This window comes from Arvicanthis niloticus, chromosome 9 (genome assembly GCF_011762505.2).
Source record: "Arvicanthis niloticus isolate mArvNil1 chromosome 9, mArvNil1.pat.X, whole genome shotgun sequence".
Lineage (NCBI taxonomy): Eukaryota > Metazoa > Chordata > Mammalia > Rodentia > Muridae > Arvicanthis > Arvicanthis niloticus.
The window spans coordinates 14,208,832-14,280,920 of record NC_047666.1 but is presented as its reverse complement, the minus strand read 5'-3'; positions in this window follow the sequence as shown (position 1 = coordinate 14,280,920).

Here is a 72,089-nt window from a genome sequence, read left to right as displayed (position 1 = left end):
TCTGCAGTCTAGCCTTTATGGTATGAGAAGAAACTGTGTGATATGTCGAGGAAGGGAAGCAACTGTGTCTTAGTTAGGGCTCCATTGCTATGAAGAGACACCATGGCCAAGGCAACTCTTATAAACAACAACGTTTAACTAGGGCTGGCTTGCATGTTCAGAGTTCAGTCTATTCAGTTCCTAACATTATGGCAGGAAGCATGGTGGTGTCCAGACAGGCATGGCGCTGGAGGAGCTAAGAATTCTACCTCTTGCTCTGAAGGAAGCTAGAAGAAGACTCGAATCTTCAGGCAGCTAGTAGGAAGCTCTCTCAAATTCCACCCCCACAGTGACACACTTCCTTCAACAAGGCCACTCCCTTGGCCAAGCATATTCAAACCACCACAAACTGATGATCCTAACAAACTGTGATGCTTATAAATTATAAAAAAAAAATCAAAAATAATCCCTAAAGATACAATAATGGCACTCACATCTTGGTGGTAACCAACAGCTGTATAATTTCACTCAAAGCTCATTCAAAAGGAAGAGAAAACATCCCTGGTACTAGAAGCATAGCTAATTGCGAAGGAGTAGTGGGGTTATGAATCATAGAGGAGAATCTGCTACCTCCACTTTGTTAGACTAGCATAATTCTTAACCATATGCTAAAACTTATCTTTACATCCACAGATAAATATAGCTCTCATTCTTCATCAAAGAATCTCTTTTTGCAGCCAACAGACACCATCACAGAAAACCAAACTGGTCATAACACAGAGATAATGAATGTGAAGGAACCCAGTCCTCATAGATACAGGTACAGCACAACTGCATTTATAGCTCAGGGAACATTAGAAAGGATGGGGCAGAAATATTGTAAAATTGAGAGGATCATGAAGTCTTCTGGGAGACTGTATTTCCTAGAAATGATTGGGAAGCTACATGCATTATACCACAGTAGAATAACTGGATAAACAAGACCAAAATAATAACAACTGAAATAGACATGCTAATACAGAAGGCTGAGAAATCCCATGGAGACACACACATAGACAAAAAATTACAAACAAATAATGACTGCTGAGCAATGAAGAATCAGTCTCTCCCATGAATGAGGCCCCTAATTAATTATCCAGTATAAAGCGACTAACCCTGAAATCATATACACACAAGCAACAAAACAGATTTAATAGGCTTGACTTTTATATTTTTATTTTTATGCACAAATTTTTTGTGTGTAACAATACTACTAATTTAAGGGAGAAAAGGACACCAGTTTGAATGGCAGAGAACAAAGGGGAAAAAGAAGGAGAAAAGTGATGTAATGGCATTTTAATTAAAACAAAAAATTCAAGGGCTCATTAAAAGAGAGAAGGCAAAAGATGAGAAGATGCCGAAAAAGGAGGCAAGAGCAATGAGTAGAAAACTACTAGAGATAGGAGTGATATTGTTCCAGCAGTAATCGCTTTAACATCAGTGTTCAGTTGAGATTGTCAGTGTTGATTAAAAGTAATAACAGGAGACTCAATTATATGCCGCCCATTAAAAAATACAGAATGAAAGTAAAGAAATAGGAGGAGCAGGAAGAAGTGGAGTGGGGAGAGGGAAGGGACTAGAGAGGATGAATATGATCATAGCAGGATATACACATGTTCACAAATGTCAGAATGCAAAGCACTAGTCTGTACAACTGATGTGAGCTGATACATACAATAAAGAAAAGGCAGGGTGTGGAGAGAGAACTGTCTAGGAAAGAGAGGTGTCAATAACTACCAAGGATCCTTTGAATCCTCATACAAATCCTAAGTAGTTGATACCTGTTAGATCTTGCAATTCAAAATGATTCCTCTGTGGTGGCCCCAGCAGTCTCCTATTTCAAATACATACTACAAACAGCATGCGGTACCAATTGTTCAACTCACACCATGATATTTGCTTTGGAGCTTGGTGCAACTTTTCAAAGAAATTCTGAAACTTTCCTAAGAAATAATAAAACTAAATGGGACAGGATTTTACACTGAAGTTTTCTAAAGCCTTCTGTTTTTAGCTTTTGTGTTTGGATCCTTGATCTACCTTTGATTATTTTGTGTCTGGTATGAAGTAGGTATTTAGGTTCAGATTACCCATACCTTAGCCAGCTACTCTTTCATGTTTGTTGCAAAACCTTCCCTTTCCCCTACTGAATGTTCTTGGTACAAGTTGTCAAAAGTTACTTGGCCTCTTAAAGTATATTTATGTTTCAGGGGCTTTGTTTCTATCTCATCTCCAAGTCTGTTAACGATTAAATCAGCCCTATTCCATACAGTATTGACAGCTGTAGCTTAAACCATTATGTAAGAATGATAGAAAAGAGAAAGTAAATATGTGCAAACTGTAAACTGTGCTGGCATTCACCAAGAGAAGATGGAGTAGCTGCATTAATTTCAGAAACAGCCAGATTCTCAACAAGGAAAACAAAGAAAAAAGACCCATCGTTTAATGATAAAAGAACTATTCCAACAAAAGACACTGCAATCCTTAATGTTGTCTTAGTTGGGTTTCTATTACTATAATAGAGCACCAAAATCAATGTGTAAATGAACGTTTCTTTCATTGGACAGTTGTAGTCCATCATGAAAAGAAGTAAGCATAGGACTTTAGGACAGGAACCTTGAGGCAGGGGCTGATTTCAGGGGCCATGGAGGGCTTACTGGCTTTCTCTCCATGTCATGCTTTGTTTGCTTTTTATGCTATCCATGACCACCTGTCCAGGGGTGGCATCTCTCACAGGGACCTGCTCCTTGCCACACATATCAATCATGAAGTAAGAAAACGTTCTACAGACTTGCCCACAGGCCAATCTGATAGAGGGATTTTCTCAGTTGAAAGTCCTCTTCCAATGTGCTAAGGTCTTTTGGACTCACTGAAAACTTGGGAAAAACCTCACAATTCATAGTAGACTGAAATGTCACATGTGTGAAAAATACAGCAAACCCTTTGTTAAGCTTTCTTATATTAACATACAGTAATTTAGGCTGGAGAGAAATAGTACAAATGTTAAAATGTTCATAAACTCTTAACACTTCTTCAGACACTAAAAGTTATCAAAAGCTACAGGCTGAAGCCCTATAAGTTTGGGGAATTTGGTAAAGGATTTGGAATCATCAATGTAATCATTTCAAAAGTAGAACTATCAGATTGTGTGTTTGTCCTTCTGGGTTTGTGGATGATCCTTCATTGTTTGCTTTTGTTTTTTCTCTTTTAAAATTGAAACCCTTGTTCTATACCAGTATGTAGAAAAGTAGTCACATGGTTTTATGTTATAGGAGCTTAAGGTTAAAAGATTGCCTTGAGTCTCACATGACACATGGACTGTGGTCTTTCATACTGTTGAAATTATTAAATACTTTGTGGACCTTTAAAAAAAAAGTCCTCTTTCCAGATGACTCTGTCTCTAGCTTGAGTACTACTGACAAAAAAAATAAAAGCCAGTACAAGAAATATAAATATATGTATCTATATATAAATAGCATTTTATATATCTGTATATAAATAGCATTTTATATATGTGAGACATATAATATATATAAATGTATATATTATTTGTCTATGTATATACAATATACATTGTATATATATTATATGTACATATAATATATATATGTTGTATATATATTATATGTACATATAATATATATATGTTGTTTGCATTTTGATACCATACGCCCACACACTTACAATAGAGTACTTACTTTCATGAAATTTACATAGAACAAGCATCACGAGATCTCATTCTGAGCCCCAGGATATATCTTACACATCTTAAGAGTAGAAATCACTGTGCCCTCAGAGTACAAATGATATCCATTAGAAAACAATCAATGAAAGATAGCTAGAGGGAAAAAAATCTCCAAATATTTGAAGAATAAACTTGAGTTCTAAGTAACACAGTGAGAAGCCATTGGGGAATGTATCTCAAACTCAATGTGTCTTGAAATATAACACACTGAGAGATGCACTGAGGGCAGCACTCACAAGAAGTTTATAGCATTGAATGTAATCATTAGAAAGCAAGTGTGATCAGAAAGCTTAGACAGAACTGAAGAGAAGGGTCAGTGGGGGGATGCACTTGCTTCCAAGCTGAGATCAATCTTCACGTCCCACATGGAGGAAAACGATCTCCACACACATGTGGTGGCACACATGCATGCATACACATGTGTGGATACACACACACACATACAATAGATAAATGTAATGAATGCTGTCATTTGGATTCATATTGAATTTTTAAAAGGGAAATGTAAATTACATCCAATGTGATCAAACAAAAAGAAGTGATAACTTTGAGATGAACTTGAGAACACTACCACTACCATGTATGTTTTTTCAACAGAGGAAAATAGAGTTTGGGAAACATAAATGAAGACAGACCCATAGAAAAGAAGGAGTGCATCAGAGAGGTAGTTTCAGAGTCTGGCTCCCTGCAGATGCTATGGAGAGGCAAAGAAACACTCATTTCCCATCGGAAGACCAGGACATCCCTGTCAACAACACCTTGATTTTGCAAATGTGAGTGGACTGTGATCTGAACTGTGAGGAAACAAGTTCCTGTTGCTTGAAGACACCCTCAATGTGATAATTTGTTACAGCAGCAGTAAGGAAGCTAATACAATATTCAAGAACTAAGTTTGAGGGGACAATTTTTAGAAAATACATTACACAGTTTTTCAGAGTCTCACTCAGGACATCAAGATGCTGAAATCATTCAGACTGAACTGTCAGCTGACATGACAAATGTCAGCCTTGCCAGAATATTCTGGAAGTCCTGAACACTTTTCTCATAATGAGTTATTTTCCTGTTGGATTTTTTTTTTAATGTATCTAAGTGTTTTCCTGCCTGTGTGTATGTGTGCCATGTGTATGTCTGGTATCCACAGAGGCCAAAAGAGGGCACTGGATTCTCTGGAGCCCTTTTTTAAAAAATATTGACTTTAATTAAACTGAGTTGGGTCTTAGAAATCCCACCTAGTTGCTCAAGTTTGGTCCAGCTCCACATCCTGTTGTCAGCAGGCTTCATAAGAACAAAAGGAAAGAAGGGGATTTGACAGAGCAGCATCACCTGTGAAAAGCGTTGTCAGCCAGCACGTCATCTTGCAGAGTCCTTTGTCGGAAGCTCAGCATTTTTGTTATATTTGAACCTGACTACTATACTACACATTTCCCTATTTGGACACACTCTTTGTGCCAAGAGAAAACACAGTTTTCACTCCTTTCCATCATCCAAATTTCTTTGTTCAAGTTTTATTTATTTATTTATTTTTGTAATTAAATTCTTACATTGCCTCAAGCTTCAAGGTCCAGTTCAAAGTAACCAATACTATGTCATTCAAACAGGCTCCTCTGCCTGCTGTACATTAACAAGACATCCTTGTAGAATGCACTCCAGACTGCCTGAATTATGTTTAATGCTTAGCTATGCAAACTTCCCCAGCAAACCAATGATTTTCAACATTGGGTGTGTTGTGGGCATCAGGTTTAGAGTGCATGGAAACAGCCTCAAGAGCTTGTTGAAGATCTTTTCACTGTTTAACACTTTCCCTGAAATCCTTATTTCATGAATGGCAAGTGGGTATCAACTCCCATGTTAATGATGATAGTCCCTCCCAACCTCACTTCCTATTCATTGTAGTAGAAGACACCAGGGAAATAAGAATGCTGCTTTACCAGAAATCCCTTTGTATATCATTGACCCCTCTAGAAAGTCTATCAAAGCTAAGGACACATACTTTCAAGTTAATACATACATAAAAGATTTTGTAAAAATTCAGCAGGTCCATAATGACCTTATGAAAATCATCCTTGCATCTTAAAAGGATCCCAGGGCCATAAGGGAGAAACCATATGTTAAATCATCATGTATTGGACATTCAATATTTATCTGTTTCCCTGATCAATCTGTTAAATGGCCTTATGATAATATTAGAACATATATAGATTCTGTAGACTTAATAATAGTGGAGCTATTTGTATTTTCCTATAAACAGTGACTTAATACCTCTGCTTATGACAAGTTATAGAGAGGATATGTTCCTAAAGACAAAACAAAGGAAAAGTTTCAAAAATCTAATCAGCCAGAGTCAAGGTCATTTTTTTAGGGAAAAAATATAATTATACTTACTTTCTGAAAACATAAGTACTTAACCATCTTAAAACCACTGGCCCCGAATTCCCTGAAGAAGTAAAAAGACCAGGTAAAATTACTTCATTTACTTAATGAGATTTCTTTTCAAGTAAAATTGGACTTTCCTGGTCAATTTGTCAGGGCCTCATAGGACAATAAAGAAGCCTTTGGTCTCATGTCATCTTAGAAGTTAAACACCCGCCCCCATTGGTTTTGTTTGCTCTTTCTTCCCTAATTCTCAATTCTTTAATCTATAACTTAGAAACCCAAAGATGAAAAGCTTTCCAGGGTAAAAGATCGAGGGCAGAAGATGATTCAACTGAAGGCCCAAGCCTGTGTCTATAAGAAAATGTTCAAGCACTATTCCCTAATGAATACTTTGTAGTGGTTAAGTCTCTCGATGCACCACCAGGCAAACACCAGACAAAAGCAACCTAAGAAAGACAGGTTTCGTTATTATTGGTTTTGGTTTGGTTTTGTTGTTTTGTTTTAGTTCACTGTTTGAGGGACAGCCCGTCATAGCGTAAATTCATGGTTGCTGGCATGAGAGACATCTCATCAAGTGATGAGCAGGAAGCAGAGAGGTGAATGCTGGCACTCTATTTCTCCTTTGCATTAAACACTTCAGCCCATAGAATGTTACTACCCACATTTCGAGTGTATTTTCTAGTCTCCATGACCCTAATCTAGAAACTCTCTTTAGACATTACCTATGTCTAGCCATTACCAGAGTAGTGTCTCATAGATTACTCTACATTGGTCTTATGGAGTTATCAATGTTAACTACCACAACTGTAAAAGGTCCCCAAGTGGAAGACTCAATCTAAGGGCTCAAAATATTAACCATCACTTCATTGATTGACAAATCACCCCATCATTCAATAATCTAGCAATGATGTTTGGACTTTACCACCACTCAGTCTTCCATGAAGAATATGGAGTGTAGAGAAGGTAGAACACAAAGAAACCCAAAAATCTAATAATTAGAAAAATCCTGCCAAATAGCACTGTGGTTGTTTGGATGAGAAGTATCCTCCAAAGTTTCATGTATTTGAACACTTGGTCCCCTGTTGATGGTACTGTTTAGGAGGTTATGGAAATCTTAGCAAGTAAAGCTTTGCTGGAGAAATACCACTAGGTTAGGGTTGAAGTATGGATAGCCTAACCTCACTTCCCGTTCTTTCTCTCCTTTCTGTATATATGTGAAAATGTGATTAGCCAATGTACTGATCCTGGCATTATGCTTTGCTTGATTTTTCTATGCCTTCCTAGATATCATGGATTCTGCTTTTCCAACTATAGGCCAAAATAAACCCTTTCTTCCCTAAATTGCTTTTGAGCATGATTTTTATTATAGCAATGGAAAAGTAGCTAACATAACCATTGACTCACTGAGGAAATAAGATGTAATCCAGATACTTGAGTAAATACTCGAATGCCTTTGCTGATCTACCACTAATTTTAGACTTAATTTTCTTTTCATTGTTAGGGCCAAGGAACATTATGCTCCAGAAACGTTAACCATCTCAGGAAAAAAATGTCTCATCTACTATTTCATATTCTAGAGCAAAAAAAAAAGTCTGCTTTTCACACCAGAGTAACACTTACCAAACTTTGATTTTCCACCTACCCAAAGAAATATTTAAGAAGAGCATTCAAATATGAGCCATCTGAAAATATATTTTCATCTTAAAGTATTTTTCCTATTAGAAATTGAGTAAAGGAGTCTTCAGTGCAGGTGGCTACAGGGTGGGAAAACTTTAAAACACAGTTTCCCCTAGTATTTCAGAAACATTATTCATTGGCTTAACTAATTTATCTTCAATTGAATATATTTTTACTTATATATCTTACTTTATTACACATTTTACATATTTGTATATTGTATGCATTTATGCATCTTAAGCCATATAAAACTTGAAAAGCTTTTCTCCTATGCGATTATACACATAGCTCAAATATTAAATATTTGACATTTAGATTTCAGAGTAAAGTTTTTAGGTTTCTCACAAGAATATTTGATGGGATATATAATATCCCCAAGGTAAAGAGAGAAAAGAGGTGAGAAACAAAGAACAAAAAACAGCTTCTGTTCCTACAAAGAACATCTGAGGTAGAACACAGAGATCACTCACATCCTGGGGTACTTCATGTTTTGATGCATGCATGCCCTTGGCAAAGAAAAAAAAATCAAACAAGACAAAAAGCACAGCAAGTAACAGTGAGATGCTTCTCACACTTTCCCCTGGAGGAATACCGTTTCCTAGAGGAAGGTACACATGAGACTGGCTGCTTGTAACCTCCTAGTTCCCTGTGAGAATAGCTCATACCTAATGCATAAACACAACCTGGTAGGTGATTCACATATCCCTACCCCAGATTCCATTAAAGACTAGATTTCCCTGGAGGTCTCTAACCTCCTATTGGCTATAACCTAACCTCATGGATAAACCAAAAGTCAACCAGAGACAAGCATCTTGCAGTGAACAAATCACTACTGTAGATGATGGTTTGAAAGAAAACATCTCTTAACCTTCCAGGCATGTGAACATTTAGTTCCTGTTGATGGCACTGTTATGGGAAGTATGCTCTTGAGTATGTTTTGAGGAAGTATGTTTTGAGGAATTATGGTCTTGCTAGAGAAAGTATGCCACTGGGGCAGGTTTTGAGAATGTACACCCGCGTCTGACTTAGTTTTGTCTCTCTGCTTTGTGCTTTCAGTAGAGGGTGTGAGTTCTCACCTTTGTACTCCAGCCCCCATACCAGCTCCTAAGGAAGCCATCCTTCGGGAACCACTCTCGGTTGTGGTGTTTTATCACAGCAACAGGAAAGTAGCTCACTAATATGCTCACTAAACATTAAAACAAAACTTTTTTGTTATACACAAAGAAATGCACAAGATAAAATAAATACAAGGAAGATTACTGACTTTCTAAACACTGGCAGCTATCTATTGCGGACCTTCTGCAATCCCACCATTGCTAACCTCCATTAAAAACAACACTTTCCCAGTTTTTTGTGCCCAAGTGGTACCAAATGGTTCTACTTCTGGAGCAAATCTCAGAAAGTAATTTGAGTGTGCAGAATGGTGCTCGATGCTCTTACTTGTAAATGCAATGTTTGTGGAAAGGCTCTATGACTAGAAACTGGTCAGAGTCTGTTCTCTGCCAGACAGCTCTGCCAGCTGTCTTTTGTGTCTCAGCAGTCGGCTTACTCTTACAGTGTCTGCTGCTTCTGTTTTCTCCTTGGAAAGAACAAGGAACTGGCAGGAATTATGTGTGATTTCCTTTCAGCTGCCACAAACAACCACAAGCACATCACAGGAAACAGTCCATGGCATCCTCTTTTTAATGGTGGGTTTTTATTCTTTTACTTCAACATCTCTCTGAGTGAACTTTGTTCTCCTGTCCAAGCTGTTTAGCCAACTCCAGCATCATTCTGGAAAACACACAATGCTTGCAATGGTTGTAAATTATTTCTATGATTTTTGTTGTTATTGTTGTAAATACATGGACAAGCAAATGTGACTTCTTTCCCTAGCTACTAAAACAATTCCTTATACAGTGGCTAAGTGATACTGCCCATTTGAAAAGCACTTCAGTACTGATAATGACTGCCTAAAGTTGTTAATCTCACTACTAGTGGCCTGTGTAGGAACATCACCAAGGAAAACATCTGCTCATTGGAGGGAAAGCCAACAGCAGTCTCTGGAATCCCGCAGACTTGGGCATCTCCTCCTCCTCTGCCCCAATTTAAAATTTAAATGACTCCAAGTCAGAGAAAGCAAACTCTTGTCACCAGATGCCACTTGCCACATTCCAAGAGCCCATCTGCTCCATTAAATGCCTCCATTGGCCACTTCATACAAGGCTCTAGAAAGAGCTTCTACATCGATTTGGGCTCCCTCCAGTTTGTTAAGCTGATTTTCACAGGCAAGCAGCCTTATGAACATGGCAGTAATTGATATGTCATAGTCATTCAGTAACCTTCTGGGGCCAAGATGTGAGCATTCCCCCTCCTCCTCCTTCGTGTCATTTTGCTGAGAAGGAGCTATCCAATCCCAGCTCTCATTCCAATGTGAAGTCATCCTGGAGCCAGAGCAAATAAAGGAAACATCTGTTGTAGTTTAAATGCGAAAGGTCCTGAGAGGCTCCTTGTGGAACACTTGATCCCCAACTAGCCTAGCGGTGCCGGTTTGAAAGATTGTGAAACTTTTAGGAGGAGGAGCCTCTTTGAAGAAGGTGAGTAGCATTTGACAGTCTAGCCTCTTTCTTCTTTTTCCTGACTACATGACTTATCTTCTCAATCAGTGACACCATGCCTTCTTAAGCACACTGAGCTGTATCCTTTCTTAAACTTTTAAGCCAAAACATATTCTGTCTCCCCCCAAGTTGTTACTTGCTGGGCATTTGGGGATGGAGAGAGATGGCTCAGCAGTTAAGCATACTTGCTGCTCTTCCAGAAGATCCAGATTCAATTCCCAGCACCAACATGCACTCATAACCATTCGTAACTCCAGTTCCAGGAGGATCCAAGCCCTCTTCTGATCTCCAGAGGGACTGCATGCATGTGGTACACTAACACACCTACAGCAAAACACTTATACACATTTATATTGTATTTGATAACAATCTACTTCATTTAAAGTGATAAAATTTCAAAACACTGCCGATTTTAGACCCCACATTTTGATACTTAGATGGCTGCAGTGAGGAGAGTAGGGATTTGGTTTTATAAATATGTTGTGTTTTTTATTTCTTCACTTTCTGAAATCTAGAGGAAACAATAAAATAATACCAATATGATTATAATTGTATGTGGGGTTTATTTATTTGTTTATTGTAGTTTTGTTTGTGGGTGTTGGTGAAGTTTGTTTGTTTTAAGTGGGAGGGGTGTCTTTTTCTCCCTCTCATGTTAATCTCATAGGGAGGTCTCCGGGTTTCTCAATGAGACTTCTGCCAGAGCATACTCATGAAGACTGAACACCAACAAGAATTTACCACCAAACCTGTCCCATCAATGAAGCCCCTTGACCTCTCTAATTATAATATTAGAGAAGATCCTTTAAGCTAAAGTCCAGGTTAGTGGGCCACACCTGTAACTCCATCACTTGAGACATGAAAGCAAGAAGATAGGAGGATGAAGTGGTTCACACCATAGTTCGCACCATTCCTTCTGGAATAACAACCAGACCTCATTCCTTAAGTTCTCTCCTTTTTTCTGGGCTCTGTATTAATGTCCCCTCTTGGTCCCTTTTATATCTGATATCAAGTCTCAGTATCTTTTGCTTAGGGTTCTACTTCTACCCATCTTAAGCTATCTTCTGCTCCCCTGCCTTACCTACACTAACCTTATAAACTCTCTGCTCTTACTTATACTTATGGCCTCTGTATCTGCATTTCTAGCCCCAACCCTTCTGATACCACATCATCTGTCTAGCTACCTGCAGAGAGATATGCATGTACTCACAGCTGGACTCTGTATTTTTGACAAAGAGCTAGATACAAACCTCTCTGTACTAATAGCACTGCCATCCCAGAAGCAGAACTTAAAGAGGGAGGGAGAGAGGGAAGAAGGAGGGAAGGAGAAAAGAAGGAATAAAGGAAGGGAGAAAGGAAGGGAGGAAGGAAGGAAGGAAGGAAGGAAGGAAGGAAGGAAGGAAGGAAGGAAGTAGAAAGGGAAGAAAAAAAGAAAGATTGCCAAGGAACATGTGTAGTTAATACTCCTAGGTTACCTCTACCCCAACCCTGTGTTTGAACATCTTAAAATTCTACAAATTATAGAAGACCATCAGTAATGGCAATAATTTTTATCTATATACATGTATGTTTTGTCTAGTAAATACAACAAACCATCATCCTATAGATATTATACAGTTTGCCAGTTTTTCATCTATGTATAAGTTTAGTCTACACAACTGTGCAGTAGTTTGCATTGTCCTTTGGTTAAAGTTGTCATATTTAATGTAAAAATCAAGATAGTCAGACCTGAACGCTGAGTAGACAATGATTTGGGAGGAACACTTACACTGTGTTGTTTTTCTGAAGGTCAAGTTTAGCTAGACTTTAGCAATCACAGATTTGATGCCTTGTTAGTAAGTAAAGTGAGAATTCTGATCTATATTCACTTCATATTGTATCAAAGTCTGGGTTCTTCCTTAAAATTATCCTTAATTTTATACTTACGATTTCTTTGAGAATCAGAGGAATAGGAAAGCAACATAGGGAAGGGAAGTCAGCTACTACATCATTAGTGTGGGCAACTGGAATTATTCCCTGGGGAGCTCCCACCAGTGATGTAAACTTTCCTCAGTGGAAGATAGATGAGAGTTATGACCATTATCCACAGCTCCTCAATCCTTGATCCCTCCTGGCAATAGGCTATGCATCTATGAATAAAGGCTACAAAGAAAGGGATAACATTAAGTATGTTCCATCTTTGTGGGGTGTCCAAAGAGCCAGCTTCAATGGTAAATGAAGCATTTCTCATCAATATTATAACAACAAAAGAAAGTGATAGGCAAGCCACCCACACCTTGGTCTCTGTCTCCTCATTGCCTATGCTTCCTGTCACCACAGGTGAATGCTTTGAATTGTTACATGTTCCAACCATGATGTGCGATGTGCATCCTCACCACAACCAGGAATCATGGAACTCAGTCACCATGGACTGAAACTTGTGAAACCAGGAGATAAAATATTTACTCCATTAAGTCAATTGTTCAGATCTTTTGTCATAGATATAAAAGCTAATCAACCAGAAAAGGCACAGTGCAGGTATCCATTATCACCTCCTGGGAGTCTCATCAAAGTATCACTAGGGTGTACATTTATTCTCCTTCAATTTAAATAATAATAATAATAATAATAATAATAATAATAATAATAATAATTGCATTATATACCTTCTATTTTTAAAGATGTGTGTGTGTGTGTGTATTTCTATATACACATATGTTGACATGCCTTTAGGCACCTATAGAGGCCAGAAAAGGGTATCAGATTCCCTGGAACTGTAGTTACAGGCAATTGTGAATAACAAAGTGGGTAGCTGAAATCAAATGTAGGTCCTCTACAAGAACAACAAGCTACCCTAACCTCTGAGCCTTCTCTCCAGCCCCAATATACAATTTGCTTTCTGAATGTATGACACTTTTGTTAATTCCTGAGGGCAATGATGGTCCATTGTTTTATAGGTGTGTTACTTTTCATGAAACAACTCCACTAGGAAACTTGAAAAATATTACATTTAATTTATAGAAGCAAGGATGGGGGTATGAGATAGAGGGTTTCTGGGGGGAAACTGGGAAAGGGGATAACATTTGAAATGTAAATAAAGAAAATATCAAATAAAAAATTAATTTTCTAGGCATGTGTATTGCCTCCAACAAAATATGAACTTCTGAAGGACAGAACAGAAAGTACAGAGAAGTCCTATGAGGGACAGAATCAGAATAAGCCAATGAACAAAGAGAGATGATTTTCTAAGATAAATTCTGTCTTATTTTCAATAGGAAATGTTTCTTCTCTCCTCTATGCTTTTCCACTCTTGGTTTTGAAGCATCTTAGGAGTACTTTTAAGAAGCTGTTTTAAAAGAGTGGCTTGACTGTGCTGTGGTACTTTTTACCTCAGGTTCTCACAGAGTACACGTCTCCCAGGAGCAGCAGCAAATTCTCAGTCTGAAGCCATCAACACTAAGAGGTACCAGCCAGGCTGTCATTTCCCTCCAAGGAGGCCATGATCAATGGCATTGTCGCTCCTAAACAATTAAGATTTTCACACCCTCACCAAGGTTAGGAGGTATACAAAGTACATAATTACAGCCGTTCTCTTTTGTGTTGCTTACCACAAGAGTCTCAAAAGCATGAAATAAAAAAAAAAAAAAAAAAAAAAAAAAAAAAAACGAATGTAAAACCACCCTTTGTACCCTGGCACAACATCAGATTGCCCAACATACAAAATGGCTTATTTTGCCAACCCAATAATGTTGGCCTGAATGCCGCTGTCACTCTTTCCTAGGGTTTAGTGACGTTTTGCATTTAAACGCTAAGGAATAAAAAACAGGAGTCATTTTAGGCTAACTACTAAATAAATGCTCAAATCTGTGAGTAATTAAGAAAGCATAGTGACTAAAATTACCAAAAACAAATACCTTAGTATTAACCCAGCATTGTTAACTGATTTAGTTTTTTACAATGAGAAATTTAAGAGTTTCGAGGATAAGAGAGAAAAGAGGAAGGAAAGCAAATAGAGGAGGAAGAAGGAGAAAAGGGGGAGTTACGGAAATAGAAAATAATAACAAAATAGCCAGTGCATTTCTCCCTTTTGACAGCAATGACAGGGATGTGGAGGATATTCTGACCTAGACAAGGAAGTTTACTAGGTCTTTCTACGCTCAGATGGCCAATGGGATAAGAAATTCTGAAATGCTCATCAGAACCTTAAAAGCAGATGGTACAACAAACTGCTTCTGCATTCTATTTTGAGCATTCTATCACTTTTCAATAACTTTCCTTCCCTCCTGTTGGAAAATAAAGTATCAAACTCTAGAAAAGGAGTAGGCTCAGACTTCATCTAATATTAAGGAATACAAACAATGAACATGAAAGGGTAACAGAAGGCATATAAATATTTTATAACTATCAAATTAGAAGCAGCATCACAAATACTATTTATTTTAAATACCATACCATGTGTATATTTAAGTTGTTCAATAGTGATTAAAATAATATATATCAAATATTTTAAAATACAGATGATAGATGCAGTCTAGAATCTCAAAATAGTAAGCTCATCTAAGTTGAGTAAAGCTTTAGTTTTTAAGTTTTAGTAACTTGAAATCTTTGTGCACATGTATTGGTGTATTATAAATCAGTATTGATAAAAGTAAATTGGCTTGCTTGCTTTTTTGCTATTGAGTTTGTCTTGTACGAGCCCTCTGGGCATGGAAATTGACCTTAAGAATGGTTTGTATTTCCAGTGAGAGTCCTGCTGGAGAGAACAAATTTTTCATTTGCAAGTGGTTATCAACTGGAGATAGATTCTGAGTTAGGAATGGAGATGTTGGTCCTGCTTTGTTTAGAAGGCCTTGGTTTTTGCTCTGTTTGGTTTTGGCTGGTTGATCAGTCAGCTGGTCAGGTCAGTTGGTTGGTTGTTTTAGTTTGGTGTTCTCCATTCTCCCTAGATCTTACAATCTTCCTGCATCTTCCTCCATATACATGGTTCCCTGGACCCTAGAAGAAAGGATTTGATGAAGACATCCTATTCAGGATGTTCTCTCACTCTCTGAACATTGTCTGGCTGTGGGTCTCTGTATTTGTACCCATCTCTGATAACAACAGAGCAAAGTAATGATCTATGAGTATACAAGAATGTCGTTAGGAATCATTTTATGGATGCATTCCATTAACAGAAGAGTAATATATAGTTTTCCTCTAGGCCCCTTTTCTATCTGGTCTCTGCTTCTTGGACACCTGAGTCATTTCAGGCAGGGGTTTTAATCTCATGAAGTAGGCCCAAAATCCAATCAGATAATGCTTGGTTCCTCCCACAAGCTTTGTGTGACTATTGTACTGTCACATCTTGCAGGCAGGTCATCATTGTAATCCAAAGAGTTTGTAGCTGGGTTAAAACTTACCTTTCTCTTTTGGTAGCATGCAAAGTACCTTCTAGAACCATGAGCACTATTTAGTAGTGGAGAAAGCTCCAGATAGGCACCTGCTCACCTTCTCCCTGTTCAATGAGTTATGTAGGCACTGTCTTCAGCCATAGGCCCTAACTATCAGTTTGTGAAGAGCAATTTAATAGCCTTAGTAATATTCTGGGTTGTTTGGGGGTCCCTATGGGACTGCTTTGGTCAAGAACTTGATTATATGTAACCCACTCCTGGCAACAAGGTATCCAGTTGGAGCTCTATCTACTCTGTTATTTGATAACTTCATTTAGATCACCTTTATACATTTATATAATTTAAGAAACTTCTACTGTATTAGTTTTCCATATGACCCCTCAGATGCTCCATAGTTTTAGCTGTTCCTTTCCAGATTCCCTTCCTTTTCCTCCTCTTCTCCACTCCTTCACATTTCATCTCTCTATTCCAGTGCCCCACATGCCAGGCATCTATAAATATCTATTCCGTTTCCCCTTTCTAGGGAGATCCTTCTCTCCCCTTGCTATACCTGATCTCACTAGTTGAATGGATTGTAGTTTACTTACAAAACTTAACAGCTAACATCCAGATATAAGCAGATATATATTGCATTTGTCTTTGGGGTCTGGGTTACTTCGCTCAGGATGAATTTTTCTATTTCCTTCTATTTATATAAGAATTTCATAAGTTTATTTTGTAACAGCCAATATTCGTTTGTGTAAATGCACCACATTTTCTTTATCTACTCAACAACTGATGGACATCTAGGTCTTTTACAATTTATAGCTATTAGGAATAGAGCAGCAATGTACATGGTTAGGCAAATGTCTCTGTGATAGGATGTAGAGTCCTTTGGGTGTACGTCCAAGAGTGGCATAGCTGGATTTTGAGGTCAGTCTCTTCCCAGCCTTCTGAGAAACTTCCAAACAGATTTTCATAATGTCTGTGCTAGTTTGTACTCCCACTAGCAATGAATGAGTGTCCACTTATTCTACATCCTCAGTGGCATGAGTTTTTATCTGGTTTTTGGTTTTGGCCATTCTGACTGATGCACGATGAAGTCTCAAGGTAGTTTTGATGTACATTTCCCAGATGACTAAGGATGTTAAATTCTTTCTTTCTTTCTTTTTTTTTTGTGCATCCTCTTTTGAAGCTCCTCTATTTATGTCTGTACCCCATTTTGAAATTGGTTTTCCTGACATCTGGTTTTTGAATTCTTTATATATTTTAAATGTCATCCCTCTATTGGATGTGTAGGTGGTAAAATTTTCTTCCTGTTCTATACCCTGCTGCTTTCTCCAAATGATGGTGTCCTTTGCCAAACAGAAGCACGAGACCCCATTTATTAATTGTTGGATCTAGTGACTGGACTAGTGGTCTGTCTGAAAGATTTCTGTGCTGATGAGTTCAACACTATTCCCCAACTTCACTTCTATCTCAGATGGAGTTATCTGACTTTACATTGAAACCTTTGATAATGTCCCTATTTCAGTCAAAGTTGAAAAACTGCTAACTCCCCTCTATTATGAGAGAAAGAATAATCAGTAACTTAAATCTATCTCCACTCTCACTTCAATTTATAAATGTGATATGTCAAGTTTTTAATTATTTTACATTTATCATTAGTGTATATGCTCATGTGTGTGGCATAAGTGAGGGTGCATTTGCCTCAGTGTACATGTGTGGTTCAGAGATCAACTATGTACAGTCAGTTTCCTCTTTCTGCCTTTACATTGGTTGCAGGAATCAAACTGAGGTCAATAGAATTACATCATAGGTCGGCAACTGCCTTAACTACAGACCCATCTCGCTGAACCTATACTGCCAAGTTTTAGGCATTCTAAAAAAAGTGCAGTTTAAATAATCTCCATCAATTTTCATAAGCTCTGTTATGAAATGATAGGTACAGGATACTTTAGCAATATATAAACCTAGTTTCTTATGCTTAACACAAGTTGATCTAATGTGGGAATGACCAAATTTCAGAAAGCATATTATATTAATAACAGAAACTTAAAAATACATGAAATATTGTCACCCAGAACAGGGAAAATAAGTGAAGTTTCAACCTACAAATAAATTAAGCTGAGAAAAACATTAAAATGGATGACACTCAAGTCTAAAAATTTAAATATTTCTTATATTTTGATATTATAATCTGCCATGTTACTTAACTAATATAATTTCTAATTGTATTCCAAATATTTGTCTTTATACTCACTCCTCACCCCTCATTAAAGAAACTTCTCTGCAAGACACAAAGATTATTCCAGAAAAATCACAATGAATCAAATCTAATTTTTAAATACAATATAAAATAAATGAAACACTACCTCGCTGGCCTAAATGGTAATTCAAACCTAAAATATTTGTTCTGAGCCATATAAAATGTCAAGGAAATGTGACAGAGGTTTTAAAAAGTTCTCTTATAATTGAAAAACTATTATATGAATTAACTAAAAAGTGGTTAATGCTTTTGTTACAATCTTTGCATCTGGCATAAGCACTCATACATTAGAAGAGAAGTATCCTCTCAAAACTGATGCTCAGGGGAATTCACCAGCCCATTTCCTTTCATAATTACACATGCCTCCAAAGACTATCAAAGAGAGAAGGATGAGGAGAAGAAAAAATAGATAACAAAAACAATAACAAAAATAAATAGGGTTTCCTTTTTTAAAAAGAAGGAAAACTGTAGGAGGAGTAATAAAGAAATAAAAACAACTATAGAAATAGAGAAATTAGAGTATAGCCACTTTTGAGAGTATAGCCACTTTTGAGATTAAGAGTGTGAATTTTTTTAGTGATTACTCTGTGTGTGTGTGTGTGTGTGTGTGTGTGTGTGTGTGTGTGTGTGTGTGTCTGTGTCTGTGTGGTCTGTGGTCCGTAAGTCAGGGAACAGCTTCTGGAAATGGGTTCTTTCCTCCCACCACCTTGGCTCCAGGAATGGAATGCAAGTTATTACCTTTGGGTGCAATTAACTTTACCTGCTCAGCCATCTCACCATCCTGGGATCTTTTCAATCATTTCCAATCAAAATGCAGAGTTGTGGAGCACAGTTGGAGTGGACATATCTACAAAACAACTCCTGTAGCTAAACCTCAAGGAACCTTCCAGAAGAAGGGATAGAAAGATTAAGAGGCAAAAACTGGGGAGATTGCTATGAGGCTGTGTTGTAGTTAAATTATGATATTAAAAATAAAGAAAATATTTTTTATAAATCAAGAAAATGGTGACTTTAAACTAAAATGTGCTTAGACTATTTTCAAAATGTGATTTTTTTTATGCTAAACTGAACTCAATTATTATTTTTTGTAATCTCAGAAGCTTGATTCTCCTTTGCTCTCTGGTACAGACCCACAGTAATTAAATCATCCTGCATTGCTCAGGAACCAGCCCACTGAGCAATTTCACTGAACACTTTTCTGCCTTGCCTAAAGATGCAACAACCTTAACAGAGCAGCTCCTGTTGCAGGGGTGGCTAAGCCCGTGTTAACTGCAGGGGACAGAGCATCAGAGTAGATGCATGTAGCTACGGCCAACCTAACACATAATGCAGAGTTGCCCGCCCTGTGTGAACCCTTGTTCCCAGGTGCAGCTTCTAACCGGTAACATCCACCTATGGTCAGCCAGAATCTTGGAGGATTGAGCAGGCTAGTTGAAGCAGTGATCCTATGAGATGGATAATGGAAGAAAGACATTAGGTTTAATAACTAAGAAAGAGAGGAAACTTTGGAGAACAGAACAGATGACTCCAGAATACGTTCTGAAGTACTGAGTCATGACTGAGGACTGTGCTTTCCTGTCAAAAATAGTGAGTGTGCCTGCAGAGAAATGGAACCACAGCAAAGACACATGCAGAAGACATTCTATTGTACTTATAGTAGCATATCACATCTGCCTACCTATGTATCATCTAGATAGCTATAATCTATCTAATATATCTATCTGCTTGTCTGTATGTCTATCATCCATCTGTCTATCTATTATCTATCTATCATTGATTGTGGGGGGGCATGTGGTGTGGTATGATGCTTGTAAGTGTGGGCTTTATAGAACTGTTTAAGATTGGTTCCTGCCTTCTTCCTTGTTGAGACAGGCTCTTTTTTATTTCGGCCGGGCTGCTGACTCCAACGTAGCTGGCCTAAGAACTTCTAGATCATTCGCCTTTCTTTCTTACACATCTGTCAACTGCATGGGTGTCATCCGTAAGCAGACTAAATCTATAAGGATTTTGAGAAGGAGGTTAATCATATCAGCCTGTGAAAAGCTAAACAGTGTAAATGGGCACCTAGAAAGAAATAGAAGTGCTGACAGAAAAAGAAGACTGCAAGCCCAGATACTCCCAGGTGAAGAAATCTACTCACTATTGGTCCCAACTTGCAAACATACACTTCTAGAATGTAGCAGTGTTCCCAGTGGAATTTTGAAAGTGGCCATTTCTTCCTCCTTCTAATCTCTCCAACTAGGCATCCCCTGTAGAAGCTGTATACATTGTTTTCTTGCCCACATAAGTACGGTGGCAAAGAGTACAGTGTGTTCTACTAACTCTCCAAATATTTTACTACCATGACTCCCCACACCATGTTCAAATGAAGTGCAGAAATGCTGAGACTAAAAAGTAAGATCTAGAATCACATCCCTTCCTTCAGGAAGTTTATTCCCTAAGAACCAATTACACCTAGGATAGAAAAGGTAACACAGCTCAAAAGACTCATTTACTGAAATAGCATTATGGAGGCTGGGAAGATGGCTTTGTGGATAATTGCTGTGCAGGCATAAGGACCTAAGTTCAAATCCCCAACATCATATATAGCCAGCATGGCTCATCCACACGGGCCTGTAATCCTAACACTGTGTGTGCACAGATAAGAAGAGTTTTAGAACTTCTTAGCTGCCAACCTAGCTTCAGGTTCAGTGAAAGACCCTGCTCAAAGGATACCCTGACAACTTCCTCTGGCCTCTAGACAGAGAGAGAGAGAGAGAGAAAGAGAGAGAGAGAGAGAGAGAGAGAGAGAGAGAATTCTCTCCATTATAATCAGTCCCACATTGTAAGTTCACTATAGGGCTTACAGTTGTTTGGCATTCTAATACTACCCCAGCTACTGTGAAGTCTTCTATTTGCAGTTCTTGAACATGGCGTGTTTTAAGTTTACACCGCAAATCCTCCTTGTTACTACAATTTCATTGCTTCTCCTCTAACCCACATCAATATGGAACACATTAGACCTTTTCCTACATTGCCCAGTGGGTCTCAAGGCTTAGGCTCAGTTACTCTGCAGGAGTCAACATACTCAAACCTGTGACATTCACAACAAAACCGTATGCTTGGTTATGTCACCTGTCCTGTGCAGATTATCTACAGCTTTCCTCCACATTATCCTTTGTCTTGGACCCAGACTAAGAAGTATGTCTGAAATACGCCAGTCTTCAGTCAGCAGGAGGAGATGTTGGTGAAATTTCACAATAATCCTTAAAGGGTCCACCGTGGTTAAGTGGGCATTACCCCATTCACATGTCTTTGGATTAAGAAAATTTCTTTAGTAAATTCCATGTGAGCAGAACAAAAGGTATATTCATAACAGACAAGGGACAGTAAATGTTGTAACATAAAGTCCTCCCTTTGTGTTGACTTTCTCCTTGTCCGTCCAGACATTATAAGCGGGTATCAAATTAATTTATCAAATCACCCTCTCTTGAACATTTGACACAAAAAGTAAAGGATGTAATCATTGAAAATTTACTTATAATCCTATATTCTAAAAGACATATCCAATCTTGAAACTTTTCCGTCAATCTTCTACTAACTAGAATTCTGAGCAGTATTTTGCTTCTGCCTCTGGAATACAAAGAGTCATCTTCTTTTACCCTCTGCAATGATACAGGAGTCTAGACCTTGATACATCCCCTTCATAAGCTATGGCAAATACTTTGCTCTGCGTCTATTTCCTTCATTATTGCTGATAGCACTGATGTTACTCCAACATGTGGGCAAACGAAAAATATTGTTTGGTAAACATAACTTTTAATCATAAACCTCAAATTGAGTAGTTCACAATTTACGCCTGCTCACGATGCTCCACAATAAGGGTTATGTGTTCCATAAAAAAGCCAGATAAATTGTGTGTTAAGGTTTATTTTATCACAACAATAAACTATGCTGATACATTTACTATTGCTAAGGAAACTGTAACTCATTCCCTCTAACTTGGGATCATAATGATGATGTTCAGCACGTGGTTAATAAAATTGTTCATCGTGGTCTTAACCAAACTGTGACCCCACTGATGATCATAAACACTTGCTCTTTTATTCAATTAAGTAAAAGTTATAGCATTTTCTCTCTAAACATAAACTATTCCTTGCACAGTAAAAGCCTACTTTATAAAGTTAACAGGCAAATGTATCAGAGAAAGATGAACAATATATTCAAAACTCGAGCTGATGAACTTTCCTGCAGGCGAGTAACCCTAACTTGAGTCGGTGAAAATATGTGCTAAATGAACTAAGAGCTGAATTCTCAAAAACAGAATGAAACAAGATGTAAATAAGTTAGAACTGAACAAAATGAAGTATTATTCACAAATTACATCACTTTTGAGTGACCAAAAGACCTCTCAGTTCTATTCTGTCTGTGATATAATTTCTTGGGATGAAGATAATAAAGACAAAGCCAGCCGACCAAGGAAGGTGATAGGCAATTACATAGTCCCTGCAAATATGAATTTTCCAAACTGAAAAAAGATTTAGGCATTACATAGGCTCATTTTGTTAGCTGATCCTACAGATAGCATCTTTTTGCATTCTGTGTGCTTGGACTAGCTGAGTGATGAGCGACATACAATGAAGATGGTGTCCAGTGGAGGATGAAATTGGCAGCAAAACATCCAACCTTCTTACTTACTACATTCATGAAGTCATACCCAGGGAAAGGAGACATCTGTATGGACAGCTCTGTAAGTGTGGCTTTGATAGTAAGTTTGGGAACTAGTTGACTGGCAAGTCCCCTATATCACTGTCCCTGTAATTCTACACAAGTGACCGTGTACCTGTGGTCAAGCCTGAGTCCTTGGGGATCCAGTACCTATATCCTCCCAGTCTTCTCTAAGTAAAGAAGACAGTGGATTTTGGTTAATGAGCCATGTGGGATTCCTGAAACTTTTATGTCAGGCAGGTAAGCTTAGCTAGGTGACACAATGGTGGGGGAAATCTGACAGAAACTGGACAGCATGTAACACAAAAGGAACATGGAGGACATGGGCTACAGCTGGGCGTCCGCTAACCTCTCTCCTGAAATGCTCTTTGAAGGGTCGAAATCTACCACTATAGCTCCAGAACCTAGCTCTTTTTTATGCTGTATAAATTATGAAATGTATACTTTGAGTTAAGTTTCAGTCCACGCTACTAGTTAACTGTTTAATTGCTTTGTACAGACATGAACTAATATGCCATCAGTTTGTCAGTATGAGCGTGTAGAGTCCAGGCAAATGTAATGCCAGATAGTACTGAAATCCCAGTACTGATAGGAGAGAACATGGGAGTAAGAGTGGACAGAAAGACAAAACACCAACTTACCAAATACCTCAAGCAGGACGCTTTATCAGCCTTACTTTTTAGGTTCTGTTGCTGCTACTGGTATCTCTCCCCACAGGCCATGACCAGAGAAGACTTTCTAGCTTCCACTGAAACAGGTGTGATCCGAGGAATCAGTCTCAGCCAAGTGACATGGGAGTGGGAAGGTTTCCTAAAAACACACTCTGAAGACAGCTAATGAATGTGATTTTGTTTGCTTTGGTTCTGTTGGTGATTTAGTTAGTTTTCCACCCATTATGCTTTCCCATTCTTCTTTCTTCTACTCCACTGGCTAGGATGCAGAAGTGTGGCCTGTTAATATTTCAGAGCATTGAGTGAAACTGACCCAAAGCTCATACCTTCATAGAGACACAAAACCACACCTCTGTCAATCTCTTTTTAATTGGTAGTCTTCTCTGTTAAACTATTTTTCGGTTTTCTCCTCCTTTAAGCTATATCATTTCTGATGTTAGAGACTGAAGAAGGTCCCAGTGTATATTATGTTGGTGTGTAGATGTGAAAGAAAGGAAATGCTCACTCAACAGCAAGATCAATGAAAGAGTGTTTGCACCAAGGTCTCTAATAACCATAAAGTCTGTATTGTTTGCTTTAGAATGCACAATACTCTGGTCATCATAGAGGGGGATTAATAATAGAACAAAGCTCAAAGGCAAAGAAAGGGGAACAAATTAGAGTCCTTGAGGTCTGAGGCAATCATTCAAATCCGTCCACTCAATACCAACCTCGGCAAAATTACTTCTGATCCTGTGATGGGCAAGAAATCAGTGAAGGAAATAATCAGGACCAAGTCCCAGGTTTAAATCTTGATCAATGAAGTGGAAGACAGAATAAGAGAGTTATGATGGATTTGAAACCAGCATATTGGTCAAGTCTCAATCTGGGGACCCTCAGTTTCCTCATCCCTAAGATAACTTCATTAACACAACAGAATAGGGCTTTTCCTTCGTAGTCTGAGTATATTTTAATAGACACGTGTTAACTCTTTTCAAGTGCTACATTGTATTGTATTAGAAAGGTTGCATGCACCCAAATAGATAACAAGCTTCTAAAACAGTTTTTACAGTTTAATATTCTACAAAACATAAGATGACCAAATAAAAATTTTATACCTATACCAATAAGTGGTCACAAATGAATGTGTATGAACAGAATGGATGGCTGGGTGGTTAGACAATGGTTAGCATGTTTCTCAGCTTAATGTGTTTGAGTTGATCAGACACATTATATATCACATTTGCTTATTCATGTTTTCTTCTTTATTTTATTTTGTGTATGGTGGAGGTGTACACACCAAGTGTATATGTGTCGGTCAGAGGACTATTTGCAGAAACCAGTATTCTTCTTTAATCGTGTAGATCCTGAGGATTAAACTAGGGTCATCAGACTTGGCTGCAAGTACTGTTACAGCTGAGCCACCTTATCTGCTCCCGTTGACATTTTTTTTCTTGCATATTAGGGCTCATAGTTTTGAAGCAGGATATTTTAATCAAGGCAGGAATCTTTAGATCCAAATCAATTACATTTCGTGCTGCAGATGGAAGATTCCCCATGACATAACCACACTCCCCTGGACAAACAAATAATAATATCTGTTGGGCATGAATATGAAGAGAAGTATCATCAATCATGACATTTGTAGCTCTACTGATTATGCTTCTTAAGCATGAAATTAAAGAACACTTTCTACATAACTTATGGAACAATACCAGTCAGGAATCCTGACAGATAGCATATGAGAAAAGTGAGAGACCAAAAGCTGAAAGCTTAACCCTACATGAAACACCTTTATCAATCCTACCCCTCTTTCTATGACACCAAGGCTCAGGGAACATTCTGGAAGAGGAGGCAGAACAAATGTAAGAGCTGGAGGAAGGGGAGGGGTGCAGGGAAGTGCTGTCTCCTGGACATGACATGTATATGTCACTCATGAACTCACAGAAGCTGTAATAACCTACTCAAAACTCATGGCAGCTGCTTGTGGTTGACCTACCAGGTGACATTCTTAATGAAAACTGCCTTTTCCCCTCACAACACCTAAAAATTCACCAATACCTCCTAGGTAGGGGCTGGCTTGGTGCCATCTTCGGTGCCATCTTTCCCCCTCTTCGTCCTGGAATGTTATCTGGGCTTGAGACTGTACATGTCCTATGTATGCTGTCATAATGGCTGTCTTATACACATACAAAGGGAGGAGGGAGAGGTCTTTCCTGTTAGGTAAATATACTGTCCAATTCTAGAGAATGACCAAGAACAATGACAGAAGCCTATAATGTTTGGTTGTCTGTGAGAGCCTAATGGCCAACAACTCCAAAATAGTAACCTATTTCTGGCACTAGACCTTTTTATAATTGTTAGCCTGAAGTATCTTGTAGAAACATCCTTACCTCTTTGGAAGGTAGATTTTTATATTTGCAGATATATATTTTTTAGAAAGCACCTGCAGTAGTAGGTTTCTATATGACTTTTTTCAAAAAGTGCTTAATGTCTGTAATCCATCCCCATGTGTCCTCCTATACTCTGCCTTCCCATTCCTGTCCTGTTTAGCCCTTCATAAACCATTATTCCCCTCCCCCCTTATACCTTTGTGTTCTGTCTCCTGTCCCTTGATAGTACCTTCCACAGCTTTTTACTGCTTTCCTGACTTCTGTGAGTATTGCAAATGAAAATAACATGAAAAGAAACTAAGACAGAGATAGAGACTAGACACAATGAAAAGATAAGGACTACATACTTCCCAGTCATCTTGCCTGGGTAATCTTCTCTGAAGAATTAATTGAACAAATTCTATTTAGCCAAACTACCTTGGTTCTATATTACCTTAGATCTTACTGTCAATCGATTTTAAGCAAAATTTTCTGAATAGATATCCTTGAAAGAATGCTTGCTTTCATAATTTTTCTAAGCAAACCACATTAGAAGTAATAAAAATAAAAATAATAATAATCACAAAACAGGCTTCCTCTTCCTCTGCTCATTTGGTGATTTTGTTGTCTTCATATCAGTTTTATTTATTTTTTTCTATAGTAGGTAGACAGTCTGCAATAAGAGACCATGTTCAAAATCAGGCTTATGGCCCTCAGAGTGAAAATGACTGCAACACAGGAGAGGCAGTAGCTACATAAAAGATCTCCTAGGGCACTACCTAATTGTTTCTGTTTTCTAGACTACATTGCCTGTGGTTCGGGATGTTGTTTGGTCAGGCAAGTAATGTGAGATTAGCCCTCTGGACTCAAACCCCTAGTGTATTCAGTCAGACAAAGTCATTTCAGGGAAGCACTTAGTTCAACTAGCCGCCTGGCTGCTCTAATAAAATCAACCTGGTGTCTGACCTTCTCTAGAAGCTTGGAAGGAAATTTCTTCCCCCCATGACTCTCTCAGGGACATTGTTCTGCTTTCTCTTGATCAAAAAATGAGCATTGGAGTCCCGGGGTTTCAGTGACCAACAGCCATTGCATTAACAGATTCAAGGAAAACTAATCCTGAGCTATGTGAGAAGAATGCTCACTTAAGGATTTAGTGAAGGCCCATTTGCAGAACTCTGAGAAAGCTTCTTGAATTGTAATAAAAGACACTTTAAAGTGGAGATCCCTGTCTTATAAAAAAAAAAAAAAAAAAACTCAGTAACAATATTTTACCTGTCAAAAAATTTTCCAGGAGCTTAAGACATGATTCTTCCAGAGGACCCAGACTTGATTCCCAGTTCACAATGCCTGACTTCAGTTTAGGAAGTAGGGGGTTAGTTTTTCTCTTTTGGCCTCTAGGCACAATGATGCACATAGCACACATACATACATACACGGAAACAGTACTGTTGTCTGAGAAGGCATAATAAATCATAGTGTCAACTGCCTACCAAAAAAAAAAAAAAAAAAAACCTAATGATACAAGGAAGTCTGTGTATAAATATACATACAGATTTTAAATGAAATTTTCTTGCCTGACTTGTTCCTTCAAGAGCCAAAGATGATCTAACAAACACCACAGCACCAAGCATGAGAAATCTTCTTTTGAGTTGTTGGTCAGAAATGTCCAAGAGATTCATAAAACATTACAGTTATTGCCCTTGATTGCCTCCCAGAAGTGGAAATTAAGTCCCTATTGCTGAAAACATCATGCATTTCACATGCAAATAATTAAAACATAACATAAATCTTTAAAAAAAATAAAACTATATGTATATACAGTTGTGTGTGTGTTGTGCTGTGGGTGTGTGTGTGGTTGTGTGTGTGTGTGTGTGTGTGTGTGTGTGTGTGTGTGTGTTTCAGGAAAAAATTAAAAAATGTATCCTATGTCATTTAGCAAGCACATAGTAGGTCTTCTATTTATTCAGATTTGATGTTAGCTGGTGGGGTTGGGGGCAAACAAAAGGAATTTCCCAAAAGGAATTAGTTAATAGGGCACGTGTAATAGCAGTTAGAGTGTTTGTGACACAGAATTTTCCACACAGCGTTCACTATGAGTGGGACCATTTTGTCAGATGCTTAGCTTCACTCCACTGACTTAACCTCCTTCCATGAGGTCCAAGGTACACCCACCTTCACAAAAGCTCCTTGTTGAACAAATCAGGTTTTTGCAAAAGCCAAGTGCAGCCATTCAGTGGGACACCAGGAAACTAGGCGAGCGTGTCTTGAAAGGAGGTGGCTCAAGCCAGCAGGGACAAGGTGACAGGTAGCTTTAAGGAGAAATAGTTGAAAAATAATAGAAAAAAGTAGGTCAGGACCTACCAGAGCCACAGTCTGTCAACAGTGCCCTTCTCCTTCCTGTCTCTGTACGAATCCTGATAGCCTTGGGCTGCATTTAAGGATTAACCTGTCCCTTGAAGTAAAGCGTAGCCCCATTTTCTGAGGGAGGCAGGGCATATCAATCTGACAGGCAAAGATCTCAGAACTACACAGTGGTTGTTGTCCTGAAGTTTTGACATCCTGTCTTGCCCAGTGTTCCGCAAGTTGCAACTTCATGCACACAACCTTCTATCAAGGTCTGTAGACTGCTGCTGTTCCCTGGTTGTGTGCAAGTGAGCTAAGGGGGAATATTTGTATTTTTTTTTTTTAAGTTTTAAAAAGAAGATAACCAAAATTTCAAATCCTAAGGATGTTTTAGTGATTCACTCATGCCCATTCACTTAAACATGTTGTATCCTTGCTTTTCCATAAATGACAGAGCTGAGTCAATGCCAAAGAGACATATAAAGTCTGGCAACCTAAAATAGTTATTATTTAGTTTATTAAAATAGTTATTATTTAGTTTAGTTTATTATTATTTAGTTTATTATTTAGTTCATTACAGTTTTCCAGCCTCTGCTCCAGACTCACTATCTTCCTTGAGTTTCTCATACCTGCTGTTGTGGTTTGAATATACTTAACCCATGGGAAGTGACACTATTAAGAGGTGTGGCCTGGTTGGAGTAGATGTGGCCTTGTTAGAGGAATGTGTCACTGTGAGGGAGGGCTTTGAGGTTCTATGCACAAGCTCTGCCCAGTTCATAAGAGACCCAACTCCTAGCTGCCTGAGGAAGGCAGTCTCCCCTGGTTGCTTTCTGATCAAGATGGAGAGCTCTCAGCTCCTCCAGCACCATTCTGCCTGCACGCTGCCATGCTTCCTGCCATGATGATAATGGACTAAACGTCTGAAATTTCAAGCCAACCCCAATTAAATGTTTTCCTTTATAAGAGTTGCCTTGACCATGGTGTCTCTTTGTAGCAATGGAAACCGTAATTAAAATGTATGTTCCTCAATGGAACTTCTATCTTCATTTCTCAAGCTACTTAGGAGCCTTTCTCCCATCTACAACCACGCGGACCCTACTTCCCAGACAGATTTTGTAAACCCAAGCTTTGTAAGTTTTATTAGACTAGCATTCATTTTACAGCAGGGAAATAAAATGACTGCCCTCTGTGTAAGGGCTCTTCTCAACTTAATGCACAAAGTAGCAGCGAGTGAAGATTCAGAAGTTACTATTGTTTGGCATGGGGTGTGCATACCCATGTTTGTTACAATTGGATTCAACCATGAGCAGTGAGGTGAAGCGGTTCTACAGAGGACAGATGAGGAGCAAAGCAAATACAAGAACTGAGATGGAATGAAACTAGAAATACTTTGCAAAGGAGTATTCGTCATGCTGGGAGTTGTCTGGGGAGAACCAAAAGATTAAGAAACCAATTGGTTTGGAAGACTTTCTATGTTCCAATTACTATACTTTGAATCTAATTAGTATCATCACCTGAGATCATAATTCTCCACAAGGAAGCCTGCACAATGTTTTAGTGATGAGTAAACCAAGTCCTGCTATTGCCACATAGAGAATGACAGAGCCAAGACTCAGACTCTCCTCCCCCTGACACCAGAGCTAGTGGTGATTACCACTACACTGAACGTCAACCCTCAGCAGAACATTGCAAAAAGCTTAAAATAAGGATGAATGTCTTCTGCACATAAAAAATAAAAACAGAGGTGAATATGCACTGGTTACAATCGAGTAATGAGGAGAAGAAAACAGCACATTTCTCTTTTCTGCGTCTCACAAAAAGAAAATCTCACTAATATGATTCACTCCAAAGTAAAATTTAGTTCAAAATGAACCCATATTTAATCTAATCCGAGGAAGGACTGTACAGATGCCTGTAAGTACAGGCACCTCTCCGCAATCCTGCAAAGACAATGATGTTCCCGTGTAGACATCACAGCCTGTAGGATAAAATCGAGAAAGCACACCAGGACCCCTCTTGCTTTTACAGGTGTGTAATTAGATCTCCACATGGAAGATGACTGTCCTGGAGCCATACAACTGTTAGTGGCAGGTGCCAGACTGAATTTTCCATCACACTATGATCCATGCCACAGTGGCAGGAGCATGGACTGTGGAGAAAGGCAGACCAGGTGATGTAACAGCTGTGAAGTTGGCCTGGTATCTGGAAGTCATTGTTCTTCCCTTCCTGAGACAATTTTGAATCACCAGAAGAGCGGAAAGCACATTCTTGCTCTAGACAACATAGCTCAGACCAGTTCATTCTGTTTCACTAAAGATAATTCAGATCTGTGTATCCTATAAAATGCCTGCACAAAATGACCATTGTTCAAAGGAGAGAATCTTGGTAAAGAGCTGAAAAAAACTGGATTTATGACTAAAATGCTAATTCCCTCCTTTCCTGCTAGGCCAAATACCCAATAAAGAATAAAAACAGCATTCTTGAACTTCATGAGTCTTTATGGAAGACTCTGTTCCTCTCTTTCTTGAGGCCCTTACTTATTGTAGTATTTCTTGAGCTTAACATTACTAATGGTTCAAATAACATTTTATACTACTTACAAATAACTCTTATTCTGTTTTTCCAAATCTTGTGGTAGTGCCGGTGCTCTCTAAAGGAACAGAACTGGTAGAATGAATGTGGTTGGGGGAACAGTTATTAGATCGGCTTGTAGGAAGTGATCCAGATTCAAGTGATCAATGGTTCTCTGATAACAAAAAGACTGACTCTGGTAGTACTTCAGTTCACAAGACTGGAAGTCTCTGCAGTCCCAATCTGAAGCCCAGGAGGATCTCTGAAGAGCTGCTGGTCTTCAGTCTACAGTGGAATCTTGAAGTAGTTGTTCTAACAACCATAGATATACGCCTCAGCAGGAAGGTAGAGAAACTGGCCAATGAGATTGAGGGTAAGCAGGCAAAAGGCAAAGTTTCCTTTTCACATATCCTTATGTAGGCTCCCTGATTCAAATAATCTCATTAACAAAATTCCTCACAGCCCAGAAGCTCCGGTTTTAGTTGACTTCAGATGTAATCAAGTTCACAATCAAGATTAGAAGAGATTATGTTTGCTCTTAAAAACAGAAAGATCATGCTGAATTTATTCATTTCAATAAACAAGATTCCATTCCTAAAATGTCCGAGAAGTTCTACTCAGAACGGGGAAACTCTCCAGGGGAACCTTGTAGGACGAGTGTCATTATCTCTGTGTTGCGTTAGTAAATGAGGCCCTTTAAACGGGCTCAGATGTCCCAGAAAGTGCTTAAAACTCAGTTGTCCTAATATCAGAGTACTTTACTTTGCAATTCATCAACAACACCCCATGGCAGCCAAGATAAATTACTGGTCAGGTAGATGTTCCCCCATTTTGCCAATGAGAAAGACAAAGCACAGGGATGTAAAACCATCTTCTCACAGCTATTAACCTGGAGAGTCGGGATTTAGTTTATGTTTCCTGGTTTTCTGACTCAATTCTGCAGTTTTAGCCAATGTCCCACAGACTTCTTCCTACCTACTCATTTGAGCCAGTCAGCTTTCTTTAAAAAATGATTGACAGAAATACGTAAGTATGGATCTGAATTCTCATTCTTTTATTTTCTTTTTGTTTTTTATTTTTCTCTTTGAAATTATAATTACTACACTTCTCGTTTCCATTCCCTCCCCTCAAATCTTCCAATATACCTCTCCTTGCTCTCTTTCAAAATCATGACCTCCTTTTTCTTTGTTATTGCATGCATATGTGTATCTGTATATACATATATGTTCCTAAATACACAAATACAGCCTGCTTAGTCTGTATATATTACATGCTTGTGTGTTTTCTGCAATGACGATCCTTCTCTTCTGAATTATGAACATATTGTCCGTGATCTTCATGATCAGGGTGGGTATAGGCATGGAATATCTGTTGTAAGAAACAGAACAATGTTCTGTGTTTGGGTTTTTGAATTCTGAGGTTTCTCTAGTGATTTTGTTGGTATTTAGGGGCATAAAAGTCATCCTGGTTTTTCCCACAACAATTCCTAATATGTTTGTCATAGTATTTTTCTTTCATTTCCCAATAAAAGAAATGAACTGGTAAAACAGAGCCATTTGGCTTTACCTTGTGAGTCACACATGGGAACGATACAAATTGAACGTGTTCCCATGCACTCTTGTCATAGAGGGGATTGGGTTACACAATTAGACTTGAAGGCAACTGAGACAGTGAAGATCTGGGGACACTCCAGATCCCATTTTAGGAAGTCAACTTCAATTGAAGATTGCAAACAAGCCATTATTTTGTCAGTAGGAACAAAAGCTCTGATTAAAAATTAAAATACATTCTGTACTGATAAACAGACAGCTGCCTAATTACTTGAAAGATTTATATTTTGCTGTGTTAATTCTCTCACGATGGTTATTTCCTACTCCCTGTAAACCTGGACACAATGAGCTTGACAGTGATAAGCTTTCATAAACACTTGGCTGTGCCTTTTATTAGATAGATGAGATCCTGATTATTAATATCTTCAAAACCCCATTTAAAAACTTCGCCTGAAGAAGACTGGGCCCCTTTCACCACATGGCACTCAAGAAGAAAATGCATATTTAGAGACACCTAATTATGGCTAATTTAAAATTTCTCATCTTCGAAATGGGCCCTCTAATTTGCTGTGATCCAACTGTCACCAACATTGAAATACACACACATACCATAATATAAAGTAGCAAAAACATCAAAGTACATAAAATAGAACAAAACAAACAAACAGCTTCCAGACGGTTAGAGGCATTTTTGAACGGGGAAGGGCTTGAACAGAGCGAGATGATAAAATTAAGTGGAAGAGGAGGTGGAAAGCTCCATGAGCCAATCCCTCCCCAGAAACCTTTCAAACACAAGCAAAAATTGTCGGTGTCAACTGTGTCAGATCGCAGCAGAACAGTTACAAGTTTGTAACAACTTGCTGCTGAATCAAAAACAAGCAAACAAACAAGAAAGTCATTTGAGCTGGAGAGATGATTCAGCAGTTAAGGGTATTTGTTGCTCTGATAGAGAAGACTGGGGTTTCAGCTCAGCATCCACACTGGGACTCAATCTTCTGTAATTCCAGTACCAGGTGACGTGACCCCACCTTCCTATATTCTGCAGGCACCTGGCACAGATATGCATGCAGGTAAAACACTATGTGTAAAATAAAAATAAGAATCTAAAGAAAAACAATAAAAAGGAAATGCTATGTTTAGAATAGTAGGAAAAGGCTGTTGCACTTTGTGCTCGGTTTCTGTCTTGGAGATCAACCGCTGCCCATGGGCTTAAGGAAGACGGTGGGTCCTGGTTTTGGAGGGAGCAGAGCTAATGAGATCTGCAATGATTTGTGTACTCTGCAGAAAATTTCACAAAATTCACAAAACCAACTCAAAGTGGAATAAAGAGTGAGACATTTCATACCTGGAATTGTAACCATCTAAATGAGTACAGAGGGAAAATCTAAACATCATTAGCCTTTACAGTGATTTTTTTTTTTCAGATACGAATCCCAACGCATAAGCAAAACTTGTAAATATAGGCGACTGGATTAGGTCAAACTAAACATTGTCCTTTTAACATAGAAAATGAGAGTGAAAAAAATTGAAGAATTTAAGGTCAACTGAAGTGGAAAAAAAAAATGTTTGCAAGCTACACAAGGTTTAATAATCTCCAAAATATATAAGAATCACAACTCAATAACAAGAAAGTAATTCAATTTATTAAAAACTGGGCAAAGACTGCAAATAGATAGTTCTCGTAGGACACTGAAATGTCTGACCAATACCCCAACCCCCAAAACAGAGTTGCTAAACAGCATTGAAAAAAACAAAAACAAAAAAAAAAAAAAAGGAGGAAACAGAGACCAGAGCCACAGTGGGCTACATAAGCTTGGAATTTTAGAGTGGGTTTTTATCAACCCAGAAAGTGTTGTGTGGGGTGTAGAGGAAAGAGACACCTCAAGTGTTAGTGGTGAAACAAATTATCACAGCTATGTTTGAAAACAGTGTAAATGTTCCTCAAAAACTTAAAAATAAAACTACTGGGCTAAAAAGATGGCGGGGGGGGGGAGGGTGAAGATGCTTTTTTTCTGAAGCCTGGCAACTTGTATTTGATTCCTGGAGCCCCAAGACAGATAGAAAGACCTCACAGGAGTCAGAAATCTCAACTCTGTGTGTAGAGCCAGAGGGATGAGAACAATCTAATTAAAAGATTATCAGACACCAATGGTCGGAGACCATTATTCACAGTAACCAAGGTAGACAGATAACTAAGAATCTATGGATGGATGCATGAACGGACAGATGGACGGATGGACAGATGGATGGATGGATGGATGGATGGATGGATGGATGGATGGATGGATGGACAGATGGATGGATGGATGGATGGATGGATGGGTAGATGGATGGGTGGGTGGATGGATGGGTGGGTGGAGCATATTCTTGTGCTATGTATAAAGAAGTACAGTTCAACCTTTTATACTGTTTTGCATATAACTTTATTCGTTTTGAATATTTTTAATGGGCATATAACTACAAAGAGTGAATACTAGACTGAAAGCAAAATATTTGGGTACTAATATATAAAGCTGTTCACCAGATGTGAGGGCTCAGATGAAAAACGGAATCTGAGTTGAGCTTCCTCAACTGTAAGAACAGGCTGTGCATCCCCCATGTCCTCTTTGGTGGCTCATGCCAGGGTTCACACGGAAGAAAATGTGCAAGTGTCATAATCAAAGCTGTGAGCCATACAAATTGTAACAAATAAGGGCAACTGAATTTCAAGTTGAAGACCAATTTCATATCCTTCTATGGTACTCATACAGTCAACAGAAAGTGGCAGAGTAGCCATGTAGCTGTTGAGGAGAATGAATAAGCCATTCTTCAGAGTGGAAAAAAGACTGCACTATTATGTAGCCTGTTCCAGTTAAACACTCACTTCACAAACTTTATGATGTTACAGGCCTGCAATAACTGTGGAGAGAATCTCTCATGTGCTGTGTGGAAGTATCACCTGTCAATACAAATCTGATGGCCAATGAGCTGAGGCATGATTAGAAGGTAGGACACCTGGCACATAGAGATAGAAATTCTGGGAAAGAGTCAGGCATGGGGAGATTTGTCACCTGGACTGGAAAGACACTCACGAAACCTAGGAGAACAAACCAGCCATATGACTGAACTCATGTTAGAATAAATGGGTTATGTAAGCTACAGTGGGGAAAGAAGCCTAAGCTTATGGCCAAGGCATTTATTCATAAATAATTAAGTCTCAGAGTTGTTATTAGGGAACTGGGGTACCAGTGAAAAACATGAGGTTGCAAATAACTCTCTACAAAACAACTCCCTCACAGAAGCACAAGGGACAGATGTTCCTGTTTAGTTATATGTGAAATGGGTTGGCTACCATCACCATGACTACAGTGAGCACGTCTAAGAGCAGGAAGATAGAGCAGCAGGGCATAGCACGGGGCTTAGAGCATCAGATTTATTTACTAAGAAAGAGAAAAAGAAGGGAATATAAACAAAGAAGGAGAGTGAGTTGGTTCCCATGTGTGGCAATGTGAGTGAACATGAAGTGTTCTGCTAGGTGAAATAATCCAGACACAGAAGGAAAAGTGGCGCATGAGCTCAGGTGCAAAGTGTCCATAAAAGAACCTCATCCAAACAGGGAGTAGACTAACGGTGACCGCTGGCTGGATAGTAGTGTGACTGAGAAGAGGATCAAGGAATACAAAACTTCTGGTCAAAGAAATTCAAGACTGTCCAGTCTCCTCAGTGACAAGTTAAAAACAATAGGGTACGAACTTGAAAGTGGGTAAGAGAACACATGTATAAGGGGAGTTATGTGAGCATTGAGTAGCTTGACTTACCTATTCCACAATGCATATATATTTCAACTTTCATTTTTTCATTAGAAACAGATACATAACTGGATGATAGATTGGATAAATACATAGACAGACAGATAATAGATCAGGCAGATAGATAGATAGATAGATAGATAGATAGATAGATAGATAGATAGATAGATAGATAAATTGTATGGACTGAGGACTGAGCAGGACAGATTCAAGACTCCCAGAAGCCAACATAATTTTTTTTGTTCTTTTCAGATGTCTCAGACTTTGCAGAAGCTCAACATATGGCCTGATCAGTGAATCAATGACTATGGGACTTTCCATAATTCTCATCTTGTTCTCAGCGTGGACTTCATCATGTGGCTGTTCTCAAAGCCAAAGAGAGCCCCATTGATGGACAGAGATGCATGCTGGTTTGTCCACATGTAGCTGAAGACACACTCTTCACTGGGCATATATGCTCCCTCTCTGCAGTCTGACTATATCTAATTATGAAACAAATATACACCAGTAGCCAAAAGCACCTGTCAGAGAGATGCCATTCAATGACTGGTTACACCAATAGTCTAAGGCAAAGTGGACTTGAGGAAACCAGTCTTAGGTTCCACAATAAATATGCATTATTTGTTCTAGAAATGAACAATGTCAAATGACATAGTAATTAAGGACACAAAAATTATCTTGTATACTATAATTATTAGTATATGTCATTACACATTCATCATACTCCAAAGAATATACAGCACTAAGAGTGACTCTTAATGAGTCGGCTTTGGATGATAATGGTTCCCAAAAGCATCTTCACTGGTTACACCAGATGTACTATTCATGTTGATGCATAGATGGCAAGAATAACTGTTTGTGAAGTGGGAGATCGGCTGTGTGAAAATTATTTCTAGGGATTGAAAACTGACCTAAAAATAAAGCCTGCTGTTTTCAAACAGAGCTATGGCACTAGGTTTTCCTTTTAACTTGGTAGCCTATGTAAAACAGGTCAGAAGGAGCCACCTTTCCCTAGGGCACTGGACAGGTACTCAGTACTTTTAAAGTACTGTTAAAATCTGTTGGAGTCATCATCAGTGTTAATGATGGGAGCTTTAAGTTCTTACCGAGAGTGTTCCTTCTGATATTCATTGTTCTAATAAGCAAAGACATTGTGGGGTGGGCAGGTTGATTCATAATTAACAGCTACTAGACTCGTCTTTGCTGTTTTCACTGCCTTGAGCACAAGGGCTGTCAATCAAACAGCCAGCGAGACTACCTTTGCAGCCATCTGAAGCACTTCATGGATATCTTGAGAAAGCTTTGCAATGATCACAACAGACTCCCCTAGCTGCTGAAAGCACAGTGCCAGGTGATGTGCTGTTTGGAGCAGTATGCACCAAACTTTCTTCTATCACAACCCTCAGTAAGCTCTAGGTGACCCTACAACCATTTACTCCTAGGAAGGCTGGAAATCACCCCCCCCCCCAGCAGAATAGTATAGGGATTGTTTCAGCTGGTGCTAAAGAGGCCACCTGTACCCAACCCAACACACAACCTTCAGTGGTTATGTCTGGTGCTGATGCAAGGCTATGATAGATCCAACATCCCTCTTCTTTGCTTGCACCATGAAGCTTGGCAACATGCAGGGGACTGACAGTGGATGAGTCAAAGGCCACCATGTGGCAGCAGCAGGGCAGCCAGCTGCTAAGCATATAACGCTAGCTCAGAGGCGGCCATGGCAGGAAGAGGGGAGGCAGGAGGAGAGAGAAAGCAATAGAGGACTGAGAATAAAGAGATATAAAAGGCTGTGTCTAAGTAGCCAGAGAAGAGAGAGCCAGAAAGCTCTGGTCACAAGAAGAGCTCCAGAATGTTGCTAAGTACTTGGAGCCAAAAGCTATAATCCTAGCTGGTCTTAAGGACTACAAAATTCTGACCTGAGTTTCCACAAGAGTTGCTATGTGGGGTTGGAGAACTGCAACTTCTTAGGCTCACACATGAAATGTAATATTTGTAGGGATAAGGATCCCCTTACAGGAGCCCTGCACGAGGACCTCAGGGTACCAATACTTCCACTGCTACATGTCTCCAGCCTCTTGTTGTTAAACACAAAGGAAAATGAAAACTGCCAGAGACCAACATTTGAAGAACTTTGCCCTGCCTACCCATGATTCTTACCTACATGAAAACAAAGAATCCCAGGCAGTGGATTGGTAGCACAAAGAGCTTTTGCAAAGACCCCAGTCACTTTCCATCTTTTCTCTCTACCATCTGCAGTGACTCAAGCTTGCCTCTGGGATAGCTGTCTTCACAGAGCAAGACAACTTCTGGAATTCAGAACATTAATCCCATACAATAACTTGAGCTGCTAAAGAAATGGTTTTATGTGACCTCTTGTTTCACAGACATCTCTAAAGATAACTTTTCTTTTGGTTTGGGTGTAGAATGCGGCCACAAGATACCCATGATTCATTGGCTAAGAGAATGAGATAGCTGTGTTTTAATTAGACTGTATCTGGAGTCATGTAAGGAAGTAGTAGATACTTATATGTGCGTTTGACAAGGGTAAAATAAATAATAAACATCCTCATAACATTTTGGAATTCAAATGATAAACAAAAAATTCTAGTGGTTTTCAGATGAGAAAAGAACCTAGAGAGGGAGAAGGGTAAGCAGACTCATGACTGGGCACCTCAGATACACCAGGATCTTGGAAGTTGGGTGGAAGTCTTTTAACCTAGACTCCTTTGTCCAAGCAATATCACATCAAATGCTAAGGGTTATGGCATGACTTTTTTTTAATATTGAAGAATTCCAGAAGTCTATTTCCTCTATGCCCCTTTTGAAGGAATTGTTGGACAATGTTTTTCTGTTACTGGGTTTTTTTTTTTCAATATTTGGGAATAAGGTGAAGGCAATGTTATAACATAAATGTTGATTAAGTTAAAGACTATATTTAATATTTCAATTACTGGAAGACAAAGGGAGATCTGTCTAACCATGTCCAAGGAAACTAACAAGTGCCTTCAAGCAGATGAATGAGGGTGACCAAACAAGTCCAAGTGGAACACCTTCAGGGCTGCCTAAATCAAAAGCAAAACATCTTCATCTTTTACCATGGCATGAATCTTTACATTAAAACTTAAATTTTAAAACTTAGAAACTAAATGAATAAGATTAGGAAATAAACATTATAAAAGAAATCAATAATCTCTGCTACTAAGGCAGGTTACTTCCTCGAAGGCAGGGCCACTCCTCCTCTCTCTTTTTCCCTCATGGCCACCAGAAAGCCCACAGAAGGTGGCTTTCTCATGAAGACCTAAACAGAGCCATGTTTTTATGGTCTATCAACAAGCCCATATCCTAAGCCTTTTAAAGAGGTTAATTTTCAAAAAGCCCACTTTCTTTACAATAGATTAGCCTGTGCTAGAAACTACAACTTTGTCAATATGCTTCTTCCAACACCTTGCACCTCACTGGTAAGAACTATAAAGGAGGCTTCAGTATACTTTTCTGTTTTATTTTTTTCTTTATGTCTGCAACATTTAAAGACTCACGGCACCTTTAGAGAATATAGTTCAATCTTAAGGGTGAAGTTCACACTCTTTGATTAGAGTTGTTCATTTGGAGGTCAAAAGGACTTTAAAGTCAGATGGCAATGAAGATATACATTGAATATACTTGGGTTTGCAGTTTGACCACATGAGAAACATTTGTACAGGTCTACAAGAAAAAAAAATGTATTTCCAAGATTTTAGAATCTTGTCTTGAATTACAGTATGCCATACAACTCACAAGATACAATCAGTGAGTTATACCTATTTGTTGAAGCAGCCATGGCTATATTATGGAGTGTGGTATAAGGCTGCATATGCTTAAAAGTGTGTGCATGCATTTACATGAATGTACAGATATGTGCACAAGTGTTCATGTATGGATTGCATATGTGTAAAAATGGCCTCTAGGCAACTTAAAGGTAATTTAAAGGACAACTTAAGTTGTCTTTCTTCAAGCACAGCCCAATTTGCATTTCAAAAATTAGGAACTCACTGGTCTGGACCTCATCAAATAGGCTAGGCTGCCAGAGAGCTCCTCACATCCTCTGGCTCAACCTCAGCAGCTCTGCCATTATAAGCCTGCACAACCATAGCTAGATTTTTTTTTTAAGTAAATTCTAGGGCTTGAACTCAAGTCCTCATACTTGCATAGTAAGCAGTTACTGATTGAGATACCTCCTCTTAGAAGCAACTACATACATTTTTAAGGTAAAATTTAATCATTCAAAATATTTGAAGGGCTGGAGCAATTGGCTTAGTGATTAAGAGAATTTATTGCTCCTGAGAACCAGAGTTCTATTTCTAACACACACACACACACACACACACACACACACACACACAAACACACACACAATGGCTCACTGCAACGCCTGTTCCAGGGGATTCAGTATTTCCTAATCCTCCTTGAACACCAGATGTGCCTCTGATACACAGACATACATGCAGGTAAAAGACTCAGACAAAAATAAAACTCTTTAAAGGTAATTTTCTTTAGTATTTTATAGAAATTTTCTATACACTTCAAGATAGAATCCAACTTAGAGATTTTCAGTTTTTGTTACTCACTACAGGAAGTACAAGGGATGTTTAAACCACTTCCAGGTAAGAAAGATAGTAAATAACTCCTCAGGGAGTGATGGCAGGCAAAAGAATTTAATGAAGACTGTATGCAGAATTCATTATACAGCCAGTGTCTAATGCCCCTGAAGTTCCAGTCTTAAAATTATACAGATGTTCTTTATGGTTTAATAAAAACTCCTGCTCAGGGTCTGCAATATGAGGTCGTAATAGCCTGTTCCACAGTCTTCTCAACCTTTTGTGCAGCTGGTTCACTGTTTGTCCTTACAAGTCCTCACTCCACTTACCCTGGCTAAGTCAGCATGCTGTGTCATAATCCGCAATCAATCCACATAAATAAAACAATTCGGTGCAGATGTGACCTGAATACACTTTTAGACTCTACTAATTACACAAAGCCATGGTACAAAGGTTTCAAGGTCAGAGATGCCAACAGTGGATTTTCTCTGCAGAAAAAACACAGAAGGGACTATGCTGCTGCCACTTATTACTGTAATTGCTCATTTACAGCATTTCAGAGAGCTTGCCACTCTGAAGACATTCCTTCACCCACACCAATTGCTTTCTCCTCGGGTCACATAAGGAAAAGGCTTGGCTTCTATGAAACTATAGGAATAGAGATCTGGGTCTAGACTAGGCACTCATAAAGAGAGTGAAGGAGAACAAAGAAACAACAAAGAAAGAACAAAGAGGTATACATTCAGGAAAGAAGATTCTAGAATCTGGCAAAGGATTCTTCTTTGTAGTCTGCCACCCATACTGTACTGAGGCTCAATAACGAGCATTAGATTCTGATTTCCAACAAGAAGAGATGACATGGGCTCTGGGCTCCTCCTAAGATCAATGGTGGACTAGAGAATCTAGCAAGACAAATCTCTACCGACCTGGGAAATAATGACAACTCTGGAAAACACTCAGAAGGTGGGGCATTGCTTGAGTTCTTCTGATGGTTGGAGGTGGGAACTCCAGCAGCTAGCAGCACCTAAGAATATATCCAAGGACCAAGAAGCAGAGAGAAAAAACTAAGCTAGAAATGTGGTTGGACGAGTACCCGAAGGCCAGCTCTCAGTGATTCACTTCAACCAAAGCTCCACTTCCTAAAGGTTCCACCGTCTTCTAAAATTCTAAGACTGCATCACCAGCTGGAATCAAGTGTTAGACTACGTGAGCCCATGTGTGATATGTCACATTCAAACCATAACATTGTACTTCTGGGCTCCATGAGCTCACCACCATCTCATAACGAAAAATGCACGTCTCAACTTCTCACAGGCTCTGCAGTCTTACAGTTCCAACACTGTTAAAAAAAATTTTTTTAAAAATTTAAAAAGTCTCTTCTAAAACTCTAGACAAACTCTTAGCTGTGGATACCTATAAAACAAAAATGTTTAAAGTCACATACTTTCGAGATAGAGTCATGCAGAGAAAACCGTTTCAAAACGGAGGCAAAGAAGGATCGCCATTGTTAAGACGCCAGGTGTTAGAAAGTTCCAATTGTTCTCCAGTTCTCCAGTTTTCAATCAACAACCACTTATGCAAAGGCCAAGTAAAAAGAAACCTATCAGCTTTAATTTTTATAAACTTTCATTATGTGAATATTTAATACGCACTAACTTTTCATACAATCCTGTCTTTGGTTCCTGTCTTTTTCATTTATCTTAATTTTTAAATACTTATTCATGTTCTGTCATGCCTTCAGGGTTTTTTGCTTTCATTGTTGAACAATATTCCACTGCATTGATTTTCTATGTCCATTCAATATATGATGAATATTCAAATTGTTTTTTCTAGTAAAATTCTTCTATAAATACTTAAGTTCAAGTCTTTTATGTAGGCTTTTATTTCCTTTACTCTTCATAAGATTCCTACTAATGGAATTACTAGATTGCTGAATAGATTTGCGTTAAACTTTGTAAGAGCTATAAAACTTTCTTAAACTGCAAGTGTATTATGTTATGCTGCGTTTTGTCAACTTGACACAAACTCAAATAACTTGAGAAGAGGACATCTCGACTGTGAAAATTCATCCATCAGATTGGCTGTGGCAAGTTTATAGGGTGTTTCTTGATTAATGATTGATGTGGAAAGGCCCAGCCCACTGAAGGCAATACCACCCTTGGAGGGTGGAGTCCTGGGAGGTCTAAAGAAAAATATAGATGACTGTGATCATGGAGAGCAAGTCAGAAAGTAACATTCCCCCATGGCCTATGCTTCAGTTCCTGCCTGCAGTACCAACACTGTATATGTAACCTCTCTACAAGTTGTTTGCTTAAAGAGAACTGAGGCCACCAAAACAATACAGGAAAACAATGGCTGCCTGTTGTTTACAAATACTAGATAGTAAGATTGATAATGACAATATCACACTTTCTGATCATACATCATAGAGAAATTGAAGTGAAACAAAATTGGAACCTTCCTCTCTGCTGATGAACCTTCAGAGTTCCAGAAGTCATTATGTAGGCTGTTGGGACAGAATTGTCAATGTCTGCCATACCCAGTTGTGGCCCTTGAGTACATAGGTTCCAACCAAACAGGTAAGATGTACTCACCATTGCATTAGTGGGGAGATTGTTATGGTGGTAACCAACTGTCTTATGATTGGCTTTGAAGCCTGGTGCACAGGATGGAATTCATGACTGGTGCTGTAAACATGGTCATAGATGCTTGCAGTAGCTGATCAAAGACCAGTAACTGTGGAGACTCATAATTGGTCAAAGTGCTGAGAATCAATGACTACTGAATAGAAAGCCGGAAATGGGAAATCTACATTACCTTCTCCTAGGATCAAGGAACAGGAATGTTGTAAAAGGCTAGAAAGAATCTAAGAGCTATAGGATGAGAAAGCAATATTGAATGCTGACTTCAAGGCATGGCATAGCTGTCATACTCTCAAACTCACAGCGGCTGTGACTTTCCTGCATACGACCTGCCAAAAATTGGGCCTGTCAACTCCCTGTCATGGTGAGAAAAAGAGCATGTAGGTCCTGACCCTTTCCTGAGCATTTATATACAGCTAATAGTTGGAGGCAAGGAAAGATACTTTCATCAGTGATGTGGCCTATGGGAAAGCATCCATGCTGCTGTAACAAAATCTCATGTATGTTCTTATAACAGCTCTGATGAGCCTCACTGAGATATACACACACACCACCACCACCACCACCACCATCATCATCATCATCAAAGTAGAAAATAGGGAGGCTAAGTTAGGAAGAAAAGGGGAATCCTTTTTCAGAAGTAGGAAAGAAGCAAAAAGGCTAATGGGAATGAACATGCTGAAGGCAAACTAGGTACATGTATGAAAATGTCATAATAAACCCATTGTTGTGTACAATTAATATGTTATTAAAGCATCAAAAATAACAAAATCCTGACCAGAGTGTTAGGAAATCCTGTCATTGGATTAAAAGGCTGTTCTCCTTCAGACAGTCTTCTGTCACCAGCATTTCTGTTACCTGTCACTGCCCAAAAATTGACCCAAACAACACAAGGACAGAAATAACCCTATCTTCGCACATCTCCCAGAAAAAAAAAAAAAAGTGGATAGTATTTATATGTGTATATGTGTAACACAGGCAACTAGCTATGCTTCAGATCATAATGTGGTTCCCACTGTGTGCCAAAAGCCACAAAACCACTAGGATTTTAAGCTCTCTATCATGTTCAGTCTCAAGAGTAAAGAAAAAAAATGTCAAACACTTTGATAGGCAGTTATTTTTGCTGTGATTTTAGAACATACCTGACCTGTTGTTAAGGCATAAATGAGTTCCCAACGTGAGTAAAGATTAGCTTGACCTGCCTGCCCAATAATAACGAGGCACGCTGAGAAAACCTGAAACTCCAGGGCTTTTGTTCATTAATTAAAGTCAAGGCAGAAGTCAACCTACCAGAGAAACTGGGGAATGGATGTGTGCCTAGTTAGGAGAGACATGAATGGGGAAGAATCATGATGCAAACATGAACAAACGTGCAGACATCAAGAATGGCTAGAAGTATGGTGCTTGCTCAGTGTGTGCAATACCCTGGTTATGATTTTTAGCCAAAAGAAAAACAGAGGGAGAAGGGGAGAGAAGGAAAAGAAAGAGGCAGAAATGAGAGGAGAGAAGGCAAAAGGAGAGAAAAGAGAATGGCAGGGGAGAGAAGGGGAGAGAGGGCAGGACAGGGGAGAGCAGGATGAGAAGACGGGAAGGGAAGGGAAGGGGAGGGGGAGCAGGATGAGAAGACAGGAAGGGAAGGGAAGGGGAGGGGAGGGGAGGGGGAAGGGGAAGGGGAAGAAGGGGAAGGGGAAGGGGAAGAAGGGGAAGGGGAAGGGGAAGAAGGGGAAGGGGAAGGGGAAGAAGGGGAAGGGGAAAAGGGGAAGGGGAAGGGGAAGGGGAAGAAGGGGAAGAAGAAGGGGAAGAAGGGGAAGAAGAAGGGGAAGAAGGGGAAGAAGGGGAAGAAGAAGGGGAAGAAGAAGGGGAAGAAGAAGAAGGGGAAGAAGAAGAAGGGGAAGAAGAAGAAGGGGAAGAAGAAGAAGGGGAAGAAGAAGAAGGGGAAGAAGAAGAAGGGGAAGAAGAAGGGGAAGAAGAAGGGGAAGAAGAAGGGGAAGAAGAAGGGGAAGAAGAAGGGGAAGAAGAAGGGGAAGAAGAAGGGGAAAAGAAGAAGGGGAAGAAGAAGGGGAAGAAGAAGGGGAAGAAGAAGGGGAAGAAGAAGGGGAAGAAGAAGGGGAAAAGAAGAAGGGGAAAAGAAGAAGGGGAAAAGAAGAAGGGGAAAAGAAGAAGGGGAAAAGAAGAAGGGGAAAAGAAGAAGGGGAAAAGAAGAAGGGGAAAAGAAGAAGGGGAAAAGAAGAAGGGGAAAAGAAGAAGGGGAAAAGAAGAAGGGGAAAAGAAGAAGGGGAAAAGAAGAAGGGGAAAAGAAGAAGGGGAAAAGAAGAAGGGGAAAAGAAGAAGGGGAAAAGAAGAAGGGGAAAAGAAGAAGGGGAAAAGAAGAAGGGGAAAAGAAGAAGGGGAAAAGAAGAAGGGGAAAAGAAGAAGGGGAAGAAGAAGGGGAAGAAGAAGGGGAAGAAGAAGGGGAAGAAGAAGGGGAAGAAGAAGGGGAAGAAGAAGGGGAAGAAGGGGAAGAAGGGGGGAAGGGGAAGGGGAAGGGGAAGGGGAAGGGGAAGGGGAAGGGGAAGGGGAAGGGGAAGGGGAAGGGGAAGGGGAAGGGGAAGGGGAAGGGGAAGGGGAAGGGGAAGGGGAAGGGGAAGGGGAAGGGGAAGGAAAACCCCACAGATCCTATAAGCCATTCTGACTGCACTACATGGAGAAGGGTGTCACAAGGATAGCTCTCTGTCTCATTTCTACTGTCTCAGCATGTGGCATTTGATTTGACTTTTTCTGCAGCTATATCCGGTTCACTCCTTTATCAGAGACCTGGCTCTTCACCTAGAAATTCATACACTACATTATCCCTCAAGTCTGTTCCAGTATCTAACCATTCCCAACATTCTGCTGACTCTGTCCCTGACTGTCCCTTGGGCATTTTCCCCACTGTCCTCAATATTGACATTTTTTTACACCAGGTCCTGCCTTGTCTAAATTATTATCTTCTGGACTCCTTGCCAATTATTTTACCCCTTCAGTCCAATCTCCTCAAGACTCAGTGAGGTTGCGGAAGTGAACATGAGACTTTTAATGACTCTGCAAATGGAAGGAGATAGCACCTACTTAAAGTAGGCTCCACAGGAAGTGGCCCCCACATGAACACACAGATACCTCCTCTTTTCTTATCCTGTCTTCCACTTTTCACATCAGTCTCTCAGAGTTAATCATGATTTACACATATAAAGCAGGAGTCACAGATACGTGACTCCATAGAAAGCAGCAGGGCCGTCTCTCCCAGAGAATCTACAGACAGATACTGGATGCTGGTGATGAGAGAGACATTCTCTTCAGCTATCCAGTCAGTGGTAAAGTCCACATGCTCCTGTAAATAACCTTTCACCAGGAATTCAGTAAGGAACCCTCAGGTAACTCTCAAAGACAGGAACATAGAAGGAAAACTAGCTGAAAAGAAGAAGGGATCATGAGGAGTGGGAGGGGTAAGAGAGGGTAGGTGGGGGTGTGGTCAAAGTACACTATATGCATAACTTGAATGGCAAAAAATGCCATAATGAAACCATTACCTTCGTTATGTATAATACTAATGCGTACTAATTAAAAATAAGCCAATAAAATCATAGAATTTGCCATGATGTAGAAATATTAATAATGCAATTTTTATCAAAAACCACATTTCCGATGTCCAGTAGCAGGCAGTGAAGTCTGAGACACTTCTCTTTTTCCATATTCATCATCTACTCATCTCTAGAATTTTCTCTAGGTTGCTGACTCTGCTCAGGGTTACCTGCTCTCTGCTTTTATATCCTACCCCAAGGTTGTCACTGTCACACTGCTCTTATGTTCCTGATTTATTAAGAACCTCAAAACAATGCCATCCCCCTGCATTCCACAGCTCTTATTCAAAAAAAAGCACATAGAAAACTGTCTTCTCTGGCATCACACATGTATAACAATGTTTAGTAGCTGGCATGTTATTAGATGTATGTTGGATGGAATGGACATCATGATTGCTTGCTGGCTTTTACCCCTGCTACTCTTTTGCGTATGGCCCATGTGAGTCTTAAGAGGTAGAGCCCATTTTCAGATCAGAAGCTGAAAACTATAAGCCAACCAGGATACATGAATCCTGGTGAGTCCTGTTTTTTGTTATTTTTATGTGCATGGGGGGGTTTTGCCTGAATGCCTGGCTGTACACTATGTGCATGCATGGGGGGTTTGCATGCATGTCTGGCTGTACACTATGCACATGCAGCTCCCACTGGGTTTGATGCCCTCTTTTTTTTATTTTATTTTATTTTATATTTTATTTACATTTAAGATGCCATCCCCTTCCCCCATTTCCCCTCCCTAGAAAACCCCTGTCCCATGCCCCTCTTTCCTTTTTGCTTTTATACAATTTTTTTAAAATGTTAATCAAAGGATTTATAAGTTTGGTAATGTTCAATCAGAAGTGTATCCCAATACCCAACCTAGATATAAAAACTATCTTTGACTGGTGGAGACATGTGAACATCTGCCTCCATGCCCCCACTCTCTTTCTCTCTCTCATCACCTAGCTTCTCCTCTCCTTCATCTTCTCTCCTTACTCTATCTCTTCCTCTCAGTACTCCTTCCCACTTAGCTCCTCCTACATATCACTCTTCCTGTTAAAGTAAAACTTTTCTCTCAAAATACAATTAGAGCATACTTATTCCTAATTGTACCAGTGAGGTACAAGATAGTCCTAATACCCAGTCCATCATTTTGTTGACTAACCAGAACCTCTGTCATCTCTTCTAACTAAAACACTTACTTTTGATCCTGGCTTTTTTTTGGCTTTAGAGTGAATGTCAGCTGAAAACGGTTTGATGCCCTCTTACAGTGCAGTTACAGTAGCAAGCTCCCATGTAGTATAGCAGAGCCAGCCAGTGCTCTTAAATGCTAAGCTGTCCAGCCCCTCCTGAGGATTATTGGTCATAGATGACCAAGTGACTTAAGTTGGTCCAATGGCAGAATTAAGACAAAGTCTCTTTTCCCCTCAGTATGAAACCAATAAAATGTAGTGTTTCCAGTACCACTGGAGGCTTCATAATAAGGAACTTACCAACATAGCTTTGAGCAGGACAGAAGGCTCTATTATGTAACTCACCTTCAAGTTGGTATTGTGTCTACATTTGAGAGTTTATGAGATGAAAATTTTCCTAATTCATAAAACTAGTCTTTAGTTAAAACTCATTAGCTACAGCCACTTCATCTTGCTAGTTTTATTCAATGGTTGTTACATATGATCCTAGAAATTTTAAAGATAATATCCTCTTCCCAGAAATTCATATAAGCTTGATATTTTTACTGTCTTTTCAAGTGTGTGTGCATGTATGTGTGTTTTGATGTTTTTTATTGAAAAGTTTTTCTATAATATATACGAATCATGATTTCCCCTGCCCCCTCAGCTCATCCCAGATCTTGCTACCTTCTCCCTACCCAACTCTATACCATTTCTCTTTCTATTTAGAAAACAAACAAAAGAACAGGCAACAAACAAACAAAAAAAGAAACCACAGAAATTCACAAATTTATATTTTTATTGAAAATCATTTTCAGAGGTAAGTTCTGCTCTGATTAGATTGAAATGTTTGGTTTGGTCTGGTTTGGTTTCATCTCATTTCTTTTGGTTTGGTTTGGTTTGGTTTGGTTTGGTTTGGTTTGGTTTGGTTTGGTTTGGTTTGGTTTGGTTTGGTTTGGTTTGGTTCTGCCATCTCCAAAACAAGAAGTCATCTTAGTATCTCTCTGTGCAGTGGGATTTTAGACTGTCACCATAGAGAGACTGTGATGTGATCCTATTCCACATTTCAGCCGGTATCTGCTATTACTAGATTTTGTAAATACTGAGAAGTAGTAAATGTGCTTTGTGTCTTCACTCTGTATATCTGAAGCCAAAGCTAAGAGTATCCCATTGTGACACAGAGCTCTGATCAGACCCAGAACCACAGCTCGATTGGATGGGGTTTGTTATTATCATCTTTATGGAGAAAATGTGGTGTTCTTGGTAGGGAAACACTTTGGTGAACTGTAGAAGACACGGGTGTATATGAACAAAATCTCTGGTCATTGCTCTTTCCCTGGACCCCTTATTTAAAGTTAGCTTGCAAGCTGCATAGCTAATCCCAACCACAAAAGTGACAAGCCACACTAAGTCCAGACCTTGCAGTAACTCTGCTTGGTTATTTCCACTCTTCCATGACAACTGGGCTGAAAACAAAGGCCTCCCACGTGAACATGCCATCGTCCCTAAGTCAGGCACTTCAAGAGGCGCTGTACCATGTCCACCAGAGTAAACATGAACAGATAAGAGATGTATTCTCTCTTTATATTTTATATAAAATATATATTTATATATATATATTTTATATTTATATTTTGAGGTGTTTTCTTACAAACGCTAGTGTTCCTTACAGCAAATACAACACTCCATGAATGCTTGCTGAATGAGTGGGTTGCCTTGCAACAGATATCATTTCCATAGAGATTTCTGCCAAAACCAAGCAAAAGAAAATTGACCTGAATTATATTCAAAATTGCATGTTCTCCTGTTCCACCAGGAAGTGTAGAGCATCCAAATCTGACATTGTTTACTCAAACACTACACTTTCAACAAACACACCTGGCACAATACATATGCGTCATGAACAACAACTGCAGCTTTCGAAGAGGGAACTATTGGCTAACTTGATACAGGGAGTTTCATACAGTCTTCCTAGTACTTGACTTTATAGAGAGATACACATTTTATAGAATTAGAATTGATTTCTTTATACACATTCATCACTACTATATTACAATCAGGAAAAAAAAGTCAGTCTCCAGAAATTATACATGAATGCTACAAATTTGAAAAAGGCAAAATATAGCATCAAATTAAAATTGAACTAACAAAACAAATACTAGAGAAATCAAGTAATACATTCTGAAGCATTAGCTATAATAATGTTCATTACAAAAAGATCCTATCGGGGAAACAATTCAAGCAAATACATACAATTACAAAAGAATCAGCACGATATTATTCTTCTCCTCAGTTATAGCAAAAATAAAAAGTTCTGAGCTATTTTAAGGTGCTGGAAAATCGGTTTCTATCACCTAAAAGCCAAGCACATGATTTAACACTGTGATCCTTAATGGGCTAGGATAAAATACAAGGTGCCTTTTCAACCCAAACAGGAGTTGAGGGAGGCAGCAGTCGTCACTTCCAGATGTGGGGGGTAAGTAGAAAATGATGGTAAGGGACAGTAAAGCCCAGAGGGACAAGGAAGCCTGGCAGCTTGGGACTCATGTGCTTTGATTTACCGTCACATTCCACCACTCAGCGTCTTATTCCCTAAAGAGTATTTATCTTTAAGTTTTGTGGGAAGAGTGTAAATCTCACATAGGAATTAATTCATTTAATGCTTCAGCATCCAACCTAATCAGATGATAAATCACCATCTCAGACCATATCTCTTACAATCGTGACATCTCTAAGAAGCAAATTTGTAGATTAACTTATTGATTAAATGTGGAAGAGCGAGAGGGATGGAGGGAGGACTTACTGCCAGGCTTTGGCATGAACAATTGGGTGACTAATGGTGCCATTTATTGTGGCAGGCCACACACTCTAATGTGTGTGGGGATCACCTAAAGAGCAGTTAACTCTTTCAGATCCCTGGTCCAGTAAAATCCTTGCCAAGTAGAGTGATAGGAAGAATTCCAATGATTTGATTATTTCTAGAAGTGACACAGATGATTCTGGTATGAATGTCTTCAGGAATGTTTAGGGGAAAGCACCCGGGAGGAGAAAAACATTTAGGAGGAAGCCCCTATTTTAGTTCTATTCTCCATAATGTGCCAGACAAATGAGAAAAAGCAATTTAATGGTGGAGGCATTTATTCGGGTCACAGTGTGAGGAGATAGAACCCAACATGGGTCAGAGAAGCACAGCAACTGAGTAGAGTAGCAGGTCACACTGTGGCCACAGTTGGGAAGCAGAGAAAGATAAATGCTGGTGCTCAATTGGCTTCATCATTTTTACTCAAAGTAGAACCTGAGCCACATGAATGATGCTTCACACATTTCAGGGATGCCTTTGCACTTCAGTGAACTGCTTCGGAGACACCCTTACATTTATGACCAAAGTGTTATCTCCAAGGTGATTCTCAACTCTGTCAAATTGACAATGGACGTTAATCATCAGAGAACCAGGCCTTGAGCTCTTCTTTTGGTATGAACCTGAATGACTTTTTTTTTCCATCTCTAAGCTACAATAGTAAAACGAAAGCGGAGAATTATACAGTCAAAATATTGGGTAATCTCCAAACCCTTACAGCAGAAGCATCTTCAGAAATCCAAAAACTTTATGAGCACAGAGATAGAAATTAAAGCCCAAAGACTGTACCTTCCCAAGCCTGGGAAAGGATACAGTAAATCAACTAAAGCCAACACTATAACATAAAGACCCTGTATTCATGAGGGCATGTCAATATCCCATTTTCAGTCCAGATCACTTTAATATTTGCTTCATAAAGTTTTAACATATTCTGTTCATTGAATTCCTAGTATAATTTCATGCTTACCAAGTGTATTCACCCATTTTCTGAGGCTATCACAGAATGCCATAGACTGGATAATTTATAGACAATAGAAGGTTCAGGAGGCTAGAAAGGCTAGGTGTATGTCACTGGCATCACATAGGGGTGTTTGTGCTGTGTAATCTCATAGCAGAAGGTGAAAATAATAATGTTCAGAGGCCTCATGGAGTCCCCTTTTTTGTTGTTGTTGTTGTTCTTATAATAGCAATGAAGTTTCAGTCTGGCTTTTGGCGGGGACACTTTAGTCAGAACACAAGCAAAAACAAGCAGTTCTGTAGAGCAGAGAAGAGACCCACAAAGGTTACAGTACCATACTGACTCCTTGAGGATGACAAGCAGCTGGTGTGGGTGTTACAGAGACTTCCAGCAGAGAAAGCTCAGCTACATCAACCTTCCCCTTGACGTCATAGAACGCAGGAGAAAGGACCATACTGGTCATGTCAGTATCACTGACTTTGGGAGCTCTGAGAAACAAGGATTTGCCATTTCATTTAAGTATCCTAAAAGAACTCTAAAACACCATCTTTAACTATCCTCATTTGGGCGAACACTTCTTAACCTCCAGATAAGGTAATGTCACCAGTTTCCTCGGTTTAAGGGCATGTTCAAAGCACAGAGAGAGGACACAAGAAGGCAGAGATCTGCTTCTTTCCTCAGGGGATGAGAAACCAAATTCTGTGAGACATTATTAAATGGCAGCAGAGAGAACAATTTTTAATCAAATTCACAGAATATTTCTCTATCTAATCCTCTGTCTAATGCTTTCTTAACAGTTTCTCTCTTAGAGGTACCACAACTTCATGTCTTTGGTGCTAGAATCCTTCATTAGCATACCACTGCTTTTATCCACTTCTAAAGCCAAGGGGATGAGGTTCAGTGGTATCCAAGGAAACGAAATTAGACTCATTTACATCACTAGCAATTTGGTGCCTAATTCTGTCCATGTTGAGTACATCCTTGTGCCAAAGTTCTATTTTCCAACCACACATTGCAGTTGTTCTTCCCCAAATCCAATTAGCTGAACGATAGATAATTCTCCTTTTATAAATTACCGTAACTGGAGCTGAGGAGCATGTGAGTTTGTTTCCCAACAACCATGTGGGACAGCCCACAACCACCTCTGACTCCAGCTCCAGAAGATCAGATGGCCTTCTGGCCTCTGTAGGCAACTGCACTCATGGGCACAGACCCACATACATTTAATTAAAACTTAAAATTTATTTTTTAAATAAGTGACCCCACCAAAAAAATGCTGACATTTATTTTGTTGAAGTGCATATCAAAGGTAGACTTATATAATAATATAAACAAATGTTTGGGATTCTTTGATAGCCTTTAATGACCTGAAAATTGATGCATTAAGATGGAAAAAAAAGCACTCCAGTTCATTGGAGAACAGGTTGCTATGTAATTAATTACTTACAATTTTAGGCATTCACACATTTATTATTTAGTACAAGATATTTCTTATGAAGAAATGTGTAAACTCTCTAAGCACAAGTTCATTTTCAAAATCTAGTTTTGCTGAAACACACACACACACACACACACACACACACACACACAAATGCCTGAAGGCATAAAGCTGTTTAAAAACAATTGCTGCCTGCAGAGACAGCCACCTGTAGAGCAGCTTTCATTCTGGAGCTTTTATTTTTAAGGCAAAAGACAACAGGACATCAAATTGCATGGACTCTAAGAAGCTGCAGAGTTTAAAATGTAAAATGAGAAGGATTCAGAGAAAATTGGAGGCAAATACATTTAATGTGTGAAGGTCCCTGGAGATGACAAGTGGGAAAGGCAGGGTTGGACAGGGAAGATTTTGGTCCTGTCTTGAACTGCATGGTTGCTGTATGCCCTCCCTTCTTAGCCCTGGCCTAGAAGTGCTGAGCTGTATTTACTGCTCATCCTTAGGCCACTTCTATTTGTTGAAAAATGCTAGGCTCAGCTTCAGAGAGACCAGAGAGACTTCATCCAGCAACTGATGAGAGAGCAGATGCAGAGTCCCACAGCCAAACATTAGCTGGAATTCGGGGAGTCCTGTGGAGAAGCAGGAGGAAGGATTGGAGGAACTAGAGGGGCCAGGGACACCACAAGAAGATGGTCCATAGAATCAACTGATGGGGACTCACGAAGGCTTTCAGAGAACTGAGAGCCAGTAGGGGTTTGACCTAGGTCCGATACATATGTGTTATGAGTGAGTAGCTTGGTGTCTTTGTAGGATTTCTAACAATGGGAATGGGGCTGTCTCTAGCTCTTTTGTCTTCCTGTGGGACCCTATTACTCCTTTTGGGTTCCCTCGTTCAGCCTTAATGTGATGGTATGTGCCTGGTCTTGTGGCTTCTTATGCCATGCTTGATTGATGTCCCTGGGAGGCCTGCACTTGTCCAGGGGGAGGCAGGAGAGAGGGGGATCTAAGGGACAGGAAAGACTGGGAGGAGACACTGGGGGAGTGGAATAATACTGTAGTCAGAATGTAATGTACGAGAGAAGAGTAAATAATTAAAAAGAAAAAAAAAATGATAGGACCAATGAGGCTGTCTTGAACTTCACTTAATTTACATATCCAGGTAAAATGTAATTATTGAGAGTAGACTAGGGGCCACTTTAAACCCCAAGCCACCTGGAGAAGGCAACATTTGAACTTAGGTCTAACTGGATAGAGTGTCTAAAGCAATGCCAAATTCTGATGGGGTTGTTCTATTTACCAATTTGATGCTGCCGTGGAAAGCTTCAAAATTGTGTCTGTGCAGCTGAAGAGATTCCTCAGAAATTAAGAGCATTTGTTGTTCTTACGGAGAACTTGTTGCTCTTACAGAGAACCCGAGTTTGGTCCCCAGCACCCAAGTGGGGCAGATTACAACCACCTAGATCTCCAAATCTAGAGGATTTGATATCTTCTGACTTCTTTAGGCACTCACAAATAAATCACACACACACACACACACACACACACACACACACACACAGTCACTTTAAAAGTGTATTTGAGGTTATTTATAGTTATCTGTGGTGGTTTGAATAGGAATAGCCCCCATAGGCTCATTTATTTGGATGTTTGGTCATTAGGGAGTGATTATACCTGATAGGAATTAAGAGATGTGGCCTTGTTGGAGGAAATGTATGTGTCACTGGAGATAAGATTGGGGGTTTCAAATGTTCAAGCCCAGTCCTAGCTCCCTCGATCTCTCTTCTTACAGCCTTCAGATCTGGGTACAGAATCTAGTATCATTTCTGCCTGCAGGCTGCCATGCTCCCCAACATGATGATAAACTAAACCTCTGAAACTATAAGCCAGCTCCGATTAAATGCTTTCCTTAATAAGAGTTGCCATGGTCATGGTGTCTCTTCACAGTAATAGAAAACTGACATTATCCAATAGTATTTTCTTACTTTTCTCTTATACCTCAGGTTTGCTGTTACATAGCTATAATACTTATTTACTGGTATTTCATTAGCAATTTTGATTCCAATGGCACTTGTGAAGTTCTGTTTGAATAACTTAAAACATTATTCCTGAGAACAATGGAAACATGACAATGCATGCCTACTATTCATAACCTACTCAGAGTGTTCGTGCTGTCTGATCCTTTGCCTGTACTTTTAAGCTATGTTCTGCTTCAGTATTTGTGTTCCTAATTCAGTATTAACTTTTTCAAGAATGATCATAATAGTTCCACTAATACTCTTGCAAATGCCATATCTACCAACACTGAGCACATGCTGTGAGTCAGAAAACTAGTCATCTATGCTCACAAGGGCACTGTGTAACAAACCTCCCTGAAATGTTTTCTCCTCCAAGTGGACATGGATCAACTAATTTAAACTCAACTCTGAGCTCTGAGTCTAAATTTGAGTCTTCACTGTGTTTTAGGCTAAGGTTTTCCCATGTCTTCATCCTGAGTCCTCAGAGGAAGAGACAGCTACTACTCAAGGAAGCTCTGAAGATAGCAGCAGCATAGTAGGGCAACCCTCTATCCATTCCCCAGCCTTCACTTGGGCCATGCCTTCCACGAAAGCACAGAGCATGCCTGAACTCTAATTAGGAGTAGTACATCCAACTCTAGATTGATAAAATACAAACAACAAATGAAACAAGAGGTGCAAGTTGGGACCTTTAGCCTACAGGACAACAACTCTATGACGTTATTCAAAAGTGTTTTCATTTAAATGGCCCTGCAAAGTTGGCTTTTGTTCTTCAAATACATCCAAAATATGAAAAATAAGATACATCAGTGCTAAACCACAGAGATAGATTTCAGTGAGATCATGATCAAATGACTAGTGTGAGATAGACAGACACAACTTTACCTAAATCCGAAGTTCTCCTGCTTCCTCAATCCACACGTTTCTCAAAACAAAAAGTTGTAAATGAAATAGTTCTGTTGAACTTCAGATATTTAAAAATCAGTCTCACATTTATTTTCTCACCACTGTAGCTGGGACAACTTTAAGCATTCCTTTCAGCAATCTTACTTTTCTCCCTATATTATTTAGTTACAACTGGTTACATCTCTAAGCAACTTAACTCACCCCAAATTAACTCTGTATCAACCAGTCTTGACAACACTGACCACAACAATCCTATGTTTAACACAAAAATAAAAATTGAAAAAAAATTAATATTTCTGGAGAGATGACTCAGCAGTTAGCAACACTGGCTGTTCTTCCAGAGGTCCTGAGTTCAATTCCCTGCAACTCCATCTGTAATGGGCAGCTCACAACCATCTGTAATGAGATCTGATGCCATCTTCTGGTGTGTCTGAAGACAGCTGCAGTATGTTAATATACATTAAATAAATAATAAATAATTTTAAATACTTTTTAAAAAGAGAAAAGATAAACCTTTATAGATAAATCATACTTATTTTAATATACTGAGGGCCTGTTATGTGTCAGCCACATCAAATTATTTGAGTTTATCCTTGATAATGGCTTAATGTTCCTCAATCCACATTACTAATGGGAAATTAGAGCTTCTAGAAAGTTATACCTCATAGCCAAGATCACACTGAGACTCCAACTTGTCTGTGTAATCTGGAAAGAGCCAGCCAGTATGATCAGTCTTCTAGTCATTGACATTCCTTCTTCCTGTAATCACTATAAGTTGCCCACGACTACCCCATCATTGTTACTGCACATTTACTGCATGCAACAAAACTTCTGTAGACATAGACCACATAGTCTTCCAGAACACATTTTCTGACTAACAGCATTTCAAACACTATAGCTAGAAGAAAAAGGATAAAGACAAAATAATAGAGAGAAGATAATATTCAAGAGAATAAGCAACTAAGTAAAGGTAATTGGGGAAGCAGCAGGTTGGTAAAGTGCTTGCTTGCCATGCATAAATCCCTGGGTCTGATCTCCACAAAACCATGAACTGCTAAAGCAGGTATGATAATCCCAGCACTCTTAGAGCAGAGGCGGAATAATAAGGCTGTCAATGTCCTCTTTGGTTAATTAGTGGTTGGAGGCCAGCCTGAGCTACATGAGATCCCAAGAAAGAGTAAAAGGAGGATTTAAGATCAAGAATCTATCAAATGAAATGAGGAGTATAAGAAGTATAAAATGTATTTTCTTTTCTTTTTTTACTTTTATGTTTTACAGTCTAGTCATTAATCCCTCCAAGTCTGCCCTCCCTCAGTTCTTTATCCCATTCCTCCTCCCCTGTCTCCAAAATGATGTCCCTACTCTCCCTACTACTCCCCACAAGGCCTCCTCACTCTCTGGGTCCTCAAGTCTCTCAAGGGTTAGGAACATCTTCTCTCACTGAGGTAAGACCAGGCAGTCCCCTGACTAGTACCAACTAGTGTATGCTACCTGGTTGGTGGCTCAGTATCTGAGAGATCTCAGGGTTCTGGTTAGTTGAGACTCTTGGTCTTCCTATGGGGTCACCCTCCTCCTCAGATTCTTCCAGGCTTTCTCTAATTCAACCTTAGTGGTACCTGACTTCATCTCCTTGGTTGGGTGTATCTGTATCTGTCTCATTGAGCTACTTGTTAGGCCTCTCAGAGGGCAGCCATGCTAGGCCATGTCTGTAAGCATACTATAGCATCTCCTTGAGATGGATTCCAAGTTAGGCCTGTCACTGGACAGCCATTTTCTCAGTCTCTTCTCCATTTTTGTCCCTGCAGTTCTTTCAGACAGGAACTAGGTTCCTGGTCAGTGTTTTTGACTGTGGGATGGCAGCCCCATCTCTCTACTTGGTGCCCTGTATTTCTACTAGAGATGAGCTCTTACAAGTTCCCTCTCCCCACAGCTGTACATTTCATCTAAGGTCCCTCCCTTTGAGTCCTGAGAGTCTCTCACCTCCCAGACCTCTGCTACACTCTAGAGGGTCCCCACAACTCCCACCCACCAAGGTTGCATATGGCTCAGCCGTTAAAGGGTAGGCTCACAACCAAAATCCATAAAATGTATTTTTTGAGACAAAAAACCCTCAAAGATGGAAAGATCACATTATAACAACAAAAAAAAGCCAATACAGAATATTTGATAACAGAAAACTTGGTTAGGCTGCTTTATTTGAAAATATATACAAATATTATGATGTTTGATAAAATTAAAATATGAATGACAGCACCCTAGAAGTAGAAGAAAAAGAAATGAGAGAGCTGATTCCATATTCAATCTTAGGAGTAGCTTCATTATATAAAACTAAAGTTCATAATTTTAAAAAAAGCACAATGTTTATGAAATTTCACTTTCCTCATGCTCTTGTCTGCAGTATGGAAGGAACTTTTAGAGACAAGTTTACTTGTTGAGAAGAAATATTTATACAAAATTCAATAATGCCCTCTGTTTTATCTTTCTTTTCCTTTTGGAAAAAACAATTAGAATAAAAGTATAAAAATTGGGGCTGGAGAGATGGCTCAGTTGTTTAGAGCTTTTGTTGTTCTTACAGAAGATCTGAGATCAATTCCACATGGTGGCCCACAATCATCTCTAACTTCAATTCAGAGGAATTCAAAGCCTCTTCTTGCTTCCTTAAGCCCCAGATATGTACTTGGTACACATTCATACATGCAGACAAAAAATTTGCACACATAAAATAAAATATATTAATCTAACCAGTTAAATCATGCCTAGTATTATACATCACCTCAAAGTTTTACAAAATTGCTTTCATCCATCTGAATAGGGGCAGAAAATCAGGAGAAGAGGGTTTGTTTAATATCAGCCTTGGCCTTTATTTTCCTGGCTCATTAACTGTACTTTATTTTTCCATGTATTGCACTTTCTTCTGTTTGATTTTTAATTAGTATGATCATTTTTATTAGGAAAAGGAAAATTATTTTGGGGAGAGTTGAATTGTATTTTTTATTACTTTTATTTTTTTACATTCCAGTCGCTACTCTCCACCTGGTCCACCCTCCCACATTTCCTCATCCCATTCCTCTCCCATCCCCCCTGTCCCAAAGAGGATGACCCTACCATAAGGCCTCCCTACTCCCTGGGACCTCAAGTCTCCCAAGGGTTAGACACATCTTCTCCTACAGAGGCCAGACCAGGCAGTCCTCTGCTTGGGGGATCCTCAGACCAGCTCCTGTATGCTGCCTGGTTGGTGGCTCAGTGTCTGGGAGATCGCAGGGGTTCTGGTTAGTTGAGACTGCTGTTCTTCCAATGAGGTCACTCCCCTCCTCAGTTTCTTCCAGTCTTTCCCTAATTCAACCACAGGGGTCCCCAGCTTGAGCCCAATGGTTGGGTGTAAGTATCTACATCTGTCTCAGTCAGCTGCTTGTTGGGCCTGTCAGAGGACAGCCATGCTAGATTCCTGTCTGTAAGCACACCATAGCATCAATAATAGTGTCAAGCCTTTGAGCCTCCCCTTGAGATTGATCACAGGTGGGGCCAGAGACTGAACTTTCCCTCAGTCTCTTCTCCATTTTTGTCCATACAGTTGTTTAGACAGGAACAATTCTGGGTCAGAGTTTTTGACTGTGGGATGGCAACCCTATCCCTCCACTTGTTGTCCTGTCTTTCTACTGAAGATGGACTCTTTTAGTTCCCTCTCCCCACAGTTGGGCATTTCAACTAAGGTCCCTCCCTTTGAGTCCTGAGATTCTCTCACCTCCCAGGTCTCTGGGAATTTCCAGAGGGTCCCCTCCACCTCCCACCCCCCTGGGGTTACATATTTCCATTCATTCTGGTGGCCTTCAGGGCTTCTCTCCAGTCTCCCCCACCCCATATCTTATCATGTTTCCCTTTCCCCTCCCTCTTCCCTCTCCCATCCTGGTCCCTCCCTCCCTCTGATTGTTTCCTTCTCCCTCCCAAATGGGATTGAAGCATCCTCACGTGGGCCCTTCTGCTTGTTAACCTTAAGTTCTATGGATTGTATCCTAGGCATTCTGTACTTTTTTGGCTAATATCCATTTATTAGTGAGTATATATCATCCTTTTGGGTCTGAATTACCTCACTCAGGATGATATTTTCTAGTTTCATCCATTTGCCTGCAAAACTCAAGATGTCCTCATTCTTAATAGCTGAATAGTATTCCATTGTGTAAATGAATTACATTTTCTGTATCCATTCTTCTGTTGTGGGATATCTGGGTTGTTTCCAGCTTCTGGCTAGCACAGATAAGGCTGCTATGAACATAGTGGAGCCCTTGTGGTATGGTGGAGCATCTTTTAGGTATATACCCAAGAGTGGTATAGCTGGGATCAGATAGATCTAGTTCCAATTTTCTGAGGAGAAACATTTTTAAAGAATTGTATTTATAGACAGTTTTGGGATCTCCTTCCAATTTCCCAAGAAAATATTTCCTTATAATCATGTAGCTCAATTACCTCAACAAGTATTGAACTATCACTTTATCTGTCTAAAGCATTACACCAGGGGACACAAGCCACCAAAATGAACAACTGCAATGGAAGAAATAAGAATATAATAGTAACAGTTGTATATACAGACACCCAAGTCAGAGTTCCTCTATGTAGCCAGACTGGCCTGATAATCAGAGATTCCCCTGACTCTGCCTCTAAAGCCCTGGGATTAAGGGCACGCACCACCACTACCCAGTATTAATAGTAACAGCTTCAATATAATATGCCCCAGCCCAATGGAGATTTATATGAGGGATATGCATAGAAACGAGTAGAGTAGAGTGGTTCCCCAAATCTGACAGTCTCTAAGAAGGCTTCAAGTAGATTTAACACCTGAGCTGAGCTTCAAATTCCTGAGCTGGGAGTTCAAGGAGAAAAAAAAAAAAGAAGGTAATCATTGGAAGCAGAGGAATAGCATGAGTGAAATTCTGAAAAGCTAGACATGGTCTGCAGAGTAAGACACCACTGAAGAACTACAAGACAATTATAAATATGGCGGATTGAGCACCTACAGCCAAAGATGCATAGAATGAATACAATCTTCCTGATGAGAGAGAGGTGGAGAGTTATATAACTCTAGTGTAGAATGGAGAAAAGGAAAAGCAACAAATGCCCCAAAAGTCCCTTGAACAAGATTATGTGCTCTCACCTCTGGCCTCCCTCAACCTTGTTCATAGTTAGAGTTCTCATTATAGCAGCAGATACCTAACAAAAACAGTGTAAGACAGGAAGGCTTGCCATCATGTGGGTCTTATTTAGGCAAACGTATTGTGATTTCATGGATAGAGCTGCTATCATGTCTTGAAGACACTATCTAGTTTGAGGGGTCTTGTTCCACTGCCTCTTATAATAGTCTTGGGGCCTCTCCCATGATGTTCCTCAGATTTGGGTATAGGGGTTGTATTGTAGATGCATCATCTGGGGTTGAGTACTCCATGGCGATTTATCTGCATTTTGACCTTTTGTGGATCTCCATAAAAGTCTCCATATGCTGCAAAAATTACATTTATTTCATGAGAGGAGCTGGTCGTACATGCAATGATAAGTATTTAGGATACTTGGAAATTATATTCGTTCAGGAAAATGGCAGTCATGGGTTTTCCTCCAGGGCTTATAATTCTCCAGCCACAGGCTGTTGACTAGATTTATAGCACCAGGCACGAGTGCCCTCCGAATGGAGGTCCTTGGTCCAATTAGACAGATGTTGGTTAAATTTCAACATGGATAGTGGAGATTTCACCAGCCACCTCCATATGAAGAGCTACAGACCACCAATTATTGATAAGAGAGGTAGAGTCAGTTTCCTTCAGGGATGACCCCCTTTCTAGGTCATCCAGTCCCAAGAGGTCAGCCCTAAATACGTACACATGAGCAACACTAAGTGGATTCAGTGGGTGATACATATATAAAAATATAATTAAAGCAGATGATATCGTGTATTTAAGAGAGAGTGGAAGCAATATAGGAGTTGGTTAAAGAAAAGAGTGGTGGAAATGATGCAAATACAATACTTGAGCATAAGATTTTTTAAAAAATATAATTTTTTAAAGCTAGGAAGGGTTGGGGCTGGAGAGATGGCTCGGCAATTTAACTTATTTGCTACTTTAATAGAGGACCTGAGTTTTGTTGCCAGCAACCACAGTAGGTGACTAACTACTCCAACTCCATGGAATCTGACAACTTCTTCCCTCTATGAGTACTCACACATAAGTTCTCATACACACACAGACATCACATAAATAAAAGCAAAATAAATCTCTTTAATAAAAGATATAAAAGTTCATTCTGGCTCACTGTTAAAAATTCAGTTCGACCTTAATACATGCATTTAATCAAAATGGTATAAAAGCATAAAGGAAGAGGGGGCATAGAATGGAGGGTTCTAGGAAGGGAAAATGGAGAAAGGGGATGACATCTGTATTGTAAATAAATAAAATATCCAATAATAAATAAATAAATAAATAAATAAATATTCAGTTCAACTTGTCTGGTAGTCATGATAGCATGAGCCTCAGGCACCTGATCATATTGCATCTGCAATCAGGAAGTAAAGAGAGATTAACAACCACGTTCAGCTAACTTTCTCCTTTTGTCCTGTCATAGACCCAAGTCCATAGGATGACACTGCCCCAAGTAAGGAGGGGTCAATCCAACTCACATAACCCTGTCTAGAATTTCCCACTGAGCTGGGACTTAGTTTAAGAGGAATAGTCCTCATGTAGCATTCACAAGGTCCTGTGTTTGATATCCAACACTCCATGCACTAGGCATGATGGTGCATCTCTACAATCACTTGGAAGATGGAAGCCAGAGGGCCAGAAGTGCTTAGGAGTTGCTCAACAATTTGGGGGAAGTTGTGGAGAGTAATGGGGGATGAGTATAACCAAAATACACCGTATGAAATTCCCAAAGGATTCATTTAAATACTATATTTTTTAAAAAGAAGTCTCTCATAGACATGTGCAGAGAATTATCCCCTATGTAATTTGGATCCTTCCAAGTTTATAGTCAGTAAGAGACAGCACATTGGAAATCTGCATGGAATCTTGTTCCTGAATCAGTTCAGCTCTCCCAGTTCCTCAAGAGGGACTTTAAACATCTCAGACTCCTCAGTGTACACTCATAACAGAAGAAAAGAAGGCAGGAAAGTCCATCAACTAAAGGAGTGTGGAGTTTGAGTGATGAGCTACATATGACCTTTAAGGCCGTATCTATTTTTGAAACTTCCACTCACACTTTTGTGGTTAGTGAGAATTTTTGTGATTCCTATTTTGGGTCTTTCCATTTTGTGGAAATTATAGAAACAAGGGTGGTTCTATACCCCTAACAATGTGACATGAATGGGAGAAATTTGATTGTAATTGTGCGATAATCCCTAAAACAAACCAGAGTCTGCATAAAAAGATGAGATGAAATATGACCCTCATCCTGTCCACTCCACACCACTACTGTCCTTTTAAACTCGCAAATAGGCACATGTAGTTGTAAGGTTCTGATTATTTTTATTAGGGTGTGGATTCCTAAAGAAAAGGAAAACAGAATGAATGATCTGAGGTTTTAAACAGTATTCTACTGATTACCTGACATATCCGAGAGAGAGAGAGAGAGAGAGAGAGAGAGAGAGAGAGAGAGAGAGAGGTAAATAAATAATTAGGGGTGGAAAACTTTAAGAACAGTGGTGCTCTAGGCTATACACTCTCAAGGGGTCTTCTAAATAAAGACCTCAGTGGTAAGAACAATGTTTGCACACTGAACAGACAGGGATATGTAGCAGACCTATCCCTGTTGCAATGTCACCTTGGAGTGGAGTTTGGGCATCACCTAGGGAATAAACATACCTGTACTAGTATGCCTGGCAGAATACTGCATTTTGGATGGTCTTACAAACTTCAGGTCTGTTTTGTCTTTGTCTTAGTGTAAAATGAGGGAGAAATATGAGTAAATTAAATAGCTTCCTCTTCCCTCAAAGCAATAAATTACTTGTTGTTTGATGTAAAGCACTGTTTAAAATGCATGGGCTGTGCTCGTACATTATGACAGTGTGAAGATAAAAAGCTCTGCCTGAAGCCCAAGCAATCTACACAGTGGGCATCACTACACAGCAGACGAGTAGAGTTCAATGTCCTTTCTACCTTCTCTTCTCTACCCATCACCTCCAGCCTTGCCTCCTTGGTATTTCTCAAGACACTCTTGTCATGAAATCTATGAGACAAAGACCTGTCCAGACAGACTCATCCAAGAACCTCAGAGTGTGAACTTAGGGTGTGAGTCAGGGAAAGAGGAACAGAAGAGGCTATGGCTTCTGTTCTTTGAAAAGTCTCCCTGGGCTACTAGCAGATAGTGTAAATTGGTTTATCTGGGAATGGAATCCAGGCCTCGGGATCTATACAAGTTGCCTTCGAGAGCCTAGATGTAACAATTTTGGAACTCCACCCGTGAATATTCTCAGATTTTGGAATTTAACAGCAGCCTTCCTAGTTATGGTAATTTGAAGATTCAAAGATCACACTGAAATAGAATTGTCTGATCTCAGTCTCAACCCAACCAGACACATTTTTCATAACTACCATTGGGTTTTACAGCAGTTTTTGGAAAAAAAAAAAAAAGCCTCACCAATTCAACATTTATAGAAAGCTCTCTTAGTGATATGGTCATTTTCAAATTACCTATTCCTAGTCTCAAGCAAGGCTCACTAGTATGTCCTCAGTGAACACTGTTGTTAATTTCAGTTATGATACAGGGTGTGGAGAGAACATATGAAGAAGATATCCATCTGTATAAAACTTCTTTTTCTGAAAAGACCAAGCTTAGAATCCATGGCCAGGAATCCTGACCTGTGCAGTAGCGATATCTCAAAATTTTGATGGATTAAAAGTAAAAGGAACTTGCTTCTTGCTCGTATTGCTTAACCTTCCAGGGCCATCGATAATTATGTCCTTTGCTTTATCTCAGAGCATTAGGCTAAAAGAGCTGCCACCATCTTGGAGAAATATTAACACTCTGAAAGAGATTTTAGAAGATCTCAACTTTTTCGTATAACAATTTCCTCCAAACTGGAACAACTCTCCTGGAGAAAATTGTGAAAAAACTTCAAGGCCTCCACCCACAGCTAGAGAAGCAATTGCTTGGGAGAGGAACCTCCCCAACTTATAGACCTGCCTGCTGGTTGTGCAGAGACAATACCCAGGCTGAGATGAGATTTTCAGTGATGCAGTTGCCCATGAATCACCTATAAATAACCACTCATGCACCTATAAGTAACCTCCACAAGTTGCTCTTTGGTGGAATCATTTCTTAGCTCTGAAACCCTAAATGGGGTGCCCTAATAAACATTTGTTTGGAAAACTTGCACAAGGCATGCTAACATTATTTCCTACAATGAAGTCATGGGCTGAGTTAGCTAAGTGCCTCTGGGCAGCAGCACAAGGAAACTCTGAAATATAATCTAACAGACTACTGTGAAGAAAGAAAAAGAAATATTCTGTAAATGCTAACCATGATACCAAGAGTTTCTCTTCAGAATACTTAAGGCAGTCTGTTCTTCAGTACATGTCTCTTGAGTCAGACCAACCCAGAACAAAAACACCCCTCACTGCTTTTCTAAGTAATTTTTAATAATTTTCTCAATTCTCTGAAATTAAATACCCTCACCCTTTAAATAAGAGCAACAAATCTTTAGTCACTCAGATGTTTTGTAATAATTAAGGTTTAAAGAAAGCAGTGTGCATGCAAAACACAGAGAATGTGAGCAGACGTCGCTTGCAAGTGCTGCTGTTAGCACACAGGAGGAAGGGATTTTGCTTGTCAGGAGGTCCTTCTTGCAGTTGGAAGATAAAACAGAAAATAATGTTTTTCACAGAAAGAAATGAGGCAACAAAAATGAGTTGTGGTGGAAACATTTCAAGACACTTTATGAAATCTCCAGGCACTGTCCCCTGTTGCAGATGTGTTCAGTTCTGTTAGAGTCTTATGTTGTAAGACTCCATAACTCCTCTAAGTTCACCTCTTCCTTTCTGCTGCTTCTTCATGATTTTGTTCCAGCAAGTCTTTGTGTTTCCTCTGTCGAGGAGACAATGAATAAAAGTGTTTGTTTATTCCAGGAAATAAGAAAAATCCTATGAGACACTGTCTAGTCACTTACGGAAGGCTGCTCCTTGTTCTTCACGGTAGCTCCAGGCCAATGTAGTGTTAGCCTGGAGTAGGAATAAGGGCTTTTGAACACGAGAAGAATAAATGTGTCTAATTTTAAAATCTCTTTTGACCTGAGAAAGGCAAGGTCAAGAGAAAGACAGAACCCTTCAATTAAGTAAACCATTAGTCTGAAACCAAAAGAGGCATAGACTGATTTGACAGAAAACAGCCAATTGCTAGCTGTAATTGAAGTCTCTATGAAGTATATTATATCTCTATACTTCAGTCTATATGTAAGCCAAACACATTCCCTCTAGCATCTCCAAGTAACTTAAGTTGGATATCAAAACCAAAAGATAACAAAAAAAACCTTGATAACTTCTTGGATTGAACTTTCAGGGACCCACGTGGGTTGTTGATGTATTGCTCAGATTTCTTTTTCAGAAACTGACGCCCTCCAGGTAAAATAGAATTGAAATCACACTGTTATGACTATCAATCCCCTGATCTCAGAGAAGTCACTTAAAAATGAGCACCGGTCAGTAGCCACCAAAAAAAAAAGGCACAAGGGAAATGGCAAACAATATGAATCAACGGCCGAACAGATGGCAGGAACAGCTGGGGCGTGACAGCCATACTCAGAATGTAGTGTCCCTCTTCCCTATGTAGGTTGTGTCATCTTATGCCACTCTGGCAGAGAAGCAGGCCATAGTTCACTATGTCCCTCAGAAAGTGATACTCACCTGCTGCCTGCCCTTGTAAGTAAAACCTTCTCCTTGGAGTGGTTCATGTTCTTATTGCTCTATCTGCACTGGGGGTTCATAGCTACACTCTCTGTTCCCACTTCTCACTCTTTTTTCTGCAAGAAATTGGAGTTAAAATTGGATGCTACCAGCTAGGTGTGTACAAAAACCTGGATGCTTGCTTTTGCCCAAATTCACATAGCTTGCTTAATAGCTTTAAAATATTTTTAAGTGATACTCATTGTGGATTTTTTTCTCTCATATAAAAATTTGTCAAAAGTCAATCAGTATAACTTTGTTTATTATTAGAGAATTTCATACACATATGCAATCTATTTTGATTGACTCTAATATATATTGATATATCTAATATATATATATATATATATATATATATATATATATATATATATACTTATTCTCTGTGCCTTGACCAATGTGGGTTTCTGTACATGGACATATATGTATGCACACATATACACACTTATTACACATATTTTAAGTAATCTTATAAAATAATATATTTTCCTATGGCTTTTTGGAAACTTTATTAGTGTTATTTGCTCACCTCTTTCCCTCTTATACTCACAGATCAGTGTGATTATCATTCCCCATCAAAGAAGTACTCTTTTAGAACACATGTAGACTACTACAAAGATACACAACCAGTCAAAATACAGACAATAAGTGACTTTGAAGTGCTAACTCCAACCAATACATCTACAATGCAATGCCCACATCTAAGTCTGAGGGGAAATCATGCAGGAGGTAAGGGGGCAGTAAAATTTGTAAGATCCAGAGGACAAGGATGCCTGATGCTAAATCATGCCCCATGTGAAATACCAACAATATGGTTGCCTGGAGAAAAAGATGATCATGGCAACACCAGTTGATGTGCCAGTGTGGAGTGGGAAAATGCCAGATGCTCTCAGCCCTAGATGAAGAGCTAGAGGTTGATGACTGCTTAAAGACAGAGAATCAGTTTCCTCTGGGGATGAGCACCTACATGGCTTGTCCAATCCCAAGTAGTTCGTCCTGGACACACGCACCTATAAACAATGCACTATAAATTTAATAAGTTGTGGGGTTCAATAATAATAAAAGAAAGTTATGAGTGTAAGATGGAGGAGAGGGGGAGGACTTGGTCCAAGGAAGAAGGAAAGAGAATGATGTAGGTGAATTATAAATGAATGAAGCAAACAAAAAGAGATATTTTTTCAAAGTTATACTACTCTTTCTAATTTTTAAAAGATCCGTTTTATTTTGAATTATGTGCATGTGTATGTAGCAAGGTGTGTGTATATGAATGCAAGTGCCCAGAGAATCCAGGAGGGGTTATCACAGCCCAAGGAGCTGTTGTTAGAAAAGCTGTGGGCTTCCTGACATAGGTGATAGGATCTAAACTAGGATTCTAAAAAGGTAGTATATGCTTTAACCCCCAAGCCATCTCTCTAGCTACATTACTTCTTCCTATATGGTTGCCTTAGTCTATAGTACAAGAGACTAAGGCATTTAACTGATCCTGCCAAATGAACTTTGAAGGACAGTTGGCCTTGAACCAAAGTGGCCTTTCTCAAGATAGGATGTCTTTAAGGAGACTTTAGTAGATACTAAAAACTTAAATTCTGCTACATGTAGGGATCCAACACGTTGTCTAACACTAACTAGGGCTCTCAGAAGAGGGTATTATAGAACCACAGGAATATGCAAGGTATATCACAGGGAAAGTTAGAAAGCTGTGGGAAATTGGATATGACTCAAGAAAATCATTTAACAGAAGTTTATCTGTTGGAACTTTCACTGTTGTAACACACGGTGTGTGGTGAAGAGCAGACAAGTGACCCAGGTACTTTTTTTTTTAATTCTCTCATATATTACATCAAAACTTCAGGTTCCCCTCCCTCCATTCCTTTCAGTTATTCCTCCCACATCCCCTCTCCTCTAGATCCACTCCACCTCCATTTCCCTTCAGAAAAAAAAAAAAAAGCAGGGCTCCCAAGAATATCAACCAAACTCAGTATAACAAGTTACAATAAGATTAGGCACATACCCTCATATCAAGGCTGGAACAAGCACCTCAGTACGAGGGGAAAAAAAGGTCCCAAGGACAGGCAAAAGAGGCAGAGACAACTCCTACTCCCTACTCCCACTGTTAGGAGTCCCACAAGATAGTCAAGCTATACAACCATGACATATATGCAAATGACCTAGCTCAAAGCCATGCTGGCTCTATGATTGTCACATCAGTCTCTGTGAACCTCTATGATCCCTGCTTAGTTGATTCTGTGGACCATATTCTCCTGGTGTCCTTGATCCCTTTGGCTCCTACTATCCTCCCCTGACCTCTTATTCTGCCTACAGAACCCTCTGAGCACCATATAATGTTTGGCTGTGGGTGTCTGCATCTGATTCCACCAGTTGCTGGATGAAGCTTCTTTGATGACAATTAGGTGAGGCTCCAGTCTACAGTGACCCGGGTACATAAATGTAGGTGAGATTCATGAAAATATTCCAAGGACGTGTCCCTCGGTGCTCTGTGGGAATGTGGGAGAGAAGGAGCTTCATCCTTGTGACAGTAAAAGCCTTTTCCAGAAAAAAGAAAAAGAAAAGCAACCAGCTATCTGCATATGGTAGCTTCCCTTCCCTTCCCTTCCCTTCCCTTCCCTTCCCTTCCCTTCCCTTCCCTTCCCTTCCCTTCCCTCCCCTCCCCTCCCGTCCCCTCCCCTCCCCTCCCCTCCCTTCCCGTCCCTTCCCTTCTTCCCTTCTCTTCCCTTCCTCCTTCTTCCTCCTCCTTTTCTCTCCCCTTATTTTTCATCCAGTTGTCACAAGTCTAATGGGATAAACAGAATAGTAGCATGAGGGATGATAAGACTGAAGGTCAGCAGACATTCTCTGTGACCTTGGAAACATGCTTTTATTTCTCTGTCTATTCTTTTGCATTTATCTATAAATCTAAACCTATGGCAAAATATAGCATTAATTGAAAGTATATGTGTGCCTAGGTATGTGAACACCATGAAGGTTTTTGTCTGTAAGTTCAATTTTAACTTTCTGTGAGTTCAGAAAACCATAAAATCACTTATTTGGCATATATTTTCTTGTGATAATTTAATAAGTCAAAGACTAGAATAAAGTTTATAGCTTATTTTCATTTCTAATCCTATTTTATTTTCTAAACCATTAACAAATACCATCTCACGGGCTCCAAACATAATTCTTCTCCTTCCATCTATCTCATATATGAAGAACTATAACCAATGTGTTTCATCTCTTTAATTACACATGCAGATGTTAAGAATAACAACACTGGCAATAAAATATTGTGGACTCTATCCACTGGCAAGTAATAATATTTCTTTTCAAATTATAATAAATAAAAAGAAAGCTAAATGCATACAGATAGTGCATCAGAATAATAGAGTGGTTTCTAATTCTCATTTCTTATTTGCATGGAATGATTTAACAAACATAAAATTCTAGATCAAAGACTCACACAAAAGACATTTTTTGTGCAAATGCCATAGAAACACTTTGTGGAAGGCCTGGAACAGCTGTCTAAGTCTCTATGACCCCATTTCAGAGACTCTAATATATCCAGGTGGGAGCTTTAACTAGAACCAAGAATGACGCTGCTATTTTTTCTTGATTACCATTCTCAGATGCAAAAAACTTATCTGCTATCCTTCAGAAGTTCAAGGTCTTTGAAATTAGGTAAATGAGATCCCTAGGTCTTCACTTAATCTTTTTTCCATTTACTATTGTGTAAATTCTGGCTTAAAACAGTTACTACTCTTTCAAACTCTCTATTGAAAACCTGTTCTTGATAAATTAGGAACTTCAATCAAAGGAAGTCATAGTTGGGAAAATACCTCAGGCTCAAAAGTGTTTGCCTAGCTAGCATAAAGACCTGAGTTTGAATCCAAAGAAAGAACATTAAAAGCTATAGTGGTGGGACTCATCTGAAGTCATAGTAATGGGGGTGATGAGGCAGATCACCTCCAGGTAGATCCTTGGAATCTCTCTCTCTCTCTCTCTCTCTCTCTCTCTCTCTCTCTCTCTCTCTCTCTTCCTCTCTCCTCTCTCTCACACACACAAACACACAGACACACACATAGACACACACACACACAATACATCAAATGCACCCATTAATTTCTGTAAATTATATGCCTTGTCAACTGAGCCTATATGTAAAAAAATTACTGTTTTGTTCATTTTTCTTTAAGTTTTATTTTATAACCCTTAATAATATTTTATTAAGGTACACTCCCATAATCCCAACATTTAGGAAGCAGAGGCAGGCAAAATTTTATGAGCTCAAGGGCAGCCTAATCTACATAGAAATTCCAGGACAGCCAAGGCTACATGGTGAGACCCTGCCTCAAAGGAAGCCTTATCTTATTTTTTTCATAGTGTGAGGTGGGTTGTCTACTTACCTCCTCCTCTTGACTAAGTTCAGGGTTTGATGGGTGAAACAATGAGGACAGGGAGAGAGGATGGAGATGAGGAGGAGTGGAAGGTGGCCGACAGGGTTGGGCGGAGCTGTAACTCTCCCACACTGATGAGCTTATTCTCACTTGGCTCCTCTGAGTCTATTTGGCACCTGAGAACAAATACCTCTGCTGGGCTACAGTCCACAGAACACTCACCCAGTGATAGGTCTGATGTCTGCATATCAGGAAAAAGAGGAATTTGGGGAAAACATCACAGAAATAATGTCACAATGGTAAGTGTATCACCAGTGCATTAGAAGGAAACGCTGGCCATAAAGAACCATTTATCTGACAGCCACACAGACAAAATGCTTTTGAAAAGTTTTACATAACTGCAAGGTACTGAGTTTACATCATTATTGGACACTGTGAAATGTGTTTTCTTTTCCTAAATGCCTCTTAATAAGCCATTGCAGGTCTATTTTTTTGTCTCCATTGTCCTCTCCAATAGACCATCTGTTAGAAAGACAGAGTGGGAAGTGTAGGTTTGCTGGCCACAGATGAGCACTGGGTTTCTCTCGAATCAACCAAGTGACCTTGAGCCACTTTGTGTTCTGCTAGATTTTCCACTTTGCAGTACACATAGAAAAGT